This window comes from Ammospiza nelsoni, chromosome 3 (assembly GCF_027579445.1).
Source record: "Ammospiza nelsoni isolate bAmmNel1 chromosome 3, bAmmNel1.pri, whole genome shotgun sequence".
NCBI classification, from domain to species: domain Eukaryota; kingdom Metazoa; phylum Chordata; class Aves; order Passeriformes; family Passerellidae; genus Ammospiza; species Ammospiza nelsoni.
Window position 1 is genome coordinate 104,692,506 of NC_080635.1, and position 72,089 is coordinate 104,764,594.

Genomic DNA, 72,089 nt, shown 5'->3' on the forward strand with positions numbered 1-72,089 from the left:
TTGTAAGGGAGCCAACATTTGGCAAATCAAAACTATTTTATCTTGCAGATGTTTCCACTTATTTTTTAAAAATTAGAAAAAAATCATAGCAAGTGATTTTCTCAAGTGTATTGAACTTTAGAATGGATTGGATCATCTTATCTTCTGACCTTTATGTATCAGGTTTTTTTTTTGTGTAATCTAGGTTGTCTTGTTTCAGTTCAGCATTTTAGGATTCTTGAGCTTTTGGCTTTTAGATTCTTAACTTGAGCTGTGTTAGAGAGGGTTGGACTTCAGAAACAGCTAAGTATACAATGCCAAACATTTTTTCTGGTGTATGACCTACACAAGTACTTTTGAGTATCTGGTCCCTTGTTTGGAGGCAGTCACAAGGAGAGGAGTGCTGACTTAAATAATCATAGGTGCAGTAAGAAGAAAAAGGAAGACCAAGCATAAATGAACATGTAATTTCACAAATTGTTTGTATTTTGCTTCTTATAAAGATATTTCAATCCTAAATTTTAAATTATCTTCCAAATAATTTCCTGAACTCATGAGCACTGATTGTATTACAGGTAGAGTACCATACTAGCGTGATCTAGACTCCAAGATTTCAAATATAATCTGAAACTTCTTTCTCTACCTGTATTCATTGCAATGACTTTTTCTTAGAATCCAAATGGGAAACAGAAGAACCATCTCAGTTCTTTACCACAATTCCTGGCTTCTGAGATGGCATTAAGAATTATTCAATCTATGACACTTAACTCACAGTGGTGTTAAGTCAGTGATTAATTCAATGAAAACTCATTGATTTTTGGATGCTTTAGGTGGGTCTTCTTATAAATATGCATGGTTGCTTGAGGTGGGTGTTTTAAAATTTAGCCTGGGCTTCATTGCTTTTCCACATATTTTCTAAAAGTTGCTTAGACAGAGGAAGGGTGGCACAGTCCAATTCTGTTGTAATGGCATAATTAAAAAGAAAATAAAACTTCTCAATTTTCTCTGTAAGACTTCTTATAAGTAAATAAATTTCAATCTTTCTTCTGCTGGAAAAAAAAATGGATCACTTGTTTGGGTTCTTAATAAAGGTACATAATTTCATTATACTCATGGAAGTGCAGACTAGCATATACTTTTAAGCATAAATACTTTTATTTACAAAACGAGACAGAAAAGCATTAGTGTAAGCTTTTAAAAGTGTTTTGTTACTTTTTGGTTTTAATATATTGTTTTTCTTCTTTTGTGTTTTATTGTAGCAGAGAAAAGTTTTTCTCGCAGAGTTAATTTTCTTAACAGGAAGCACATATGTGTTCTTAATTACACATATTTTATCATGTGCTAGACATAGCAGGAATTATGTCCCTAAAAAAAATTCCAGGAATTTTGTAAGCAGAAATGTAGGAAGGAGAAGAAGAGAGGAGAGTTTATGGATTGTTTGGTTTTGGTTTGAGTTTTTTTCCCCAGATTGTAATAGTAATTTAGAAAAATCAAAATGTTTTCAAAATGTAAATATAAGTAAATTATGTATTAAACGTATATCCATAGTTAGAATCTTCTGAAACCATCTGCCACAAATGAATATCTTATCTTGCATTCAACTAATATGCCAACTTATGGTTTCTTGCATTTTACTCCTGTTTGCTACAGGTGAAGTGGGTGAATATCAGACAGCTCATTATAGAGACATGCATGCTGCATTCCCAAAGTAGGATGACAGAACAAGTCGTGGTATGTATTGTAATTTCAGTTCTACAATACATCTTCAAGCTGTCTGAGGTAAAATGCTTACTAAGCACTGCATTGGGGCTGTCAGATTTCTTCATGGGGTGGTAATTAAATTGAGGCAGCTCTACCATTTATTTTGTGGAACTAAGCCAAAATTATCTGTATCCTAAAAATATGCTGCTGTAGACTGCTGGTTGTATCAGGAGCACAGTTTTTTGCATATAAATTCTCTTTTATGGAAAGAGAATCCTATTTCTCTCTGTTTTTTCTCACCTGCATAGGCTGTGGGGGAGGAGAGTTGTTATGTCACTGGACTAGTTTAAGTCTGAGGGAAATTGGTCATGATGCCATCAGAGATGGTATCTTGCTTAAAACTGCAGACATTTGGGGTTGATTCAGTTTGTGACTAATAGGGATAAAGGATTGATAGTCGTGGGGGCCAAGGGTGGCACTAAAGTTTCATGCCTGATTTACAGGGTTCTTAGCCCTGGTATAATTTAGAGTGCCAGGGGCCCAGTTGGCCATGGCTGGCCACTGTCACAAAAATAAAGCTGAATGCATGTGAGGATGCAATGTGATAAATGAATAGGAAGTTTCTTCTGGTCATTTCTGGAGACCAGCTTCATTATTAAAACACATGGGAGCTGCTGTGCTGAGTCAGACCAAGGGTTCTGGTAGATCAATGGTGTGTCAGTGCCAGCACTCTGACATTCTGCTCTGAAAATCAGAGCTATTCCAAACCTGGAATATATATAGACCCTGTCTTAGAAATAGTGCTCAGGATTTAGTGTCTTCTCAATATTGTTACTCATGTTCTTCCTGAGAGAAGGCAGTGAGATTTGCAGATAACTTTAATGATATAGCCACACAATGGACTTATAAAGCAGCATGATTGTGTTCTTGTCTTCTTATCTGCTTGCTTTCTAGTGAATCTGACCTTTCTAAAATTCGTAAGTTACCTAAAAACTATGGTGAGATAAGTAGCACAATTTTAAGCAGTTGAATATCAGAAGTATATGCAACTCATATAACAGCAAGTTCAATTCCAAAGATATTTTTTAAGATTGAAAAGGGTGAGGCTGATGTGTAAAGGAGGCTCTCATAGGGTAGATTTCCTATGATGCACAAATGAGTTTATTTTATAATTCAACATCCTTTAGAAAATTGTTTGGATTGAGTTCAGTTGATTTAGTCAGACAGTGAGAAGAAAAACTGGGGAGGAAATAGCGTACAGATGCAAAACAGTTTTCAAGTGTACAGTGTGGAAAAACTGTTAATGGATTATCTGGAAATAAATTAAATCTCCTGCAAAAGCTATAGCTTTTTTTTTACTTTTTTTGACTTTTTTTTTATGAAATGGTGGTGAATATGAATGCATGATCAGAAATGCTGAAACCCACTGTTTACTTGAAAAAATGTGTCAAAATCATTGTCCTTTTCCTGAAATAAAAAACTGAAATAAATATATGGAAGTACTTAAATCAGTGTCCAATAAATAGCTACATTAAACAGAAAAGTATTACATAGGAAAGAAGTTGGAAAGGGTAGGCTTTATTCATGGGCTCCCAATTGCTCAGGATCTACCTATAGTCAGAAGAAAGGTGTGGATTCCTATGGGGGAATTCAGAATAGGAATCTGAACTAACTTGGCTCTCGCTTTGAAGCACAATTTGTCATCAAAGGATATTGTGTCAGGAGACAGTGCAACTCTTTCATTAAGAACATTTCCTATACCATTCTCTGATTATTAAAAAGCTTTTTGTTATTGAAAGCTGTGATTTGCCATTTAAAAAAAGATATCTGTGAATCTCTCTCAAATATCTTGTACATCACAAATATTACTTTTAAAATATATATTTTTCCTTATTAATTCATATTTTCTCCATGATTATTGAACTTTGAAACACATTATCTCCTTGCATATTTGTATTTTCTTTTACCTTTGGTAAACCATGCTGTATACATTTCCACATGCTTTGATTTTACTGCTGTTTTTTCTGGCTCCCTTGTCATATTTTCTTCATTCTGTTTGATCTATTATACTTAATGAGCAACAGTTTTCACTTAGAATAATCTTTATGGTTTTTTGAATTTTAAATAGCATATTGTGATGGTATTAGTGATGTTACACTAAATCCCTCATCCTGCAAAGGCTGATTCATGTTTCTCACTTTGCACAATCCAAACAGTCCCACTGGAGTTCAAGAGCTACACACGAGAGCATAAAGCTCCTAATTGCCTTTAGCAGACTCATTTCCAGTATCACAAAGCCCCATTTTAGGGACTCTTGCTTAGATCTGAAAATGCACATTTCACTGGAAACTATTGTAAAAACATGTCCTCAGCTGGAACTTGGAGAATTTTAATCTGGATTAAATTAAGCCTATATCTTGAGGCATACATCTTGACCAGCAGCATTTTATGACTATCTGACAATCTTTTATATTCTTGAAACATAGAAATAACTTTGTTTTTGTACTAATGTTTTCAGAGTTGCAGTTCATAGCACAAAGCAAAAGACAGTAAAAATAGAGAGCATTTGATTTTGTCCCCCCACTCTTCTACTCAGAGGAAAGTAGCTAGAATAACAGGCAGTAATTAGCTTTCAGCCAAATTGGGTATGAAATTTTAGTCTGTAGATTCATTGCACCTATGTCAGCCTGAAGATTAAAGGCTACTTAACTACACAGTGGCACAACAGCTGAGCAAGCTGTGAAGGAGCCAGTGGGGTTTGTTGTATAATAACCGGTCTGTTGATCACTGGAAGAGCCTGGATTTCTGTGTCCAATCCAGAGAAACAGAAGTCTACCTTCTTGTCTCTGTCTGTTTCAGTAGATCACCATGTATCACCAGGGATTTCAATGTAGCTGACTCAATTTCTGCAGTGCTGGAAACATAATATTCATTGACATGGTAGATGCACAGACCCCAGTAAAGTTAATGTTTAGCCATCCCTGGTTTTGGCAGCATGCTGCAGCTTACTAATTAATTTGGTGGCTGTTTGTGCTTTTTTTCTTACCACTGTGGATGTAATCAATGAATATTAGGTGTTCTATAGTGAGGAAGACAGCTGCGAAAATGTACTCTGAAGTTATATTGAGATTATCCTTCTAGTTTTGTTATTAGTAAGAATATAGCAAAAATATTATTAGCAAAAATATTCTAATGCATTTTTAAATAGAGACCTTATAAGCAGTGAATTGTGTTATCTTCCATTGGAAGTATCCTAAACAGAGCCAAGCAAAAGTAAATCAATGTCAGATAATTTTGCTTTTTTGACTTGGGACAGCCAAAACCTTCTTCAGCTGTACCAGACTGCCATCTTGGCTTTCCATCATGGAGCATCCAGGATGCCAATCTTCAATTACCCTTTCTCACTGTTGCCTTGTGTTACTTATTTCTTCTGGCAAACCTATCATTTGCATCTGATTTGAAAGAATTAATTTCTGTTTCTAACCAGCCAGTGAGTTTCACTAGTTGTTTTTTCTTTGCTCAGAAATAAAATTAGGTCAATTCCATTTTGCTTCATATAACATGTAAACGAACTAGATGGTGTAGACATCACTGAAGACTGATCATCTGGAGACCTCAGCATGCCCTCAGATTGGCTAAAGAAGGGTTCCCAGCAAGTTTGCTTTCTCAGTTAGTATGAAAGAGTATTTTTTGATGTATTGGTTTGATTTTTTTTTTCTGTATTTCTTAAAGATATTGTCTCTAGGATACTGAGAGAAGAAGAGGAGAACAAGCAGAATTATACCTTGTGTCCTTTTTTTTGTGCCTAGAATGTTGGAAAGAAGCAAAGATGGGTGAATTTAGTGGGTAAAATGGGTACAATCTCCTTGAAAATGTAATCTTCCCACATTAATTTTCAAAATATTGATGACTTTGGATAATGTTTCAAAGAACCAACTTTAACAAATAATGTCGATGCAAGTGATGGTGATAGGAGCTCAGTGGTTAACCAGGCTTGAATAAAAGTGTTTAAATGAGTAAGGGACATACTATGATGGGTGTCTTGGCAGGTAATCCTTTATTTATATCATAAATTTGACTTCAGTAGAACAGAACTCCATAATTTTGTATGTTTTAAACCAAAGAGGTAGCAAAGAATAGTCCATGGTACTCCCAAGACTTAATGTATTCTCTGAATCTCTGCTGATGTTAGAGTGTGTGATCCATTTAGTGTCCCTGTGCCCCTTATGCTATTTGCCTAGTTAGGCTGATGCAGAAAGGGGATTAGAAATACTCTAGGCACCACTGCATTTTAAAATTCCTTTAAATGAAATCAGAGGGTGTTTTTTCCTAATAGTTACTTTCCAGGCAGAAATCAATTAGTCTAATAGCAGTACTCTTCTCCAAAATGGAATTGTACTGGACTGGTTTGATGTCTTCTTATAATTGCACACTGTATGGTTCTTTGACTCTTATCTCTCCCTCAGTCTGTGAATTTGAAACCATCAGGAAGATGTCACATTGGTATGAGTATTCTTCAGTGATAAGAACAGTAATTGTTGTAGGGAGACTTCTTAATCTTGGGTCACTCAAATCCCTTTTAAAGACAGCAGGTGCTCTCCAGAACAAGCATTAACAAGAAGAGATTATGAGGTAACCTGTTGTTCTTTATATCTCAGCATCTCTTGACAAAGCTTACCATCAGGCACTGTGTTCAGAAGCCAGTCAGTACAGGAAAAAAATCAAACATGACTCAGGAAGGAACTAACGTTTTCAGTACTAAAAAGTGGATTCATTTTAAAGGGTGAATACTGAGAACTGTTACAGGGAAATTTATATTTAGATAAGATAATTAAATGAGGAAATTATAAAAGCAAGAAATAATTTGGCAGGGGCTAAAAGAATAGACCTGCAGATAACCATGGTATAATACAACCAGAAAAAAATTCTGCTTCCACAGAAATCAAAATCTGAAACGGCATCTCACCAGATTTGCATTGTGTTGAAATTCCTTGTACATTGTACCCCTCATCTTCTTCCCAGCTGTGGCAAACGTGGTGGAAGCAAGTCAGTCATTCATATTGTCAGACTCTGGCACTGCTAGCAGTATGACTTCATACAGATGTGCTGCTGCTGTGGGCTGCTTAGCACAGAAAGGATGAATTCTTGCAGCTGAGCATGCTCAGGGTCTAACAGCTCTTCCAAGTATGATCACAGTGGAGCAGAACTGCCTTTTATTTTCAGATCTCAAAATTTATGAACTTCTGGATCCAAATGCCAACTAAATTTTGTTCGAATAAGATTATGTTTTCTAATTCTGTCCATTTCCATCAGGATTATGACACAAAATTAGCTGCGTAAAGCAGGTCTATGGCAACCTTTGGGAGGTCAGGAATTAAGCATAGGATAAATCATTGCATTCAGATGATAAAACCACTTTCAAAACCAGTTCAAGGAAACTTTTTTAAAAGGTATTTAGATCCAAAGGTGTAGTTAGCACTTTCTAAGAACACACATCTCAGGGAGTGTTAGGGACTTAACCCTTCTTCACTCTACTTTGAAAAAAAATCAGCTAGGCACCTATCTCAGCCTCTAAGTTTCTCAAATACTTTTTAAAAATCTGGCCTTTGATAACTCAAATCCCCTTGACTTTCTGTAAGGCTTTTCATCTTGAATTCTAGATCCTCATAGGTTTTGAGTGCCTAACTCTCTTAAATTAAAATGTGAGCCAAAGGCCCAGGTATTTTTGAAAAGCTGAACCTTGGTGCTCAATCACTTCTGAAAAAAGATGTTAGACTGCTAATTCCCTCAGGTGCTTGAGGAACATTTTCCTGTCACCTCTGAGAAAATATTCTCGAAGAATTTACTTTGCTAATCATTTGTTTTGTCCCAAACTTTGTATAACAACTTGTGTAATATTTATTATGGAGAATTTATTTTTTCCCCAAAAGAATGATAAAACTCTCTTATAAAATGAAAAATTATGACAAAAGTATATATTTATGCTTTCAGGAGGCAAATGTGTTTTTTAATGGAATTTAAATAAATGGAATTTTTATGATGAAAAAAGCAACAGTAAAAGTAGTGATTATATTTTTCATAGTTCATTTGCTTCCCTTGCCCTGAAGATCTTGTACAGAAGTGAAATGAGATCCCTGGTGAAGCCTACAATGTCATTGACTCTGAAGAAGGACTCAGAGACCCATTGGTGTTTAATGACCCTTACTAGCCTCCATGAAAGAAACTGGTATGATCCACTAAAGGAGACATATGGTTCTTTGGAATTATAAAGAAACACTGTTTTCTTCATGGGTAAACATTGTAGTCATGCATTTCTAAACACTGCCTGGTTTTAGATGCCTGCTTTTAAAATGGCCGTCCAAATTTGCTGAGGAATTGCATTCATTTTTCATTAGTACTTGACCAACAGCAGTGGTATTTTTGCAATACTGCAGTCATGCAATTTTAATGCTCTTATTATTCTGCACCATCATATCAGACAGAACAGAACACAACAGATAAGAGAGCTGAACTACACAATAAAGAGCAACTGGACTACTTTATAGGGCGTGGGCACATCATATAATATAATCATGAGTTGATGTCCCATAGTTATAGGGAAGTCTTGGAATATTAGGATATTTCTGTATTCATTTCTTCATGAAATTAAAGTATATTCTTTACTGCAGTTAGACATAGGGCAGTGGCAACTAAAGGAGATGGAGCAAGGGAAAGAAAAAGAGGAAGGGAAGGGAAGGGAAGGGAAGGGAAGGGAAGGGAAGGGAAGGGAAGGGAAGGGAAGGGAAGGGAAGGGAAGGGAAGGGAAGGGAAGGGAAGGGAAGGGAAGGGAAGGGAAGGGAAGGGAAGGGAAGGGAAGGGAAGGGAAGGGAAGGGAAGGGAAGGGAAGGGAAGGGAAGGGAAGGGAAGGGAAGGGAAGGGAAGGGAAGGGAAGGGAAGGGAAGGGAAGGGGAAGAGGAAGGGAAGTTAGAAGAGAGATCAGGGCGAAGCCCAATATTTAAAGGCAAAATAAAATAAAAACTGATTTCACAATGAAGTAAACAGCAGTGGAGATTCAGCCAGGACGATACAGTAAACAAAAAGGAAATATTTTACTGCAGTCATATCACAGAATGAACAGGGTCAGAACCTGTTGCATGAGTAGAGTCTGGTGGCAGGCCACAATAAAGCACTGAATATATCTAAAAACTCTCAGTAGATACTCCAGTGTAGACAAATTTTGATGAGTAATGTTCTGCTTCATGCTTCGCTTTCTCTGATATGTCCCCAGAATGAAAGCATCTCTAGGACAGATACACCACTGACATCTTTCACTGGTTCTAGAAATCCTGTACCTGTGGTAAAATGACTGCAATTATCTTAGTTTCAATTTCTCTAAAGGCTGTGCTCAATTTCTAAACTTGAACCATCCAGAGGAGAAAATATATTAAGCCATTGGATTTTTTTCTTGATCAGTCTTTTTAGTGACTATCTTTTCACAGCTGCTTGTAAAAACAATATGATTTGTTCTGCTAGCTTATAATTTTTTCCTCCTTTAGTATATTTCTCAATGCTCCTAACAAGAGATGGAATTGAATCTGGCTTTTTTTTTTGATTTTGTGAAATGTGACAATTTATGTAAACTAAGATTCCTCTTGAAAATCAATTCAGCATTTTTAAGTAATGTACTTGTCATATGGGAATATTAATATGAAAGAAATATGACATGGATATATAAGAAATCGAACTAACTGCCTGTTTAAAGATATCAAAAACCACAGTGATGAATACTCTGAAATATTTGTTGCAAGATCCTAACACTTTACAGTCATCATGGATGCAAATGTTCAAAATTATTTCTATCTAATGTTATCCCAGTGATTAGGAAAAACTGTAATGTATGTATACTTCTACATTGCATATACCATGTGCCATAGCCTTTGTATTGTTGGGTAGAATCCTCTAACAAAAGTTCATGGTTCAGCTCAGATTTTGAAATACTGTAGTGGGAGGAATAGAAAAGGTGAATTTGCTTCTCACACTGGGACTGCAGGAGGGAGAAAAATGGCTAGTAGGAATAGTCAGAAATTCAGACTTTCCTAGAATGGAACTGCTGAAATGCAAGGCAGGGACCGTGCCCTGTAAAGGAGCCTAGTCATTCTTCTTGGCAAGGCAAGAGCAAAGCAAGAGAAACTGTGATTCTCTAAGTCCCAGTAAGACCTTTTTGCCCTATTCTGCTAATGTAGAGGACTATAGGATGGATATTAACTTTTGAGATACTTTGCATTATTAGAGAGTTTAAACTTGACATTTCCAGTCAGCATTCATTCTCTAGGCTGCTCCCTGGTAGTACAATAGCCTTCTCTTGAACCATCAAAGAGTTGTATTTCAACAGCCCATCAGGATAGTAACCAAACGAGTGTTGTTTGTCCAAAGTATTCAGGAGGAATCAATTGACCCCCTTGCTTCTTTTCTGAATTGTTATCCTTTAAATGTTAGTGTTGACAACCACAAAATCACACTGTTTTAACAGGATCATGCCAGTTTCAATATCCTGCGTGGTGAAGGCGGGGGGAAAGTGTAGAAGCTTTTAAGGGACACTATTGCAATTTCCCTTTAAGAAATTTAGTATTCATTTGTTTTACTTTTTGTTGCATTAGTTATGAGGTGACTGAGGTGACTAAATGAATATGAAAAAAGCTGTAGATAAACCAAAATCAATTAAGAGTTATCCAAAGAATGTAAATATATTTGATACTGCATTCTAGTTTGGAAGAAACTCAAATTTGAATAAGAGGTCTATTTTTCAATGAGTATGCCCTGCACAGACATAAAAAATGCCAGTAAAACAGATGGCATAATGATTTTGGTAGCTTGACAGACTTACCCCACCTCTTCATTTCTCTCTGTGTTGACTATGTCCCTTACATTCCAAAGATGGATAAATGTATTAACATGTAGTTTACCATATAGGTCAGGGGATCTTTCTCATTTGACCTTGAAAACAAATGTTCTGTCTGCTCTGCATGGATAATTCATAAGATTTAGTGGCTCATCTCTGTATGTTTGGCATTTAGAAATGTTGCTTCCCCAAATGTCTCGTTGTCTTTTGCACCAGTCAGGTAGTGCACTGCAGCTGAAAGCTGGTTACACATTTATGGGGCCAGACTCGTGTCACATGGTGATTTCTGGTTCTTTAGCATGAAGGGACAGAATGCTGCTAGCACCATGAAAGTGTTCCATTTTCCTGAGTAGCAGGACATACTGTTTGTATGCCCTTTGGACTCGATCAGTTGGAGAGAAATGTTTGATGCAATTTAGACAAAAAGAAAAGAGGTAATGGATGAGTAACCATCACTGTTAGAAGTTTGTGTTAGCTGAACACCAGACAGTGATACCTAGTAAGCAAAAGTACTTCAGTATAGATAAGATGGAAGAAAAGTAAATGGAAGGACTGAAAAATACAAGAATAAGGTCAGTTTTCTAGGTGAGAAAACTAGAAGATGAGACACCTCTGGTGAATACTGTATAATTTTAGAGGGTATATTTTTGCAGATATTTCTGCTTGACTTTGTACCTTCATGAGCTGTAGAATTCATGCTGGCTACAGGGTTAATAGAACAACAAACTGATCCTGCTTCAGAGAACATGCAGTTAAGAGTAAGGTAATCAAAGATTTGAATACTATCAGGATACACCCCACCACATCAGGAGGCAGAGAGATTATTGATCTGCTGGGTAAGCAGCAATCACATCTCATCTGTCGCTTAGTCATTATTGAGTCTCTAGTCATCATAGTAAAATAAAGATTTAATATGGGACTATGTCTGGGCATATAGTCACAAAAACTAACTGAACTTTGTTCAGCTCCACTTTGCAGGACTATAGTTTCTGTCTAGACAGAGAATATTTGTTAAGATACATGGATGGGAGCACTCCTAACACTTTTTTCTCTAAACCAAATAAAATATAAGTACATTTTAAGGACAACTCATATTCTTGAAGCATACAGAGAAAAACGGCCCCTCCAATTGGCACAAGACAACACTTTCATAAAATTAGGCTGTTGCCATAACCTTCTGTTACTATTTCTTCTATCCCTTCTGCAAGTCCTTGTGTTACTACATGGTGAGCCTCAAAAACTGACCCAAACTAAAAATAATATGGCAAGACAAAAGCAGAGGATTTCAGCTCCATAAGTTCTCCAATCAGTCCCTTGTGTCTGTACAAACAGGGTCGTACCAACAGAGGGAAAGAGGTTCAAAAATTAGAATTATCACCTCTTAGGGGCAGTGCTAACTTTTTCTAGCTGAAGGTGTGCCTGGGATTGTGCTAGTAGAAAAGTTGTCCCCAGAAATAAGAAAAAAATTTTAACAGTGCATTGCACCCTATGAAGGATGATATTGATCTTGAGCTTATTGAATATTTGCAACTTCTATAAAATCCTTGGCACGCTAGCACCAGTAACTGATTAGGTATTTTTAAGAGATCCTGAAGAATTTAATGCTTTTTGTTATATTGTGTCTGTTCCTATTAAAATATATACTGAATATTGTGCATAATGATGTTCATAAGAGAACAGTAGTGGGATAGCAGCTGAGATTTAATTAATTTTATAGAGAGATAACAATTTTTAGTTGACAGCAAAGTTAAGAAAGATGTGCTTGACTGGAAAAATCTAAGACCAGGAATGCAGTTTTGTCCTTGTGCTGGTGGCAAAGAGTAGCATGCTGTTCTACAGAGATTTGGGAATTATTCTGTTCCACCCAGGCTCACAGGCCTAAAAGAGCAACAACCCCAGTCCATGGGCAGCATGAACAAACTTTCTGTGCTCCTTGCATTTGCTCCTGCTGCTGAAGGGGAACCTTTATCTGGGCCTTTTCTCTCTTTCTGGTCCCTGTGCTGAAGCTGCTTCAGAAGGCAGGCGCTCTGTGTACCCCAAAATTCAGGCACAGCTTTAGAGTTCTTTGTGCCTTGGAGTTAAATGGCCCTGTTATGCTCAGTCACCAAAGATGTGCCCAGTGAGAGGAAAAGAGTTATCACCTGTGGGACCTCCTGCCTTTGCTGGGGAACCAAAGCCAGGCACCTCCTGCATCTGAGTGCCCAGGGAAGGTACACTGGCACCCTGGTGCACCACCAGTGTGAGATACCAGCATCCAGCACAGGCACCACAACCACAGCCAGACCACAGGGCCTGCACAGGTCTTCTAAGCTGAATTTGAGAGTACCTTGTATTTCATCTGTTTGTGCTCGGAGAATAGAGCATCCAAATTCTTCAGTTGCATGGCAGCGTTAAGGTTTTTCCACTGCTCCCCACCGTGCCCTTTCCAAAGTGTGAATCCAAACCAAGGCTGTAGTAGTCTTGGCAATTTCTCCCATTCTTCCCTTTCTCTTCCTACTCCCCTCCCAGCTGACACAGAGTGACTATAGGGGGCAATACAACCTCACCATACACATACAGCCTCTGTACATCGGTAATATGCCACGTTAATAGGAGGAAACATTTAAGAATCAGTTTTTACTTCTTGCTTTTGAATAATTTGTGTCATGATAGAGGTAAACTATATTGTTACCTGGCCTCCACAAAATGGAAGGTTTTAACTTCAGATAAGCTTTTACTGTTTTGATGGTTTTTGTTTGTAAGTGAAAGTTAATAAATAGTGATTTTATTTCATATTACTAATTCAAATTAAAATCTAAAATAAAACGAGCCATAAAAAGCAAACTAAGGTAATCTTGAAATTCATTTGACATTGATCTAAGCAGAACTGTTCCAAGTCTGTATGTATCTCATATTCATGTAATTCAATCTATATGCCTGTCAATATTTCTGCTGCAATATCAGCTTCTTTCTCACTTAATGCAGATTTCCAGAAGTTAGTCCAGTTTACAGGGCTTAAATGATACTCTTATATTTTCTGGTATTTTTGTGAAAAAACTGTTTACATATTAAAATTCCTGAATGAAAATCAAATTGTCATAACAAAAAAAGTTACATATATTAATTTGGTCCCATTTTTCCTACATTGATTGATGTGCAATTCACAGTAAGCAGGCAAAGAATGGTAGAAAAGATAATTTCCAGCTCTTTTTCTTCAATGGTGTAAAATTGTGTACCTTAGCTTTTCTTACTCAACCTTCCTGCTTTCTGTAAAGGAATACTTAGAAGATGCAGAGCTGAATTTCTCTTAACATGATTAGAAAAGCTGTTGTTACAGACTATTTTCTATTATTTTAATTTTGTGTCATTATAATTTTTGACAGTTACTGTTTACCAGAGTTTCCCTGAAGCAAAAATGATTTAATGTTCAACACACACATTAAAATGTGTTCTATTTTCATATGTTAAAGCTGATAGAATTATAATTTAAGCAGAAATCTGTGCTTAACAGTGCAGCACATAGAATCTCTGAACACAGATGAAACTGAAACTTCTATCTGAAGGGAAAACAAAGGCAGCAGTAATGTGCCTTAATAATTACAGTTAGAGCGATGTGATATTTTTGTACTGAAATTCAAACCCAGGTGAAGATAATGTACTTTGGGTTTTGTTGTAGAAGCGAGGCACAGTTTGAAGCCTGGGCTTTCATACTTGGTGACTTTATATTGGCTTTATATTGGCTCATAACCAAACCCATAATTTTCACTAAAAGTTCCTTTTCAATTTTCTCATCCATTCAAACTCAGATCTGACTGCTAGGGACAGTAAGTCTCAAATTCTAGAAGAAAATCCACTGACTTCACTGAATGCTGAAAATTCTTAGTTTCTAATCCTCTAATGTGAGCACTTCAGGTTTACTCAATAGCTTACTGACCTTTACTTAGCCATGTACACATTTCAGTGAGAATTTTCAATACTTTTTCGCTAAAAATCGTGTTCAACAATATTTCCTGATCATTAAGACCTGTGTACCTAAAGCATAGACCAAGAACATCTCCTACAAGACCAGAATACAAATCTATACCTTTTCACAACTTCTTTCTTTCTGTCATTTCTCAGATTCATATGAAATCCAGTTTTCATAACTCCTGGTATTGGATATTGCTGGTGAGTGTGACCAGTTATTATGTATGGTGGTGTTTGGATTTGATTCTTCCTTTCCACTCTTTGTCCAAGAAGAATGCTGAAAGCTAAGCTAGAAAATAATCCATTGAGATTTATGGTCCATGTCTGTCCACAAAAATAAAACCCCAAAGGCCCCCAAAACTGCAAAACTGATTTTATGACTTTGAAGGAAGTGAATAGATGTTCATCTGAGTACTTGTAGGTGGAAAATTGTTAAAGCCAACAAAAAATATCAAACTAAATCTGCATTGACATACTCACACTGGAAAAAGAATTCAATAGTTATACAGAATATATTAAAGCTAAATATATTAGAGGCAGAGCAGCACTAGCAAAATTTGTAGCCTTTTCCAAGGGAAGTGCTGAGTAATTTGGTAGACTCATGTAAAAAGAGAAAATGATTAATGCAGATAGCAGAATATACATCAGAATAGAAGAGACACTTGCAGGAAGATGTGATATTGATCAGCGATGGCTGGAAAATTTCTGATATGGTGTCTGTTGTTAAAACAGGACCAAAAAGAGATCCTGGAAATTAAGATCATTGAACTCCACCTTGCTTCTGGGGAAACTGATTGAGACTCTAATTAAGGATAGAATAGTTCAGCTTATGGATAAGCATAACCTAATAGGGTCAAACCTGCTCAACATTGGTAAGGGGAAAGCATACTTCTCTAACCTGCTAAAGTGCCTTGGGAAAGTTAATAAATTAGAAGATAAGGGTGACACAGTGAACATAATTTATTTGGATTTAAAAAAAATCCTGATATGATCCTTCATGAAAGACTCTTAAGGGAAAAATATAACTGAGGTAAGGGGCATAATCTCTTAGTGGAATAAAAACTGAGTAAATGATGGAGAAAAACTTGCACTGAAAGTCTTCTTCTATAAGTGTAATGAGGTTAATAGTAGGATGCTCTAAGGGTTCAGTGTTACTTAATATTTTTTTTAATGATTTGGAAATTTTATCTTCTAAAACTGGCATTAACGTTAGCTAGTCAAGTCAAGAATACCGTGAGGGTAGGAGAGATTGGTGAGATTGACACACATATATTTTACCTTGGATAAGTAAAAATTTTGGTACTCATTTTATGGGTTATTTTCAGTTCCAGCACCATATTTTACATCATTACATTCTACTGAGAATAATTTATCTAGTCTCTGAGTAGGGATACAATAGATATCCCTGCATCAGCCATGTGGAATGATTTGCTCTCTCTAGGTATAGGAGTAGACAGAGTTACACAAGAATGAGGAATTCCCATCTGTCAGGTCACTGGACCTTTTCCTCAGGGCAATCCAGCTGCATGACCAGAATAAGAACTGTGTTTATCATAAAAGATAAAAATCCTCCTTCATAAATACTTAAAAGTAAATCCCATTCTTGTTAGATCTTGCTGGAGTGTCTGTGTTTTAGAGGCACTCCTAATTACGGCACTGACACTGCTGCCCACTGTCACCTGCAGCCCAGAAGTTGTAACCCACCACTGGTGTTCTTTGGGAGCTCTCACCTGTTCCTTCCCAGCCCTCTCAATCCTGTCTCTTCTTCATGAAGGGTCTGTAGGAACAACATTCAGTCCTGCATCTCCTTCTGGCATGGACATCTCTGCTGGCTGTTACCTGCTTCTGAAGATAATCAGGAACCCTTGGCTGATCGGGTTAACTCATAAGTGACTGAGCAAATTGGCTCTGGGGGTTGGGGTTTGAGTTTGGTCAGGGTTTTATCATTTGCTTTACTTTCTTCCCCACTGTCTTTTCTACACTGCATTGAATTGTGAATCTGTAAGATTCTTTAAAACACAACCCACTAAAGGACTAAAGTAGCACATTGGAAGACTATGACCTTATATTAAGTATATTATATGTGAGATACTCACTTCATGGTGTACTGCAGATTTCACATTCACTCTTTCTAAAGTGAAGTCCATTAATTTTTTTTAAAAATAATGAGAGTTAACAGATGATATCTCCTTCAAAACTGAAATGGGTTCATCTAGTTTTAGAATAAGCAAAATGAAAAGATTTTGTGTTGCTTTCTATGATGCTTATTAAAAAAAATCCATTTTACCATTTTTACTGAGCCAAAAAGGCAATCTTTATAAATGCAACATTTTGGACTATGAGTAAACACAGTGAAGAAAAAGATTATTTCTTGGCAAAAGAAATGTGTGGAAATCACAACACTAAAAATAGCATTTATCTTGATCAATAACTCATGCTTTTAAATTTTTTCCTGAAAAATATTAATAGAGTTCTTTAAATAAAAAGAACCAATGCTTTTTCCCCCTCTTTTGTTGTTGAAGCCCTGTTTGTATTTACATCCAGTCATTTAATGCCCATTAAAGAAGTAATGCTATGTTAATGTAAAGGAAAAAAATCAATGCTACTCAGATCAGTAGCTGTGGGGAAACAGTGCAGCAGCTGGTTTGCAAACAGCAAGCCCACATAGATCAATGAAATTACAAGCTAAATCTGCTGATGCTCACAAACTGCTTCAGCATTGTGATGTCTAACCTTTCTCAAGTTCAAGATCTCTGGCAAGCCAGCAATAGCTAAATGAAGAAAAAAAAAAAAAGAAAAAAAAAGGAAAAAAAAAAGCAAGCATAGAAGAAACAAAGAAAGGACATAATGGGCTGGTGGAGAATTTTAGCATGATATATAATATTCCACTTTTGAAGTTACCAGTGTAACTGCAGGTTTGTAACAGATATAAAAGCCACTGTAATCTCCCAGTGAGCAAAGCTGCCATCTACACACTCTGGAGATTTTCTTCCTTAAGAATGTTCAAATCTGTCACATATTACCTTGAACTGTAACACTGGAGGGCTAGAGAGCACTTCAGTAATGTGGTTGTTAATATGAATTCTAGAAAATAATTTGTCAATGAACAAAAGTACAACTTCTGTCATGTGCCTATGTCTTTTATTTTACGATATGCTTGTAGCTCTTGAAATGGTTTGAATTTTGTTAACTTGTAAATTAAACATGCAGAATATTTGACTTGTTGAATGCAAGATTCATTTGCATGTTTTATGCTATCTGTATGGTAAGGGAAGAAGCCCCTTTTACCCCAAGGAAAACAACAGTGGGCTTTATCAGTATCATGTGAATAACATGCCTGTCAAGTGATTATTTTCAGGGCAGTCCTCACCCCATTTGTGCCACTTTTTTAAACACAGAAGCATTTTTCAGGCATTAATCAGCGAGAAGATAGGGGGAACCAATCTCTGAAGATTGCTATAAAATGGAACACATTTTATAAAGGGAAATAGGTTCATTCCAAGAGCAGAATAAAAGACATCTTGCATTTCCTTCAAATATTGACAGATGTATTTTGTGGGGAACAAAATGTGTACTTGGCAAATATATAATTCTTATTGTCTACTGATGTCGTGTTGCTTTACAAATATTAATTAAATGTCACAGTTTGATTCTGTTCTATTGTATCTGTTTTGTAGGTTGTGAATAAAAAAATATCTAGAGGTTGGAAATTTCTTTTTGGTCTTCCAGCCAGGGAGTAGCAAAACAGAAAATGGAAATCTTTTTACCTGTCTTCTGTTATTATAGGCTTGCATTATTTTACACACCAAGCACATTCAAGAATCAAATCAACAGTGAGGTGAAGTGTGATTACTTCTTGTACTGTCAATTGTTTCTGCTGAAATGACCATTTTTGGATTTGGCTTAAAAGTTGCTTTTTTTGTCTACCTTTCTCAGATACTTCATAGTAAAAAAATGAAGTAATATTTAAATTTTGAAATGTCACACATCTGTTTCTCTTTTTCTTATAGATATAGATACAGCCATTTTCCTTCTATTATTGATAATTATGTCAATTCATTACTTTATGGTGCTGCTCAGCAGTGCTGATGGCCAGATATTTCCTGATGTGTAGGGAAGACTGATTGTGACAATAGTTACTAACAAGCTAAAAACTGACTATATACACTAACACTGCTGGTGCTGTGCAGGCACTGGTGGAAATCTCTCCTTCTACTCCACATATTGGTTAGGAATGAGAGAGATGCCCAGCAGAGGAGTTTTTTCTTCCAAGCCTGATCAAAGACCCGCGGTGATTGTAAGGAAACACCAGCATTTCCCCACAGGTCATAGATCATCAGCACCTAGGTGTGCTCACATACAGGATAGGACTTCTGAAAGCTTTGTCTTCAGACTTTATTCAGGCCTCTTTATTTGGAGCTTATTGAGAAAACTCTTGTCAAACTGCTGAGATAAAGAGAAGGGTCCTGTTGATGACAGCATGACCAGCATTTCTGCAAAAGTCTTTTTCTTTCAATGCAAAATATGAATTTGTGATGAAGACTTTGTGGTCATCATAAGAAAATGAACAAGCTTCTGTAAATCTTGAACATCATAAAGAGTGCATCATTGCAGTGGAGAAACAAAAGGATAATTGTGGGGGGTGCAATTGCATTGTTCAGAGTTTTTTATTATAACAAAAGCATCACCATGCTTGGAGAACCCCAGCAATAATTCCTCTTGACTGCAATAAGTACTTTTGAGGAAGAGAAAGCTGATGAGCTGCAGGCTTCCCTGCTGCTAAATTCATCTAACAACCCACTCAGGGTGTTTTCTGCTTTAAAGACCAATAGGAAGTTTATAAATTGGTTGGATGGTCTTCTTTTCAGTATAGCTCAGATCCTGAAACTTTTCTCTTGGTCTGAAAAGTTGGATGCAGTTTGGTTACTGGGCAGCATCAGTTGTGAACATTATTCATTTATCCTATCACGCTGGCCACAGAGTTACATGCAATTTTACAGACATTTGTGATTGTGGATCTCCCCAATCACCCTGAATGTAAAAGACCTGTGGGGTCTGGTGTTTGGCCATATTCCTACATCTGCACAATGTGATGAGACTTCATCTCTGCAAGGATAGAAATCAAAATCCTGAAATTAGCATCCTGAAGTATCTCAAAACTTTGAATGTGAGCTCAGACCAGACCTGGATTTTGAAGCTTATGCTTCCATCTTGGTGATCATTTCTGATGATGATCAAAATGAGAAGAAAGAAATTTAAATCTATTTTTTTTTTAAAAGAGAGCATCTCCTTTGAAAAATAGGAATATAGTTGAGCAATCTTTTCCTCAGATCTCTGTTATTGTCAGCAATGTGTATGTACTGAATTGAATCTGGATGAATAAGTGCTATGACAAAAAACAGCTATACTTTTATTGTATCAGAGCATTGCTGGAAAGTACAAGCAGAAACCATGAAAAATATTGCTTTGATGAGACAGCTAGGCCTCTAACCTCACAGAGGATATACCCTGGGTGCTCATTTGGAAAGAACAAAATGTTTCGCATCCACTCAGTCATTGCACAGAAAAAATACTTTTTGAGAAATATATTGGTAAAAAATTCATACAGCTTCAATGGAATTTCGTATTGAGGAATTAATTGTATTTGTATATGCACTGCAAGATTTTATTTTAGTCAAATACCAGTTTTACTGATAATTTTTGGCTTAAATCCACCCAGAATAGCATCATTCAAGAGACAAGAAAAGCTGCACCAGCTTTTAGAATCTAAGGATCATTTTTTCCTCAACTCTAGAGAACGTGTTTCTGCCATTGGTGTATGCCACATGTGCGCAGCTCTTCTCATGCTGTTCTGGTTTTGCATCATGTTGTGACCCAGCATGGCCAGAACACCTCACAAGCCTCTTCTTTTCAAGCGTTGGCAGATTGCTGAGGGGAGAGGATGGCCTTGCACTTGACATGCAACTGAGAAAAATTTTCCAACTCTTCTCATTCAAAAGCTACTTCAAAAATTTGGCACATCCATTATATGCCATGAGATGGTCTGTGTCCCCTAATGTGCATCTCTTTCTGATTTGCTTCACTGCTGGCAAAAAGCACTTAGAAGAGCTTTTATTTTCACCAGAACTTAAGGTCTGTGATGGCAGATCCTGGACACTTTGCGCTGGTTTTGGCTGGATAGTGTCCATTTTCTTCACAGCAGCTAGTATGGGCTGATTTGAGTTTTGGATTTGTGCTGAAAACAGTGTTGTTGGTGCAGGGATGTTTTCATTACTGCTGACCAGTGCTTGCATAGAGTCAAGGTATTTTCTGCTTCTCACCCCAGTCCAACAGGGGTAGAGGGTCACAAAGAGCTGGGAGGGGACACAGCTGGGACAGCTGACCCCACTGACCAAAGAGACATTCCACTCCCTAAGGCATCATGCTCAGCATATAAAGCTGAGGGAAGAAGAAGGAAGGGGATGGACATTGGGAGTGATGGTGTTTGTCATCCCAAGTCACCACTGAGTGTAGTGGAGCCCTGATTTCCTGGGAATTGTTCAACACTTGCCTGCCCATGGGAAACAATGGACAAATTCCTTTTTTGTACTGCTTGTATGCATGGCTTGTGTGCAGAACAGTTTATCAATCAAACTGTTTTCAGCTCAAAACAAGGGTTTTCTTACTTCTATTCTTCTGATTGTTTCCCCCTCCCTGCTGCAGTGGGAGTGAGTGAGCGGCTGTGTGGGACTTAGTTGACAGCTGCAGTTAAACCACAGCACACCTTCTTTTCCGGAGCAGGATTTTCTACTTACAAAGAGCTGGGTTTACATTTTGTCTCTTTGTCAGTATTCTGCACTTACAGGCATTGGTTTCTGCTCTTGCACTGGCTCAGCACTCTTGAGTCCACAGTGAATGGGAAAAACAGAAAAACTACAGAAAGGAACAAAGCTGTAGATTTGCTCTGCAGCAAAGGTAATTTGCAGTAACGGAAACTCATATATAAATACACAGGGGTATAAAAACATTGCCTATACCACATTGACAACAGCTGAAAAATAGCATAAGAGATGTGATGAGTTAAATATGTGTTGTGTATTTATAATACTAGGACTCCTTTCTCTGTGTCTGTCTCTGTCTGTCTAGCTGTGCACATCCTGTTTCCCTGAAACTGGAAATTAATGTGTTGGATGGACTGTCTTTGACATTCATTTTCATAATTTCTATGCTTAACAATCCAAACTAACTTTCTAATAATGAAGTTCATGTTAGAAGGAGACAGTGGACTTCCACACATTAGACAACCTACTTTGTGTGCAAGACTAATATTGCTTTACTTTGTTTGTTATAGCACCACTGCTAAATCTGCACTGGTTAGTGGCCTTGTCATCATTCCCATCACAAATTTCAGCTCAGTACAAATTCCATTACAAATTTTAGGGCTTAAAAAACAACTGTTGCTTTTAATCAGTGGTGCTGCTTGATACGTGCTTAGCCAGTAAGGAAATAATTTTGCAAATTTTGTGTTTAGGTTGTTTTAGCCATTTAGCTCTTTGATTGTAGGTGCCTCAAAAATACAAAACAATGTGGGAAAATGGGAAACAAGTGAGGGTTTTTTTGCAAAGCTTGGTTCTGAAAGTGGTTTAATTGTTCTTCAGCCTGCCAGCTCATGTGCAGTTGATGTGTTTTATCCTATTAAAAGGCAGTTACTTTAGGGCAAAAATAGATACTCTGGATTGGAGGCTTTGGGTGTCTCAGCAATGACAATCTCACTGACAACTGTTTCCCCATTGCTAAGATGTCCCTGCATACCTGATGAGGACCAGACCTGGACCTTTTCCAATGCCAAGTCTGTCCAGCTTTCTTAATTTCAAACATGTGAATGTTGGCCTTAATACTCAACTTAGCGAAGGACATCCCTGAGCATCTGCTTCCTCTAGAAAATATTCAGCACTGGTTTTTTTCCTCTAACTTTGCCTTAACCTTCAAAAACAGTGGCAGACTCCCATCCCTAAGCCAACAGATAGAAGACGTTCACCTTTATTTTACCCTCATCACTAACTCCTCTTCCTCGCGGATGCTTTCATGGGATAATGTTGCCATTATTTCTGCTCAAGGTACATTACAAGCTGTTGCCTTGCTGCTGGCATCTTATTTGGGCTTCAGGATGGCAAAGGTTCAAAGGTTGTCATGTGGGGCAGCTGGCCAAGTCAATGCTCCAGGCAAGAAGCCAAGGCTGTCTTCTTTCTAATGTTCCCACTTTCTTTCGTCCCTGGAAGATCCCTCTCTTCCTCTCAAACTGATACAGAAAGACTATTAGAGAATTAATCATACCTCAGGTGTCTTGGGGAATATTCTTGATTTTCCAGTCACTAATGTGTGAAAATCTGACACTGGAATTATGCCATATGTCAACCTGTGGCAATATCAGGGAAATATCGACAGCATTTCATTAATGAAATGTTGAGCTTGAATGACCTGTAGACTGAAAATTGAGGCTACATAAATTTAAAATAGTCTCTCAGCTATCATTTGATCTAGGGTTCCTGTATGAACAAAAGTGTTGTCCCCATGGCCACCAGAAAAAAGTATTATTGCAATAAAATAAGAAAATCTTGCCCAAAGACTAAAACTGAAAAACCTCTCACATTGCTATGATAGAAGGACTTTTAAATTTTACAGTGGCTTTTTCTTTTCTTTTGTAGCCCCGTGATAGTGTTCCCAATAGGATCTGCCTAAATAAACTGAGTGTATGGGTGCATGCCACTGAATTTAAGCTCTTCATTGTGAATTTCTCCATTGATTATGTCATGTGTGTCTTTACACTAAATTCATGGCAGAGTAACCATTATAATCTCAAAATTATTATTACAAAAGAATTGGTTTTCAAAGACTGTTACTGACAAATTTTACCTGTGTGTCTTCAAAATGTGAGGAAAAGAAGGCATGAAAAGCCAGAATAAGAAGTGCAAATTAAGCAACACAGCAGAAATATTAATTAAAAGAGGTTAATTGGGTTGGGGCAGGGTGGTGGGAAATGCTCTAATCCTCTGCATTACCATGTGGTGTTTTTGTGCTTGATCATTGTTGAGGCCAGGAAAAGAAGGGATTGAAAATTACAGCATGGAGGAGGAAAGAAATGTAATCAACATTTTCATTTCTTATTATTTTGCACATTCCAATGGGAGGGAGAGAGCTTGGGTAGCCTGCTTTAAAAAGAGGAGAGTGTACATAGCACTGGGATCTCCCCAGAGAATGCCAGTCCTGTCTTGTGCAGTAAATTCTTGTGACCAGCCCCACAGGGTAGCTGGAATTGTGAAATAATTAGCATAGCTAGCCCTCAACAGTTAAATAATTTTAGAGATGTTCTTTCTTATTTTTGACCTTTCCTTTGAAATTAATTTCCCTTATTTGCAACTTTTAAGCATTTTTACCCCGTCTTTGTAAAACAAAGTAAACTCAACCTTTTATTCTCCAATCCTTTTTATTAGCGACCTGATAAATATGAAATTTTCCCTAAGGATCAAAAAATAATACTTGAGTGTGCATGATTATTTGTAGACTTCTGTCTCCCAAACAATTTGTGAGTTTGCAGTAACCTACTGTGTCATTTTCCCCCTAAACTACAAAATCCTCGATGATGAAAAAAAACATTTGGTTCAAGAGTTTTCAAAAACTGCCTCTCTGCAAATAATAGCTAACTACATGTAGACATTATGAAACACATGACAATAATCTATTGCTGAGATTCAAATCTGGATTAAGACAAGCTTAATTCAAAATTGTATGAAAAATCCATGTAAAATTTGCAGAAACATAACGATTTGTAGGCTAATATAAGAAATAATGAACCCTCTCAGAAGTCATCCTCTTTTCCTTCAAAAGTATTTTAGTGTTTTCATTTAAAGCAATGTTTATGGATCCATAAGGCCAACTTTTTAAGTGTAAAAAGTGTTAATATCCTTCATTTCCTTACTTGCAAATTTCTGTTTGAATTTTTAAAATAAAAAGGCCAGAATGGAGGTGGTGGATCTGAACAACCTGGTCTAGTTGAAGGTGTCCCTGCCCACAGATGGGGTGTTGGAAGTTGATGATCTTCAAGGTATCCTTACAACCCAAACCATTCTACAGTTCCATGATTCCACAAAGTTTCTCTGTCAGCTATTAGTGTTGCTGGCACATGGCTTTGTTTCAGTTTTTAAAGGTCCCTGGATGACAGATGGGATGTTCACAGTCTGGACAGTAGGACATTTGCAATTGTGGCTGGAAAGCCAGCAGGGAGAGATTTTATGCAGTTTTTTTCTTGGCAGCCAGTTGTGGGCTTTGTTTGGGTTTTGTTGTTATTGTTGTTTGGGAGTTTTTTGTAGGGAGGGTTGTTTTGTTTGATTTTGGTGAAAGTGGGGCTGTAAAATGATACTTCACTGCCGAGATAATTGCTGTGGATGAATAAAATGTTGGTAATCAGTTACCCAATACTTAGATAAGCAAAGTCCCAAACTAAACAGCCACATTAGGAGTAACAATCTAGCAGGAACCTGACTCACAGCCACTCACAAGAGCTGCCCTGCTATGTCTCAAGATATATGTATATATGAAACTAAGCAGAGAGTGACAACTTAACTTGGATTTTGTTTTCCCTTTCCTCTGTCAAATTTGTTAAGTTTCTCTTAACCCTCCAATGATGCCAACTGGTGTTTTGTCAGCTACAGATTTAGGAGAATGTCATCACATTCTCAAGGATTTTGGTTGCCATGGATAAGTGTATTTCTTTAATTTTTCTGGGAAATTATATATTAATAAGCAGGGTATTTTGTTTACTTTTTTATGCATATTTAATTTTGCAGCCTATTCATACCTTTAAATTTTGAACAGAAAAAGTATAGCAGAGTGTGGGGCCCCCTTAAAGACTGTCAAACTTCTGCCAAACTTTAAAGGTCAAAATCAGCTGTGACACCTACAGTTCAAGTGTAATTAGTTGGAGATTTACTGGGATTTTATGGCAATCTCCCAGTAGCTTAGGAGTGACATGATATCCAACCTTATGGGATCCCAGGAGAAGCACAGGTGGATGTGAGGATAAACAATAAAATATACTAGCTAACATGCTGCACCTTTTAGCAAGTCATCAGTCTCCTGCACTGTGCAAGGAACAAGAGAGCATTCAGTATTTTATTTAAAATAAATAACCTGCCAGTCTCTGACATGGCCATCTAGTACGAAGTTGATGTATTTATTTAAAGCTTAGCTCATTCTGTATGTTCTTGGATCATTAAACTGAAGGACTTGTACAGTCGTGATTTTTAATGAAGCATGTTTGAATAATTATGCTAATTTGCGAAGCACTAGAATCAAATCAAGTGATCAAAGTTTTCATGATTACTATCGTGTTTTTGTAACTTCCCCCATCACTGATTTCTGGATAGACTCTAACCCTGGCTGCTTTTTTAAATTTTTTTTTCTTTTGTCATTTATTTAGAAATTGCCACTAATCAATGTAGAAAGTTTAAAAAAATCAAGAAACACTTTTTGTGTTATGTCTCCATAGTGGACTTTGTATGAGTTTGAAAGTAATATAGCTCCAACAGACACCAGCCTAAATACAGTCTACAATCAATACTGTATTCTGCCTTGACAGAAAGCTGAATTTTTATCTGTTAAACGTGTGAGCTTGGGGCAGCTCTGTGTCTGAAGTGGTTTAAATCTGAAATGTGATGTGCTGCAAAGAAAGTTGATTGACATCTTTGTTTATTGAAAAGTATTACATGAACAACAAAACACGGCCAGATACAGAACACTCCATTGCAAAGTGCAGCTGTGTTATTTTTCAATCCTATGTGTTCTGCCCCTTTGATGCCTGTCTGATATAATAAAACTGCAAGGAGCTTCTTTGATTCAATAGTAAAAAATTTGGACAAGGGTGAGATATGGGGATATATATTGGTTGCCGGGGTTTGGTGAATATCTTTCCAGAAAAAAAAGGGAGTTTAAGGTTTAATGCATCTGAAACTTTAAATAAATTAGTATACATTTAATAAGCAAATTGTCTGAGTCTGCTTGAAATATTTTTAAGTATGCATTGTAAGAGGGAGAAAAGAACAATGATGACTAATCTTAAAGCATTAAATATGCAGAATACAGAATTAAGTTACATTTAAATTTCATGTTAGAATAATTATGCTGTTCATTGACATTTTCCCATGTTTTATTAAATCTTTATTATGTCAAGGTAAATAGAGGTTAATTCTGCTGTTATCTCTTCCAGTAAAGTATTATCTTTAATCTTGCATTAATAAAACAGTAGTAAGTTGCACAATGTGGGTAATCACCATGGACTAATTTAGACCATTCTAAAACCTTGCCTTTGCAGTACAGTGTAGTTTAAAATAGATGTTACCAGAAAGCATGGAACATAATTTAACTTACAGAAAAAATATGGTTTTCTCCAGGAAATTTATAGCTACATTTCCTTAATATATTGACTTATTGGCAATGTACACTGCAAACTTCCAGCTCTGCTCTTCCTTTCTAGTGTTACTTTATCTTTAGTTACTGCAAGCTGCTTTGACTTGCCTCTGACACAGCACAAACTGTTAAGCAGAGGTCTTTGTCTTTAGCACTTTTCTGTAGAGTCCTCACTTTGAGCATTTTTCTGTGGTAAGCATAGAATGCAAAATCTGATGTCTTTGGTTCCTGTGCACCTTTCTTCAGTCCTAGATACCTAAAGGGGTTCACCAAACTACACTGCACTGTAGTGAGGGCAAGACACTCACTGCAACATTGCTTATGTGTGCCTGCACACAGCTCCTGACCCACAAACCTCAGCTGGCTCATCATTCACCCCTAGGCAGAGCTCCAGGCATCTCTGCTGCTCTCTCATGCAGGCAAACTCTTCCTGCTTTCCATCCTAGCCCATCCTTCCTGCTTTCCATCCTAGCCCATCTCTCCTGAAGGTCTGGTGCAGCACCTATTGCAGCACTGCAGTTGTGGAATCTATCCCACAACATCCATGTGATCCCAGTAAATTCCTAGCCCTTCAATTGCATGCACACCTCAAATTTCTTCTCTTTGTTCCTCATGCTGTGTGCTAATGCATGTTTAGATGCACTTTACAAAACTTAGAAAGCCCTATCCCTTAGAAAAACAAGATTTTGCAATTCAGTCTCTTTTTGCGAGTAGTTTATTCAACTTAAAGAGATAATACACCTCTTATTTCACTTAAGCTTACATGCTGTGGTGGTTTTGTGGTTTATTTATACTACTATAATTTTGTTTGCTATTCTTAGCTTTAATTTTTGTTTTCATCAAACTACAAAATTCCCCATTGAGTTTCGTCAGGTTTGCATAGCAAATCAATCCTCACATCCTTCCTGCATGCCACATTTTCATTTTACCAGCTTCTGTGCAAAGCCCTCCTCAGACCCACAAGTAAGTAGATGGTCAGTTACATTTTCTCATGAACTCTATTTCATTATCTGGAGTGTCCATAAAGTTATTATTTTAAAAGCATGAATGTCAATAGATCTGTAAAAGGCATTTACCAAGCAGCTTCAGTGCTGATAGGAAAGAAAGAACTCATTTTGAAAGAGCACTTGAGATCCATGCAGAGAGTGGGATAATTCTGTAGTTGCATGCTAGTACAGCAATATGATCAGAGCACTAGAAGATATTTGCTGCTGCATGCAGAACTAGTTTTCAAGACTTTCTTCCAGTGTGTCTTTTCAAGATAAAACTCAGACGCACCAGAGTGTCTAACCAAATCACTCAACTAAGCATTTAGAGAAGTCCAGAGGATCAAATTACAAATCAAATAGTTTTTGGGGTATTTTTAATAGTATTTCAGTGACATTTTTTTCAGCCCTACCTGTCTACTATGAGTCATTATAGGGTAGGAATATGAAGTCTTATATTCAATGTGGAAATTCTTTGCAATAACAATGAAAGTATGTGAGGCTCGTTAGAACTCAGGCTTATTCACAGACTTGGAGTGCAGACATTGAATGTTGAACCTTTAAATAAAAATAATATTTTGTTTGTCTGAAATTAACCCTTCCAATACATGAACTCCTACCATTATATTGAGCTGCATTATAGCATTTAAAGAAAAAAGAACACAGAGCTTTTTGAAAGAATCTGGTTGGAGTTTACTGTTTTTGCCGCAGCTTCTGTTTGGCATACAGGCACTGCTGACACCTGAAATTCAAATGCAAACCTCTGAGATTGGAGTCAGCTGAAAAGGAAACAAATATTTGTGTATATCTCTAAGAGGTGTTTTATATGGTCCCACCTTTTCTTTTTCCTTAACTGTGGGATGACCTGAAGCAGGATTTTTCTTTTTGGACATGTTTTGGGAAAAGAGGCATTTCCCTTAGTGTTTTACAAGCTCTGGTGCCAGGGAGGTGGTACACAGAGTCTCAGTACGTACTGAAAGCCCTCTTTAAAGTGGAAATATTCAAAGCGTGCAGGAGTCTCTAAGCGTCTGTTCCAGGGACACATTAATGCATTTGAAAGGATATTAAAGCTTAGCACAGAGGAAAAAAAAAGTCCTAGTGGCAAGATGTAAAACTGCTTAACAGAATTACATCCAGAACTTTGTGTATTTGATCTGAAAAAAAAAAAATCATCTTACAGTTGCTCACATTAAAGCTGCATGTCGGTTTGGGAGCTTCTAGGATCTTGGACAGGTTTCATTTCTCTGGTTCACGTAAGCTCTCTGTGTATTTGTGCAACTGCTGAACCTGAGAGCATGATTTCTGGTGACCCCATGCACTGTTGAGGATTTGCCTAATGTGCAAATTTAAGACAATCATTATGTATAGTAAAAAATTATTATCCACCTTTACCCCAGTACTCAGTTGCTAATAGCGGTCATGGCTTGATTCAGAATCCTTCTCAGTTTAATGCTTCCAATTAACTTGCATGGTTTTGTGGCTGACTTGGTGGCCCAGATAAAGCCTGGGCTCTTCTGAGAGAGATACCAAGCTTCATTTCTGGACTATGGGATAAGGAAAGCCTTGAGCCATGGCTCAGCTCTAACTACTGGTGGATTAGGAATGTCATTCAGACTTGAGTAACTCTAGACTCTTTATAGGAGCCAGATTAAGATATAGAAAAGTGGAACACTGAGGGAGAATTAAGGCATCTTGTGACAAAAGCAGTAGCTTGAGACTTGCTCTGGGTCCAAGTGGTTGGTCTGCAAGGAGATGAAGGAAAGCCCTGGAGGAGGGAAGGTAAAGGCCATGAGTAGCATGTCCCTCTGTTGGCTACTGGTCCTTTGGTGACAGAGGCAGACATGATGTTGAAACCTATCCTCTGAGTTAAAGTTGACTGTGGTGTAAAAATCTAAAAAAAAAAAAAATTATGACAACCAGAATCTCAGAACCTCATGCAAAGAATATGCAAAGCAAAGTTCTGTCTTTGGCCTCATGTTGTCCCGAGCATCATGATTTAGAGATAACAGTGAAGACAGTGACTAGGGGACAGATGTACTAAAAAAAACCTTAGGATTTTTTTCCTTAAGCCAAGCAAACAGAGATAGTTTGAAATGGTAATCTCTTGTACTACATGAAATAAATATTACAAATGGAAAGGAAAGAGCAAACTGATTACCCTAATATTAAGAGCATCAAGAGGAATTTATAAATATCTTTGTGTGTTCAGCACCCAGTCCTGCACAGGGCATGTTAATTCTTGTCACAGAATTTGAAATTCATTTAATCAGAACAGAGCCTTTGAGATGTTTCACACCTGCAAGTGCATCAAGTGGCTAAATTTTACAGTCATTCTCTATGATATGACCTACATATCTCATTGCAACACCATGGTCACTACAGGTGCTTCCTACAAGAACATTTGCATGAATAAAAACATGATTACTCTCATATATAGTGAATGTTAAAAAGTGTGCTACATATAGATGTAATATCCATCAGGGGTTTTCATTTATTTTTATTCTTAATTTGGGTTAATATTTAATATCAATGGTTAAAGGACACTTTAACATTTCCACTTTTACATATCCCCCCTTTTTAAGGATGAGTTGATGGTATCTTATGTAAAAGCAGAATACTTTCATTAAAAAGGAAAAAAAATCTAGATAGATGAAAACCAGTTTTAAAACCTCTTTTATTTTTGAAACCTATATCCACCTAAATGCTTTGGAGTGTTAACCATTTCTGAATTCTTAATGCTGACTGCTTTAATGATGATTGTTCAGTACCCATACAAATGTTTTGGCACCAAGTAATATCTTGTTTGTTTGTGTGAATAAAATCTGAAGGCTGCCACAACATCTAATAAAACTGTTTTCACTTTGAGAGGCATATAGACAGGAATAAAGGGCTGTTAAAACACATAGCATCCAAAAAGAAATTTGCCACAGCCAGTTATGAACATACACGTCTTTTATTCAACTCCTGATAAGTTTTTTGTGCTGTTTATAAAAGTGTGATTCAATGCCTTTTTACATATATTGTAGTATATAGGAATATTTAAAGATGAAATGTATTATAACTGGTCTTACTGCTGATACATCTTCCTTAAAAATATTCCAAAAAATAAGTCAGAAGAGAGTAGAGCAGATCAAAGTGTTGAGATTCTGATGCACATCAGGACTTTAACACTTTCAAATCTTCCATGCTTCTAGTGAAGAAAACTAGTGTTCTCTCCAAGGTCACCAGTGCCATTTTTAGGGCTAATCAGCAAGGTTTTAATGAAAAACCTTTGTGCTCCTAGTGACTTAGGTTCAAGTCAATCCAACCTCTCCATGTAAGCATTATGCCAGTGATGCAAGACTACCCAAATAAATCTGAAGTCAGACAACAAAGTATATACAGCATTGAGGATTTTTTACACACACATGTGTGCATGAAAGTGCATCTGCATTTAGATATGTGCACATATATCTATATATTCAACAAAATTATATGCTTCTTACATGTATTAATATTTAAGATGTTCTCCCACTAAATGGAAGCAACAGCAGCTATTAGTTATTCAGCAATTGAGATTAATGCAGTGTTCTTCTACATTTGGAATAGAGAAGTATAATAATTAGATAGGTGGGAGATTCAGGAATCTCCAGAATGTAGACTAACTACTTGGTGTAGTATACAGAAATTGGATGTAATTGTTCACATATATGCTTATCTATTTGTTTTCTTTCCAGAGAGGCAAAGACACTGCAGTACCCAAAGGATTTTTTTCCCTGGTATGTTCAACTATTTTTAGCATTCCTCAGCGGTGCACCAAAAAGGAGAATTATTTTATCTCTGTGGGGGCCTGTGAATTTCATGCAATGTGGGCTTCTGTGAACAGAGTTCAAAATGTATTAGAAAAAACAGGTTAATTTTTACAGTAAGAGGTTGAAATGTTGAACTGCCCTACTGTGGCAGTGTGAAGCATCCCACAGATAATAGTGGGGGATCGAACTCCTAAGAGCTACACAGAATATAATACTATTTACTGTTTTAATTGTAGGCAAGAACTCTATTCCTTTTCTGGAATTTATAATTCCCTTTAAAGAAGAAATAAGTTAAAACCTCAAAATCTGCTTAACATATTTAATATCCTTTATTTGATGTTTTTACTTTCAGATTTGTTTGTATTCAAAATAGCAGTAATTGGCAGCTGAAGTTGAATCATAGCGTCTGGGTTCTAGTCTATTAATGACATCAGTATATTTTTACTGCTTGTAAACATGCCCTCAGATCATCACAAAATGTCACAGAATTGGAATAACTAGAAAAAGGAGAGAGAATTTATGCTGCCATTGCTCCAAACACTAAATGCAGCATGTACTGATGGGGATTGAGTTACAGACACACTGGCCCAGAGGAAAGGCAAGAGCAGGACTTCTTATAATGCTCTTCCTCCTCTTCCACCTTCACTCTGAAATTCATACTAGTAAAGAGGAAAAGAAAAAAGACTTTGTACTTACAACTGGTATGTAGACTGAGAAGGAAAAGATGGTTTTAGTCTCAGAAAGGGGAAGACCCCATTCAGAAAATTGGAAGGAACTCTTTCCGCTGTCTTCAGAGGATTTTACTGAATACTACAGGTTTACTACAAGTTTCTGCCAACTGTTTAGTTACTCTGACAATGAATGACATTTAATCCTGTGAGAGTCATACCCTGGGGACTGAAAGATACTATTCTTATAGGGCAGACAAATAAACCTATTGCTTTGGGACTGTGGGCACTTTTCCCCCCCAGTATCCTTTTTCAATTTATGAAGAACATTTGCATTGTAAACCTTGAGGCAAATACATACATCTATTGAGACCTACACATGTACTCAGCAGAGGTCCTGGCTGGCAATTTAAAGGGGAGCCAGGAAAGCCAAACTAGCAACCCCACAGGTCATGGAGTCCAAATTCCTTGATGGAAAGAAGCAAAGTCCTAGCTCCACATCAGTCTGATACTTCAGGCCACAGAAAAGTCCTTGGGACATCAAAATGTGCAATTACAACCTGGTTTCTAGCAGGCAAGAAGCCAGTGACAAACATTACACATGTAATGATTACTTTGTGTGCTGGCAAAATGCAGGATGTATTTATAACTAAATTTGATTCTGAAGTGCCTTGAAAAACTGAAAAGTTCTTTCTTACTTGGTCAAATATTAGTGGGAGGGGGTTTTTTGAAACTCCATTGGGACTCATAATCAGTGTATACTTCCACAGTGTTCTCTTGGTTCTGACTTTTACAGGTGGATATAATTTGGTAATAGACATGAAGAGTCTCAAAAAGACTTCTGAAAACTGACTAGATACCCCAAATTGTGAAAACTCAAAATGCTAAAAGAAAACACTATCAAAATGTTTCCTAAAGGATATGATATGATGCAAAATAAGCAAAATTCCTGTCTGAATAAGTGTAAGATTTAAGATCAAATATGTTTTAGCCAGACCTCAGCTGGGAAGGGGAAGCTTATATTGGTAACCTGTATAAATTTGCAGCTCTCTTCATTATGGTACAAACAGAGCACTAGAGACCATGGCCTAGAACTCCAAGTATCATACAAGACCCTGAAATTTTCCTTTGTACCTGAAATTTCCCCTTGTGGTGCTTGTTTCTATTTTTGGAACACTGCAAGTTATTAGACAAAATAATAGTAGTAGTAGTAGTAGTAGTAATAATAATAATAATAATAATAATAATAATAATAATAATAATAATAATAATAATAATAATAATAATAATAATAATAATAATACCACCATTTTATGTAAAGGTCTATGGTATGTCACTTTTAGAAACCTTTATGAAATATCATACTTCTATCTGCAACTGGGTACTTAAGAGAAAGAGACAGTAGTCATTGCCAGTAATTCCTTAAAAATTATAGCCTACTTTGAAAGATATTTTGAAATAGAGATGTGTAAAACTATCCTTATAAAACCATTACCATTTTCCATCTCCATTTCTTACCTAGAATACATGTTATGCTGAAGGGAATCAGCTCCTATGACCTGGGGTTTTGATTGTACTCCCCCTCTAATTATTTGTGGAAAAGGTGCTCACTAGGAAAGGCAGTCAATGATTAATTTTAGTGTAGTTTCCTTCATTCAATGAAAATCTAGCTAAGTTGTCCCTAAAGGAGTATTTAAAAAAATATTTGTAAAAAAAGGCATCTTTTGGACTTGGAACTCACCATCATTTTCACAAAACCATCAGGAGCTGTTAATATATTGATGAACATGTGGTGACAACATTAGCTATAAAATCCCTTTGCAATTTGCTGGGAAAAAAGAGATCTCCAGATTCAAGTAAAACTTATTGCTTTGCTAGCCCAGCATGAGGAATTCCTGATTCCCCACTTGTCTGCTGTGTTTAAATATTATTACTCAAATATGCTTACATAAAAGCTTATTGATTGGAAGAATCACTTGCTTTTTGTGCATTAGTTAACCAGGCTGCTGTTTTGAAATCTGTCCAGGAACCCACAGTGGAATCTTTCCTAATCCATCTGTTTAAGTCTCAAATGGTTTCACTGCTCCAGTCACTTACCAGCACTGCTGGAATGTTAGTGCTTTATGATTAAAGGATATTGTTGTTCTTTTCATCCATCATCCTGGACTTTGCTATTAATAATACAGTCCTTTCTTTCTTTCTTTTTTCCTTTTTTCCTTTTCTTTGCTGTTTCCTTAAAAAGCTGCTTAGATTTGCTGTTGTTCTCTGTTTTCCCTTATTCAGATCAGTCATTTACAGCAATGAAGGTAGATGGACAAAAAAATAAATTGCATCAGTTCTTTCTGGAAAATAGGCACTGCCTTGCAGTATTTGAAAAATGAATGGGGAAAAGACAAAAGAAAATTAAGCTAAATGTGAGAGAGGAAAAAGATGGAATTGTAATTGGAGACATCAAACTATATGGAGCACTCTGTGACTCCAGAAACATGTTTGAATTTTTGCTTCCTACTCATAGTAATGTCTAAATGCATTTTTTTCTGCATATACTTGTGATTAAATTCTATTATTGGGAAAAATCTGAGATTTAATTTCTATTCAGGTATAGTATAGTATTTGAAAAAGAGCCTACTGTACTTCTCTAAAATAGCTAAGCTGTATTTGGATCTAACTGTTGATCAGTGACATTTCAAACAAAATGAGGAACTTTCTTGGTTTTTCTATCTCTCTCCAAGGGAAACGGGACTTAAATTAAGAAAACAATAAGGATTTCATTTTTTTTCCTTTATAGGTGGATAGGAGTCATGGATGTTAAAGGAGACATTAACCAGGCAGTTGTGAAAGATCTGATGCCAGCTTTGGTCAAAGGGGACGAGTGTCATCCTGAGAGTGCTCCTCTCTGGGACAGGAAGCCGGCGGAGCGAAGCCCTGGGACACTTCATATTCCATCCACAGACCTATAAAGAGATGAAAAATGAGCCTTGTCCAAAGCTCTTACCTCAGCACCCAGTGGCAAAAAGAAAATGTGAGCTCGGGACCAGGTCTCTTTGAAGCTGATTTTTTGTATTTTTTTTTTAAACACTCCAACAGGCCTCTGGTGGTTACAGGTATTGATCGTCAGAAGGTAATCTGTTCAGGTTTGGGGGCATGCCAGACCGAGTCCTGCAGTACATTCCTTCCTCTCCAAGGACACTTGAGCTTTTTACTGTCCACACTGGCATGCTTGTCAGCTGTCTGCCTTCTTTGTCTTTACTGCTTTCCCTGTTTGTGGAAAGCATATGATTAAACCTCCCTTATACAAATATTATATATTGCTACTTTTGAATTTTCTGCCAGTGATGAAGGTTTTTTTACCCCATTTTTAACCCTCATTTTTCTTCTATAATCATTATTTGATTCCCTCTGGCTGCCTGCTACTTATTTGTAGTAGTACCATTCATCCATTGAGACTTTTCCATCTGTCACACAGTTTTGCTTTCTCTCCCCAGAAGCTTTCTTCTCCTACTGTGCCATGCTTGATTCTTTTGGTTTAGTTGCATGTTTGTATGCTCTTTTTAGTATTTTAAAAAATGCTTCAGTGTTCAGAAAACAATACAACAAGTAGAGGAACAAAACCCCAACATAGTAAAAAGCAGCTCAAATCCAACACTGAGCACAGAAACAGGATGAGGAAACTGAGATTCCTGGTGAATTAAGGAATGAACACATATAGCCAGGGCAGAACTAGTGGCCAGACCTTGCTCTCTCTGAATTGTTTTCATTGCCTTCAAAATCTTTCCAATTTTGTGCTAGATAAATAGGTGATGTCAGGAAATGTTGCATTCCCTCTGCTGTACTGACTCCCTTTGGTGTGTTCATTATAAAGACTGAGGAAAGCCAAACATACTGAGGTACAATACTGTCATTTCCCACACCGTGCCACTCTTTAAGAAAAGATGTTTTAAAGCATCAGTCCCTTACTAAAACAAGATCATGGTTGTAACCTACATTTAAAATTAAATGAGCAATTTTTGTCTGCAGAGGTTAGATATCAAAGAAATGCAGCACTTGTTAGTGTTTCCCAGGTGAAATGCAGGTAGGGCTAAAGCCAGCAGCATAACCCTTCAGAATTATTGTTTTTTCTCTGTGTATGTTCAACCCCTATTAAAGCAAATCTTAGTTTTTGATGTGAGCAAGAATAGGAAATTTAACAGCAGCTCTACAGATCACTTGTGATTGAATCAAATCTCAAATCTTTAGTCTTGGAGAGGTCACAAAATTACCTGCTTCTGATAATACATTTTTAATATCTATTAATTTTCTTTTCCTCTTATGCATCTCATTTTATCTTCTTATGTTCTTGTTTCAAAAGTTTGTGCAAGTTTATAATTGTTACCAGGATTAGTAAAAAGTATTTTTGTTTTCCAAAATCTTTTTTTTTTTAAGTAGAACTGCTTCCATTGTTTATAAAATTGCATCTCTGGCTGTTTAGAAAGTGCTGTTAGTCTCCAAGCAAACACAAAAGCTGTGTGTATATCCTTGTGTGAATGGCAATCCCCAGAAAGTTTCCTGTGCTACCAGCTACTTCACAGTTCTGAGAATGAAGTGGGTGGAAAAAAAATCAGAATCTTCAGTATGTACTTGTATGGGCAAATGTCAGAAAATGTAGGTATTTTACAAAAATCCTATTCATTAAGTGTTGTCATGTGAAAGTAAGGGTCATTCAGATCCAGATTTTACTTACCTGAACCTTAAGGCACTTTGTAAAGGAAAATAAACGGTTTCTTTTCTGGAATAAGTTATGAAAATGCAATTTAAGAGAATGAGTGAGAAGGCAAAAGAGGAAAGAATGTGAGAGAGACAAAGAGCTCCTGCAGTCCCTCCTGACCAATGAAAACTTTTCTGTCTCAAGAATAAATGATTAAAAAATAAGAAGGGTGAAAGTGTATTTTTGCATTTGTGTGTGTAATCACAAATTTTATGGTCCTCTGCATGATCAATATACACCTGTATCATTCAAGTCTGTCCTGCCTGCTCTGGAAGACCCTCAGTGGGTGAAATTTCACTGCTGCACAGGAAAACCTAGTCCAGAGCTTTATTAAAATCAGAAACTTAAGTCTATTTTTTTTTTTTTTTTTTGTACCAAGAATGGATTAAGCAAATATATAATTATCTTCTACACTGTAGTCATTGTTCAAATGCCTCCTTCCATTTTCTTTGGTTTAAGGTTAAACAGGTGCAGTTCCTTTGGTCTTTCCTCACAGGCCTGGTGATTTACGTGTGACTCCAGCTGATCCATGTCTTTCCAACATGAGGGCTCAGAGGAACGTGCAAACCTTCCTATGACACTTCCTGGGCTGCACAGACAGATTATTTCGTCTGCCTTGCAGATGTTGGTAGTTTTTTTTCATGTAGCCTCATCACTTCTTTGAATCTTTTTTGAGGTTATTAAATTTCCATTCCTTGGTTTTTGTATACTGCAAAATGAAGTAAATTTGGGTGGCAGTATGATGAAAGAAGAAGGGACCTTATGGCCATGAAAACCAACCCAGGTGGTGGATGTGGCAAACCAAAAAAATGGCCTGCATGGTCTTCTGAGTCAGTGTTGGGTAGTCCTGTGAGGAGCAGGGGTTGGATTCTCTGATCCTTACAGGTCCCTTCCAAGTCAAGGTACTCTGTTCTGTTCTGAGGACACGTGAGGGGATGCCAACACCAGTGGGAATCTTTACATGAGTGGGAACACGTTCTCAAAACCTCACAGAGCCAGGAGCTTGATGTGACAGGCTTGCTATTGGCCCTGTTCTGAAAGTGTTTTATTCCCATATGTGTAAACTTAATGAAATGGAGAGGACAAAGAAGAAAAGAGGGATTGTTGCTTAGCCTAGGGAATCTGTAGCACATGATGAAGGAATTTCACTATGCACTGGGCTTCTATTGCCTTGGCAAGAATAGAAAAAAAAATACTGCACCCAAATAGCTGAAAAATTTTAATTTTTTTTTAAAATACAATATTTAATACTAAATCTACATCAGTGTCAAAAACTGACCCAAGTGACCAAAGTAGTCTTCAAGGAGAAGTCTGGACACAAGAAGGACTGTATGTACCTTCAAGTGTATGATCAAGTAGGCTGTTTTTCATGTGAGGCAGTTATTTCTGAGTTACTATTTTTCAGTAGGATTGTGTACAATCCTCTGTGTACAGCACTAATCTGAAAATCGAGTTCTGTCTTTGTGGCCAATACTTTTTGTCTTTTTCTTTTGCAATGAACTGGAGTGGCTCTACCCATTAAGTGAAGATTTTCTTTTAAAAGCTGCTGGGTCTTTTTTCCCTTCCTTCCTGCTTCATGCCATCACTTTAAGATTTCAGAGTCATAGACCAGAGTGTTTTTGTTAAATGAATATATTTGACAGGAGTTAAGTCTTTTGGGCATTGCAATAGGTTTTCCTCATCTTGGCATGTGAAGACTGAGAGTGTTCTTTGACACCAGCAGCAGAGGATGTGAGCACAGCAACTTTCAGGGCATCAGAAGTGTCAGCATAAGGAAAAATCAGCAAAAGTAGACAGTGTTGAGGTAATTTTCCCACACCGTGCCATGAATTTAGCCAGCTGGTGCTCCTGTGAATTCTGGGTTGACAGAGTTTCCTTCTTTGTTGCTAAATATCACATAAAGTGTTCTGTCAGCATCAAGACTTGTTCACTCCCCTTATGTAGTAAAATAAAAATATAATCCTTATGCCCATGTTTGAAATTTGAGCATAAGTTAAAAAAAAAAAAAAGAATAAACCTTTCCAACAGTCCAAAACTGCATTTTGGAGGTTCATTTTTCAGAACATCATGTAGTCAATGCTGTTGAGAAGAGCTGAAGGCAAAAGATATGTAGGGCACAAGTACTAAAAATTGAAAATCTTACTCCCATTAAAATGCATGGGATTTCTGCCAGTTGCCATAGACATCAGTGGCAGCAACATCCTCCTATTTTTTTTTCTGTTTTTACTTTCTGCTTTCCTCATATTTTTATTTATTTTTGAATCCTGAGAAAAGGACATAAAACACATGTTGCTGGAATGGTTTCCAGGGTGTATATCAGAGATTTACTAGTGTTATTAGGATTAAAACTATTTAGCTATGTTCCAAATTTCATAGTGATGCTTAGAGCCTATGGTCAGGAGGAATTATAGTTACAGGTTAGAGACATCTGATCTCATGAGTACTGATAAATATGGTTATGGGTCTGAGTTGTGCTGCACCCAGCTGGGATTTAGCTCAGGTACTTAAGGGTAAAAGAGAAATGCTGGGCTCTCTTTCTGCGTGGCACAAAAATCAGATCAAAAGTGAAAACTCTGAATCACCAGAGAGCTTTCCATTTTAGCATGGTTTTGTAAAAGAAGATTTCTGCACCTGAAGAGTTTTGCATATATGCATTACTGACAAAGTATGACTGCACACTTGTTTGCACAGTATAATTTCTTCTGTTTTTCTTGTTCTATTTTAAATTTATAACCTCTTTAGTAGTGGTATTTTACATGTAATCTGGATCTAATATGATTGCTTGAATATGTGCTACGATCTTGAAATGAAGTAACCCACTGTAAAAAAGGGCTGCAAAAGTTGGTCTTTGAAGGGATTTCCTCTCCTTTCCATGTCTCATAAATGTCTGCAAGTCAGAATCACTGCTGCTTCTTTTCCTGCTTCAGCAGCTGAGATTCTTAGAGAGGTTGTCCTGCATCCTCCATCCCGGCCACTGCCTGTGGGACGGATGGATGCCCAGAAGTTTCCTCTCTGTCAGGGCTTTTCACTGCCACTTGCAAAGAGCAAAATGTGTGGTCTAGGCTTAGGAATCCAGATATTGGCAATAACCTGGCTGCCTTACTTGAGAACTTTTGAGTGGCTATTCTATAAATATATTTCCATTTCTTGGGAACTTCACTCAGGTAAAGTATTGACTGAAAAGTGTCAAGAAATACAAAGACCTTCACTGTTCTCAAAGCAGCAAAGGTTCAGAGTTGGGAATAACTATATCCAGGATGGAAAGAGGCCTCTTAGTGTATTTTTCTCAGGTGTCTGACAATTCCCTAGATATCAATATTTGACACTTGTATTTATCAAAAGGAAGAATGTCTTCCTATAACAACAGAGGGATACTGAGTTTCCCCTTTCACTCCTCTTTCTGTCAGTGCTGTTCTACAACTCTCATATAAATGGATTCATTTAAACTCCAAATATTAAATAGCTTCTTTCCCTTTAGGTGTTAATATTTTTATGTTAAAAACAGGCTTTAAAATATCTTCTTGTCCTTTTGACCTCTAATAAAAATGTCATGATTTGTTTCTCAGCATTTTTATTTAAAAACATGAAGTCAAATGGATTATATGTGAATTAAGAAAAAACAAGAAACCTAGGTAATGTATTCCTGAAAATTTAATTTCCTAAAAGAACAATATTTTTCTATACCTCATAAATATTATACAGGATCAACCCTTGAAAGTAAATAAAATGTAATTACTATTGATGCTTTATGTGATATTCAGCATCTTTAAATGATAATCCAGGATTAAATCTTTATATAAACTGAAGTAGTCTGAGTAATTTCTTCTCAATTAGTGTGCCTTTTGTTTGTGTAAAAAACAATGCTGATTTTTTTAAAGAAAGTTAAAGACATGGAGTAAAACAAGCTGCAAGCAGACAAGTTTGAGGATAATTAACACAGCCCTTAATACAGCTTCTCTATTTTTGTGTTTTTGTATGGAAAGGTCAGCAGAGAAGACAGCAGAGATCAGTTTGGAAGGGTAAGTTACTGTAGAATGTGTGGAAAACCACAAACCATGTTGCAGTCTTTGCCATGGCCAATTGTTGGTACCACTTCTAGCAAAATAAAAAGATGCCTTAAGCTTCTCTGCTTGCAGTGTAATCAGTTTTGAGGCAGCATTTTCAGTTTAGGGCAAGGAATTACTCAACCATGTCCCCCTCCAACCTCCACCACATCCCCCTCCCCCCCTGCTTTTTTTTTTTTTTTTGTCACTGATAAAACTGTAACTAGGTTTTCTGAGAAAGTACATCATCCAGTGCTTCCCCACGTCTTTCCTTGAACTACTTCTTTTGTCTGTCTCCATTACACCCGTGTGCAGTGACACAATGTTTCTGCACAGTGGGAGCTTGCAATCTCTGAAGAGGCTTTCCAGCATTGCTTTTTAGACTGAAATCATTACAATCTTCAATAGGTACTTGGATTTGAAAAACTAGCACATTATTATTCTCTGGACTGTCTGGATGTAAAAAGAGGCTATTTTCTTGCTTCCTTTTATTTATTTATGTCCCTGGGTACACATTGCCCTTACACCTAACTTTAGTTTGTTTGGATCTCAATCGGAGCTGCAATTCAGATGCCTTGTGCTGTTTGTGTTTTTCTTTCATGTAAGGTTTTACATTATAAATGAGAACTCTGTCAGAGAGATTTATGTTTTGGTTCTACTTAATGCTTTCGAGTTGCACATCCTTTTTTGTATGTGTAATTATCATAGTTATTATTATCACTAACACGGTGCAGCATATTGTAAGATATGTTACAATAAATGTTATGATGTGTAGTGTAACAGATGTTTGTTAATACGTCTATGATTTTTAAATGCCAGCAAGTTGCATAGCTTCAGAGGACCTTCAAGTTATCTCATCAGATATCCTCTAAACCACAAGCTGCAGCTGTTGTACCAGTAAAACATTATCCTGAGCCCAGGGACCTTGGTTAGGTTAATTTGTCATGGGACACAACAGTTGTTTCCTCTAGCAAGAGGAGGAGAGATCAGGATTCTAGCAGAACCTGAGGACTGTGTTGTGGCTGGAAATGGATTAGGAAAGGCTTGCCCAGGTGATTCTGGCTGTATTCTGCGGCCCTTTCTGCAGGAAAAACTCTCCAGACTCCTCCTGAAGTCCTGCGGAATCCAACACAAAGGAAACTCCTCTCTAACCCTAAGCCTGGTGCATGTTTACCCTGGACATGTGAGCAAGTGGTGGTCAAACATCTCAGAATGTTTAGGAAGTTATAAAGACAGTGCCACCATGTCGGGGAACATGTATCAGCCTTGTTCCTTTTGTGTAACAAATACAAATCCTCCCTCCCCCAACTCTCCATTTTGACTGTTTAAAGGCTGTATGTAACTCGATAGAACATTAAAGATTCATAGAATAGACTTTTCTAAAATATGCAAAATGGAAAATTCAATTTTTTTTTTCATTGCTATTTCACCCATGCAGCAAGGCAAGAACAGGTACAGACCAGCCTCAACAGTCTTTGTTTGATCTTGTAATGCAGTGGTTTTCTCTTTGACTATCAGCTTCTGGAGTTCTGTTGAATGGTTACAGCTCTAGGAAAACCTGTATGACAACAGTTGCGTAGTCTTGCCAGGGGAAAAGCACAGATCAACAGAACCAGCTGAGAACAGCCCAGTTTGGAAATCACCCACGTTGTATTCTTCAATGATAGTAAGAAAGATGCATCAGATCCATGGTTTGTATAGAAGTAATGTAATCTTTAACCAATTTTGTATTGGCCACACCTGCAGGGGCTCTGGACTAAATTACACAGCTCTGATTATCTGTGGATGTCTGCTTCCTAATGCTTGGGAAATTTTTATTTTGATGGAACCTTTACCTGCACTTAAAAGAAAGAAAAAATCAGGCAAAAATTCCTGCAAGTGATTTAAAAAACTGTCTAAAAGCATTGTGAGGCTCTCATTGCTAATAGGTGATAGAAAATTCATTGATGCAAAGAGCTGTGTTATTCCTGGGCATCAGTTTGATCCCTAAAAGACCAAGAGGTATCTTGAAGCAGTGAGAAGAATCAATTCTTCTAGCCTGTCTTGAATTTTTACTCAGGCCCAAGGAAAGAAGAACAGAGCACAGCATTTTCTATCAAAATGACAGAGCTGAGATTTGCTCTGTTTTCTAAGCAGTAAGGTTTCAGCCTGTTGCATTTATTGATAAGTGGTTTATTGTGCTTGTGCTGCTTCCCAAGCATCAGTCCTCTCTTCCATGAATTTTGTGGCCATTTGAGGGTGGCACAACACTAACTAACCTAAAGTAGCATAGAATGGGTGCTGCCAGCTGCAAGCTATCACTGGAATTTCAGTATACAACCGGGTTTTAATAAACAAAAACACTGGCTTGAATCTATGCCAATGTCCTTCTTGCAGTCTCTGGATAATATAACTCTGCACAGTAAAGTGTGTGTCATGTTTTCCTAACATCTTACAGTTACTCAGCATTAACCTGCTGGGCACACTGGGATTCTAAGGAACCTGGACAGAAAAACAAGCTGCTGCTGAAAACAACACGGGGATCAATATCTTGTATTACTGTAAAAATCCTTCTGGGCTTAAAACCTTATTTTCTTCTGTTTGGCAGGGAGCCCCAGAGAGTTGCAAGGAAGGTGAATCACAGCACTTGTAGCAAATGTGTTCCAGCAGAAGGTGTTCCTGGTTTCATGGATTTGAAGGGTTTTAAGGCCAGAAGGGGCTCTTGGATTGTCTTGTCAGACCTCCTAGTTAGCAGGGGCTGTAGGACATCCTGGTATTAATCCTTGTCTTCCATTCAGTAGCTGCAAAGGAAAGGCTGTCCTTTCAGAAAAGTGACTGATCTTGACATCATTTCTGGCAGTGTTTTCTGCTGTTCTGATGGCTGATTGTCCTTACTACGGTAAATGTGGGATTTGTTTTCTATTTACTTGTCTTTGACTTCCAAAAATCAGATCCCACCATGCCTTATTTAGGCCAAATAAACTTTTAATTGTGGTTTCTGATTTTTGTGTGATCAGCTTCTCTCTTCTCTAATTCTTTCCTTGATAAGGAGAAAAATATCTCAAGGCCTAAAATGAAAGGCAGGCACTTCAAAACTTTAATTTCTCTCATCATTCTTTGTCAATTTTGACACATTAAATCACCTTCACAGTAGATTCCAAACATACACAAGGTGTACAAGATATTCAGAGAGCTTTTAAATAATAAGAAATATAATTTGAAAAAGTACTATTAAAAAAATATTGCAACAAGGCATATTTGGGAAACAGCATATTTTACCTTCAGAAAATCAAATTTGTGAACTCTACAAGACACCTGCATTACCTGAAGCAGTCAGGCATTTCTCAGCTACACCTAGCTCAACAACTAGATGAGTACATGAGAAAGAGGCATCTTAAGGAGTCCCACATTAAAGCCTGATGCTGCTCCTGCTGCAGTCAGAGTGTGACAGGCTCCACCAGCTGCACTAGGGGTTAGATCAGGACTTTTCTGAACAGTATGACTGTTCCTGGCAAAGATGATACATTTAAATATGAAAAGTAATGAAGTAAGCATGGCAAACTGTGGTGTAGTTGCAATCTAATTTTCATAGCTTTTAAAAAAAATTAGAGATAGATATCTCTATTGTAAGTATAGAAATACATAAAAGTAAGATACAGGTAAAAAAGATGGCTGCATAAATTAAATTGTGTCTGCTGAAGTTATTAACATCACAAAGATACATGTTAGAGGTAGAATCCTGACCTCACTGAAGTAGAAGAGATGTGCTGCCTTTAGAAACATAAAATTTTCATATTGATTTGAATTGGGTAAACTAAATTTTTCTTCTACTTGGTTAAAGAGCATAAATTCAGTTGCAAATATAAACTTGGGACAGAAAAAATACCTTCTATCATAGATATGCAGGGGAAGGAAGTGGAGAAATAGGGAAATATAATTCCCTTCTGGTTCTGTTTAATTATGTGTGAGGCCAGGGAAGCATTGTTTCATCTTGGATAGGTAAGGATATTCTCACCACTTAAAAAAAGCATCATCCAGTACATCAAGGATGTACTGGAAACAACTGGAAAGGAATGGATAAATTCACCTAAGTTTTCAAAATTGTTTTCAGGGTATAAGAGATTAAGAAAACCTGCTTTCTGTCAGTACACCATGACCACAAACAGTGTTGGCCAGAATGTCTTAGCAGTGACAATCACAGGTAAATCCAAGTGTGGATTTTTGCACTGTTGGAGATGGATGTGATTCTATCACTCTCATTTATGGGGTGATTTTCCCTAGACATTTAGGAATATAGCTTAGTGCAGGAAAAAATCTTAAATGCTCAGAGTTCTGAGTACCTGTCTTCATTAAGGATAAAGAGCTCTCAAAATCTTCCCTGGATTTTTTCCTCATAAGAAATTATAGGTGGGGTTTCCAACTTGGCATTTTAAATGGTAGATTAGATATTTAGAGCTGGCATCCTGAAGAATTACCTAGTGTCCTAAGTGTTGTTAATTTCTCTTCTTCTGTTATGTAGGAAGGGGGAAGGAAAACACTAATAGGGAACTTCAGTCATATATTCTGAGTATTTTTCCAAACAGCAGAAATCTTTGCCTTTCAGAGGTCTGGATGATTTCCCAGTGCATCCCCATTAATGTCTCTGTTTATCTCACTTTATCCTAACTTCGAATATGAAGTAACTTCTAATAATTTCACTTTTAGCTTAGCACTGCAGAATCTATTATTGCAGGGCTGGAATCACATGCCATCTCAAACCCCAGTCAGTGCTGTGCAAGTGCTTTGAATGATGACAGATCAAGAGAAAGAGGGTCTGAATACATAATTGCTCCAACACACAGTTAATATTGGTGGATAAAGCTATGGGCACACAATTAAGAAAACATGCCTGATAAAACAGCTCTTTTTAAAAAGATGGGAATGAACTATAACTAGTTACAAAGGCTTGTGAACTTCCCTTGCCTCCCCGAATGTCACTGCCTCAGATTGCCTTGGCAGCCTCATGTATGGTGTTTGTTCATGCATAATGATTTCCCTTTCCCCCTTCCCCTGAACGCTTTTGCCTTTTCAACTAGTTACTGTTACCACCATTTAATAAGAAGCCTTTCCTTGGCTTTCTAATCGAAAACTTGCTTTTATCTTTCTTCATAAAAGAATTGAAATGGCTTCTCTCAGGTTTCTGTAGCCTCTGGGGAGATAAGGACCCTGCGGTTAACAGGATGAGAGATTTTTGTTTAGAAATTTTTATTTAGACAATGAAAAATGACCTCTGTAAACTCAAAGCGATCTTATTTTGGGGCTTTGGGCTTCTGGCAGATAAATCAATTGGGCCCTTGGGACAGCAAAGGAAAAACCTTTGCAGTAACTATGTCAGGACAACGCAATAGATTTGTTGTGAGGATGCAGTTGTGTTGAAGGTAGAATGCACTTAAAAATAAATATCATTTTATTTTCTATAAAATATTCAGGATTTGGATAGTAAGCTTTTCAGCTGCCAGAAGAAAATATATTTTTTTGTTTGATATAAACTTGGGAAAAAGCCTGATTTCTTCTGGGAAGGGGGAAACATAAGAAAGGGAGTTGGGAGGATACAAAGGAAAGATGTTTTAACAATTAAATATTCAGCTTCACAATAAAGAACTTATTAAATTCTGTCTTCTCTATTCCTCTATTAAAACAACAATCCTTTTTGCAGATATGAAAGTCTCTTATGTGAATGCAAGGCCCTAGTTTTATTATTTTTAATTTTTTAAAATTATTTAATTATTACCTAGCTGAGGCTATGGCTTCAACAGAGAAACACAACAGTTTTCACACCTATGTGTAACCCTAAAGAACTTTTCAGATCTTCACAGCATGAACTTGCAGAACATATTTGCTCTAAAGAACAAGCGTAGCGTTTTGCTATGCATTCTCTACCTGTTTCATGCAGAGTGCAGCTACAGAGTGAAAAGTTATGCAGACATAAATTGCAAATTTGACAAGGGAGCAAATGAGGAAACAGATGCTTAACTAAGATGTATTGATGTGCAATTGTCAGTGAGTTGGTGGGTGTTGAATAACGCAGTTAAGATGCATCAATGATGCCTTATTTCATCTTAAATAAAAACTAATGTAAATAGAATTGGAGAGTGTGATACAAAGTAATGAAAGGCAGATAAATGTGTGTGAAGCTATTGCCACCCCACCAGATGCAGTCTGACATTTGTTTGTGCAAAACACCCACCCCTGGCAGTGGGCTCTCAAGCTGCCATAAAGAAGCAAAGGTGTCTTATGGGTCCAGTTTCCCATTAGGAGGCAGCTGAGTTTGGAGGAATTGCAAGTTATGTAAGGTGTTTGGTAGTGGTAAATGCCACAAAAACCTCCATTACTATTTACTTGGTTAAGGAAGGCATGACTCAAGAGCAGAATTGCAAGTTTGATGATTCCATGTTACAGAAGTAGACTGAGGATTTCCATCCTATGTAGTGCTATTGTTTCAGTTTTAGTTTGTATTCAAAAGAATATAAACTAAACAATGTATATTTAGTTTATATTCAAAAGAATACAAACGAAATAATTCCTATTTCTTTCATATGTTGTTTGTTTTTTTCCCTCAGCACCAAGACAGCTTCAGATAAAGAAAATCTAAGAAATTAACACAAGTACCTTTTACACCATAATGGTGCGATGTGACCACTTAGCTGTCATCTACTTATGGCTTTGTTTTTTGTTCTTTTTCCCCAGAAGTTAGCCACAAAGCAGCACTTACCTGGATTCTTCAGTACCCTTCAGCCTACCAATAACACTGGTGCCTTCAGTATTATTATCCCTGTGGCAGTAGGATATGGGCTTGTAAATAAGGCATGAAATTAACAGAATTATAACAATCAGCAGGACTGGACACTCAGTAAGCAGAATCTCCTTGCCGTGAGTGAAACTGAAATCAAGTAACATATCAGAAAAAAAGAGTCACTTATAGTTTTATAATGCTCCAATCACTGATGTCCCAATTTATATTTTGCTATTGCAGGAGGGGAGAAGGAGTTTTTGACTATGTTTCAATTTTTTCTCCAGTTTGCAAACATTAACATTGAAATTCAGTTCAAAATTCCACTTTTAAACAGAAGAATCTCTTTAGAAAGCCTGGCAGTGCAGTTAAAATCAGAAAAAATACATTAATTCTGGTTTAGCCAATATTCATCATGGTCATCTCTCTTGGAAGAGAGAGATATTCTGGAAGACTGTTCTTCTGTGGTTTTATTTTTAGCTTTGCCTATGAAACCAAGGGCAAATTGCAACCTTTTTGCTAAACAAATGTATGTTTATGACACCAGAGAATTGTGTGTGGTCGCTGTGTGCGCAGGAAACTTGTTTTTGAGGTTTTTGAGGCTAGTAGTCCAGATTTTTTAGTTTGAATCCCATATATTTCTGCTCTGCAGAAATCTTAAGGCATTTTGTGAGCATTAGAGAATTCAGCCCTGCAGCCTTGTGACCCAGGCTGCAGTTTTGTTTGCAATATAACTCAGTGGTGGTCAGCACAGGCCCCTGGAACACTTCTGCCTTGTGAACAGTTTGGGTGTTGTTCCCATGCTGGGCTTGTGCTGCAGGAAAAGCAGCTGGGCTCTCCTCACATGAAACATTAGAGGAGAATCAAATGCTTGGCAGGATGAGAAACCAAACTGGGGAAGACTGCTGGGAGAACCTGTGCTGGCATCTTGGATGCATTCTGCACATTCATCTGGGCTGTGGGGAAGCAGGGTACCTGGAGAGCCACCCTTACTGCTCTCCTATGGGGCTTTTTTCCTTTTCTTCCTCTCCCTTTCTCCTCTGAGATATGTCTGTGAGTTTGCTGCAGGGTTTGCTGCAGGTTTGCTGTAGTTTTGCTGGTCTTTTTGAAATCAGCCATTTCCTAGAAGACTGATTATTCTACTCATACTTCATAATTAGCAAATTTATGTTCCCTTACTCTATCGGAGTGCTTTTTCATGGGGCCCAAAATTCCATTTCTGAAGGCATAACATCAATAAATACAGTAGTTAAGGATGACAGCAGAATGGAATTCTTGTGCTTGATTAGAACCTGGAAAATCCTTCTAGACTTTATAAATGTTCTGTAATGTTATTTAACTTGCTTGCAATCTGTAGTGAAGTTCCAGGGTAAGGAGCTGAAGATGTTTGGCTCCATCCTACTGGTCTGTCTATGTCTTTAGCTTTTTTATCCCTGGAAACCTGGTTGGTATGCTGTAGCCTAAAACCAGAGTTTGTGCTAATACATGAATTTACACTAATGCTAAGGAAGTTTTGGTTTAACTGCATGCTGGTCTAGTACAAAAGATTAGTGTGGACCACAGCCTGAGAGATTTTTTTCCACTAAACCTTGTCAGCACTCCCATTCTAGTGCCTCTTTGTACCACAAGAAAAATGCTCAGGGATGTTGATATTAATGGCAATAAACCTCTTCAATGCCAAGGAGGTAATTCTACAAAGCTAACATCACCTATTTCTGAGTTTTGAACTAAGAACTAAAGAATATTTGGTAAATGGCTTCTCTTTTCCAGTGGAAGCTGGGTACTCTGTAGCTGTAATGGCTACTGGGAAAATGCTTTCCGAGGAATTTTTGTCATAAAAAAAAGGACCCATAGCAGACTGTAACATCTAAGGCAGCAAGTGATTTCCTTTCTAAATTTTTCTACATAAACAATGTGGGCTGTAATAAAAAGAAGGAATTTGTCTGTTTGAGCATTTGACTTTCTCATGAAAGATTTGTCTGAACTGGGCCCTGATGCTGGTTCATGTCCACATAACTCATCCTTTACAGTCATAGACTGATGTGACACAGGGTAATAGAAAGTGATGCATTGCCTGAATTTAAAGGAACACGGACTATTTCAGGATCGGCTGTGCAGTATGAGATCTGTATCAGATTTGAAACAAAGCTAACCAAGCAGACAGAGCAGTAAGATATCTATAGCATCCATTAATCAGTATATACTATGCTCCTGCTGATTTCTTTTTTTCATTTTGGCTTTTCTGTGTGTGTTCACCATCTAACATTATTTGCTTGATGCCTTTTTAAAGCAAAGACAAATATACAAGATTACTTGGAAACAATTTACAAATCTTTTCTCTTCTCTGTTCTTTAATTTCAGGGCAAGAAATTATTCTTTTCTAACCACAAGCACCACACCAGGTATCATCTGTATGTCTACATAAGCTTAGAGTTGTCAAAACACAAAGTCAGCATCTGTTGTGGTTGGATTGTGTTGCTCAAGTGCTCTTTCTGTATGTGGTACCTGCACGTTCATGTCTTTACATTTGACAGGAGATAATGATGGCACTGCCCACATGAAACATTCCTACAAAACCTACCTTGCCCCTAGTGATATTTGTTTAACTTCCCTTTAGTATCAGTAAACTCCCTGGAATCCTAGCAGAGAAGCAGCATAGCTCTTCATCATTGAATGGTCAATGCACTTTGCTGTGATTTATATTCAGATGAGATCTTAAGAAGTGAGTTTCTTTATAATCTATATGCTTCTGAGAACATAAAGCCATACTTTATGCTGGGAAAAAGTTTTGTGTTATTGTCCTCAGATTCTCCCTCTGGAACCTACTTGGGAAAATGCACAGGAGCTGCAGGCATTCCGTACCTGTCTTCCAAAGGAGCAGCTATCAGTGTTGGTGCTCTGCTCTCTTTCCTCCAACAGCCAAGAGTTTAATTTTTCTTTACATCAATTTTTCCTTTACCTCTGTTTAATCCAAGTTCAGTTCTACTACACCCAGACATTAGAAATCTCAGTAGAAATACTGTCTTCAGCTATGACAGCCTTGGTGGAGAATACTTCAGTAGAATGCTTGTAGTAACAAGTTTGGTATTTAAGAAAAATAAGTAGAACTAGCTTTTTATTTTGAATTTGGTTAACTTATAAGCCCTTTGTCAGAAATACCATGGAGGACAAAGCATTTTTCTGATGCATTACAAAAAGCTTTACAAAACAGACTTTTTTTAAAAAAAATATTTTTGTCATCTAGTATGCCCTCCTTCCATTTGAAAATTTCAAATTGTGCTTCCTCATCATTCTGTTAACTTCTATCACCCCTCTCTTGGTATGGTTTATGTTTTAAAATATTTTTCCAGGAAAGTTCTTATTAGGAGCACCTTAACAATGTTAATCTTAGCCTGTTGCTTCTGCCAAAGGAATACTCAGATTGCCCAAATATGAATCAGAATAATATGAACCAGATAATCATCAAAACAGTTCATTTTTAAAGAGTAGAACTTTTTAAAGTTGTCAAAACTTGTCCATCAGAGAGTTTGTATATTAAGAATCTTTCTGCTGACATTATTGTAGTAGAGAGAGCACAATCCTTGCACTTAGCACAAATTATGCATTTATCAAACAAGCAAAGATATTGTGCGCCTTTAAAAAGTTTATTCTTAGCAGTGTATTTCATATTTCCTTAAAAAAAATAATGCTACTTTTTCCATAGTATTGCTGTGACACTGTGTACTATAAAGTTTTAAAGCCAGACACCTTCTAGCAATAAGAACTTCAGAAGCAAAGCCTGCTGAAACCATCTGAACTGCTTCAAAAAGAGCATCCTCCTCTCAGGGATCAGCTATTTTTCCCAAGTTTGAAATTCTAACCTGGTAAATAGCATCAACAGGGGACTTTTCCCCCAACTCTTTTGGAGAACCCCACAGATATGAATATCTTCAAAGGAGGATCTGTTAAAAAATGTAACAGTCTTCAAAGGGGAAACACCACCCTCAGCAATCTGAAGTTCTTTAAAGTGGGAGCCCACCAGCACTATGAATCCTCAGAGGACTAACTCCCAGAGCACTGTGGAAATTTGTAAGAGAACAAGCCCTCTCTCTCAAATACCCAGTAGGCCATTATTTTCCTTTAAAAGGACTCTTACATGTGTACATTTATAATTACAGAAAGGGTCTTATTTAACCAGAGCCCTGTAGATCTCTCTTGCTTTTAAAAACAAATATTGATTAAAAGAAAAGAATGACAGAGGAAAACAATTTGACTTTGCTGTTTTCCTTTTTCTTCTTTTATTTATACCTGATCTCAATATAATACACCAATAACACTTGGCTGGTGTAGCTCTTCTGATCTCTAGGACTCAAAAGGATTCTTCGAGAGTTGTGAAGAAATATTCTGTGAGCACAGTTATCCACTTATCCTGCTGGTTAACTGGGAGTCCAAATACTCTGGCAAGAAGCACATTTATCACAGCTGTAGCATTGCTGGGTGTGTTCTTTCTATTTTCTAAAATAGACATTCAAGTTTTGGGGTACTGGCTTCCACCCTCCCCCTCTGTGTAACAATTTTATTAGGTAGGGATAGCTAATGTAGACATTAAAGCCCTTATCAATTGCCAGATTATTGCCTTCCAGGCATGCCATGAATGTCCAGGTAGATTAGGCAATGAGGTCAGCTGCCTGCAAGAGAGGAGAGATGCTGAGATGTCTTAAGGTACTCAACAGCATCCTTGGGTACCATTCCAGATGTGGGCATGTCCTTCAAGCAGCAGGGAATTTACCATGGGCTGTTGGGAGGCAGAAGAACCCTGTTTTGCTGAGATGGAGAATGGCTTTTCTGACAAAAGTGCCCATGTCAAAGCCAACAACTGAAGTCAGTTCTCCTGAGTCCCAAATCAGAAGAATGGTTGGGGGGTTTTTGTATGTTTTTGCATCATCAGTCCATGGTTTGCATCTGCATTTCATACATTCTACAGTCCATACATTTGCATCTACAACCAAGCAGAACAGAATTTTTCCTGACCCCCAGGGTCTGTCAATGTATAACTCAAATGCTGAGATTTACTAGTAAAATTTCCAACTTGTTGAAGAAATGACAGGAATAACTAAATTTTACCTGTAGAAGCAAAAACATCATGCTCCATTCATGTATTTATTAGTGTCTCCTCTTTCACAATGCTGGATGATTTATGGCTTCTAATGTAACTGTAAAATGGGAACCCCTCATATCTTATGTTTAGTGATGTTTGATGGTTTGATTTCCTGCTATTTAGCTGATCCAAAAAATGTGTGCCAAGAATATTATGCCTGATAGAAGCCTCATCTTCCACTATATGGAGGGAAAAATATCTTTTGCAGTATTTGATAAATATCTTTACACTTCTTTGATGATAGAATAGCAGGATATTTGTCAATTTTTTTTATTTTCTTACTGAAAACAGCATCTTCTGTTTGGAAGTAACTTAGATGTTTGGCTCTGATACCAATAACCACATTTATCCCATCAGCAGGCTAACTGTGTTTTGCTGTGAAGCCCTGATAGCTGCAGCAGTGTGTATGTGCAGCAGCACCATTGGCTAAATCTGCTTGCCAGTGTGAGGGGAAGACTTGAACAGATAAGTCAAAGGATACTTTGATAGCTCTGAGCAGGCTGCAAGGACTCTTTAAATACTTAGATGAATTTCCTTCCATTATAAAATCTGACAATTAGTCCCTCCATCCAGATGTGACAATCTTTTGTTAACTTGTTTTTTTGCTAGCATTTATGCCAGGTGGGAGAATTTGATAAAAGAGAGGTAAGTATGTTCAGAGCAAGCTTTTCATGGAGTCCAGATGTCAGAAATGTGAACATAGACACGGATGTAACTAATGTTTCTGCTGGGTACATTCTGTATTTGGATATGAAACCTAAGAAAAAGGACAAAATTAGTGGAAGTTTAAACTTCTTGCTGAGAAAATTTGCTCTCTGGATTCTGCTGAAGCAAATTATCTCAAAAAACAGAACACAAGCAATAACAAACCATAAGTTCAATGTGTAGTATGAAATGCTGTATTTTTCTTGCTAGAATTATTGCAATAATTCTAGCATTCAGTGGCATTCAGTGGCATTCAGTGGAGTTGAATCTGAGACAAACACAATTTGGTTATTCACAGGAGCTGGGAGGAATGCTTTTTTCCAGTGAATCTTACTTAGTCTTCCTAATGCAAAATTTACAAAGCTACTGACAGAGGAGAAAGGTGCAAAAAATGGCTGTAACACCTGTATTTTCCTACTCTTATGTTAACTGCTAATAGCACAGAAACCTTAAACAATAGTTTTGAACTGCAGAGCATTTTTCAGTTTAAAACAAAAAACCATCATGTTTAAAAAATGAAATGTTTGAGGCACACTGTAATGCTTAAGCCCAAAAGGAAAATAGGAAGATCTAAGTTTCCTGAATCCCGTCCCAATTATATTTCATTTAATAACACTCAGTGAAATATCTGGTGGCAGGGGAAATGAAACTACATGATTTTATGGGATCATTCATCAAGAACTAATTGAAGCCTTCATACAGTTTAGTGCTGATAAAACACTGTAACAATAAACAATAACAAAATTCACCAGAGAAGGATTTGTTTTGCCGTGAGGAAAATGGTTCGGTTTCATCCTGGGGATTCCTGGTTAAAAGAGTCTCCAATTTAAAAAGGGATAAGCACAGGCTCCTGTGCATAATGACAGAGTGGGAGCTGTGGCAAATGTATTAGTATTGCTCCAGTGGAGCTATTCTCATTGTAAGCATTTGCTATTGTGTGTGGCTGAGGCAGGAGGCAGAACCACCAATAAGATTTTTTAAAGTTTGATTTTTTTAAGCAGTTCCCATGTAGTTTTATGAAAAGTAAATTACAGCTCCAGCACAAGCAACTGAATTTCTGATTTCAAAGTTACTGACTAGTCATAGTTTTATTGACTGCAGAAAAATTGTTCTATCCTATATCTCTTCACTGTCAGGCTAGTCTTACAGTGACAGTTCTGTTTAACACATGCTAGAGTGATATCTTGTCAATACCTAAATTGTTGAGATAAAACATCTTCTCTCTTAATTTCTGATCTATTTTCTCTGACCAGAATATTTTGTCAGTCCAAAAACACAACAAGGATTACAAAGAATGTATTAATTTTGATTTTAAAAAATGAAATAATGAATATTTCATCAATCTCCATTGGGAACACAGAGAGATCCCTAGGAAGGTGACACTACAATTCAGGGGTTCCAGACCAACTCAAGCAATTTCTGTTCTTCTCTTCTTGTCCTCCTTCTGCCCTCCTAAAGTGCAAATCCTTCTGGGATCAGGAAGTTTCATGCCACCTGTCTGTAGAACAGTGAACCTCTATTTTAAGCTAGAACTTCTGGAAGTACAGTAAAACCAAAATTAAACTATAACAAATAACACTGCTTACCAGGTAAGTGATTTTACCCTAGATCATACAGCAGGACACGTCATGCTTTATGATATTCCAAATAACTGATCTTTTTTGGATGATACTATCAGAGAAAGACAGGAGAAACAATCATATTTTGCTAATTAGGTCTACTTTGGTATTTTACTTATTGGGATTAAAAATTTCATGTATCTGTAGAAACACTCCTGAAATTTTAGTGGTTTGTTTTTTGGTTTGTTTGGCTGTTTTTTTCTTTTTGTTTTGGTGCCTTTTTTTTTTGGGGGGGGGGGGAGGGGGAGGTGTTGTTTGTTCGTTTTTTAAGGGAAATAGAAGGCTTAAAATATCAACAAATAATATTAGGAGTCTACCTCCCCTGTGTTTGTGGTATATTTTTCCTCTACGAGTCATTTCTGTGCTATCATTTTGGCCTTCAGTGCACTTGCATTTCTGTTGCAGCTGTAAAAGCAATAAAAGGGGGCTCAATCACACTGGGGAGCCCCAGGTATGGGGCTTTGAGCCTGCTGGTGGGTAGCTTTGATGGAACTTCAACACTCAGCCTGGTTGAGACTGCAATTGCAGGAGTGTAAATGTAAAACAAGGTTCATATTTTGGCCAAAGACCAGAATTGAATTTACTTCCATATCTCAGAAGACATCAATATCCCCAGAATTCAGAAATATTTAATCTGAACATAAATCAGAGATGATATATAAATGAAAACAACACATGAAGACATGATACAGCTATGGCTGAGAAATCTTTATTTAATGGTAGATGTTTTTAAATCACAGGTATGCAGAGGCTGGAAGAACCGACCCTAATCTTTCAGTGTTACATGTTATCAAATATTACTTTTCATTATAAGTTGAACTCATATTTATCAGACTATGGCTACATTTTCTACATTTCATTTTACTCCAATAAAGTTCATTAAAAATAATAATATAATATTCCACATTATAGTAAAATAAATAAATTGTAATGTATAGATATAGCTGTTTCCTCTGCATACATAATTAGGCAAAATGTTGCATTCAGCAGTCAGCCAAAATTATATTTTTAGGATTGTCTTTTAAATTTATTTTCAGGTTTCTGAATGGTCACATATTCCAAGCATTTTGCACTTCTTTTGTCTCATTAAAGTTTCTTTTTTCTCTTAACTTTTCAGTGCCTCTCTTTATGTTCTTTCCATAGTTTCTGTGCAAATACTTCCATCTTGGACAACACAGGCCAAAGCCATAAAACACAGGGCAGATTCTGACGTGGGAAGATGCGTCAGGCACCATCAGCTGGGGACAGAGATGATGCAGTATTTGGCAGCATCTCTGGGGACTATTTGTGCTCTAATTGACAGAGCTATAACACCCACCTCTTCCATTATTCATACCTGAGAGAAGTAGGAATGGAATGAGCAGATGTGGCAGCCCCCAGCACACCTGTCCCTTCCTGCTCTGTGCCCATTTCTGAGTGCAAGCTTCAGAGCAAGGGACACAAATTCCTCTGCTGATCTGCCGCGGGAACTTGGGCTGACAACTTCCATGTACATTTTGGTGCTTTGCCAAATCCTCTGGAGGATAATAATGTGTATCTTTGTGATATATTTTTCTTATGCATTATGAGCAGACCTTTCTCTTGGTTTCAATGGGGCTTTTCCTAATATCTGATTCCCATAGACAATCCACTCTTTATTAAAAGAACATGTACAAGCCATCCAGGCTTGTCAAAATCTGAGTATAGCATATTTCTCAATCAGTATGTCCTCTGACATTTTTACTTTTAAATTCTACATGGCTAACTATATTTATTAAACTGTAATCTAATTATGTTTTAGTGCAAGAAGCTAACCTTTGGCTTTTGAAAATTGTCAGTGTTTTTGCTGAGGTGTAGGCTGGTTTTCAATGTGCCCAGAAATGTCTGTGAACTGATCACAATTAAAGTAATGTTAGCAGGTAAAAATAGAGGAAGATTTATAGGGATTTTTTTTTTTTTTATTTTTTTAAACTGTATGTTTGTTTATTAACACAAATTAGGGAATACATTTAAAAAAAAGCTCTGGGAACTTCTGTGAGCAGCATCAATAGTTTCTATCCAATTGGTGAGACCATCACTGAATTTTCACTAGTACGCTTACCAGATTTCACTGAGTATCCTTAAATTTAAACTTTAATTCAGAAAAAAACATGTGGGCATACCATTAATTCCCAGTGATGTAGACAGGTGCCTAATTTGCAGGATATATTAGGAGTACCCAATTGCTCTAAATTGAACACAGGCTTAAATGCCTTGCTGAATAAACCCTTACCATTGAAATCGAACCATGGAAACAATTCAGCTGCACCGGAATCAGCCACATTTATCTATTATATAATGAATGGAAAGCTATCTGAAGGGTAGCAGTTGTGGCACTGATAACATAGGTGCTTGAGGAATGGAAGCAATTGCATCAAGATGTGCATGTATGTGCATTATTTTATGGGAAAAATAGGTGTAAAATTATACATAATGAGTAAAAATAGGATGCGTTTTTTTGTGTAAACTCCTCTCATGTACCAAAATGAAACAGAGAGAAATCATTCTTTGTTACTTCTCTCCTATAGTTATTCCCATATTTTAGGCTGGGATATTAATATGGGAGCAATGAGAAAAATTTATCAAGTGGTTTATCTTTCTATATTATTAAAAATATCAGTAGTCTGTAATGCTTGCCATTTTAGCGCTTTGACTCATATGTAGTGGAAGTTCTGAATGTCTTATGTGAACATAGAATTTTAATTGTTCTTTGCATGTGCTGTGCAAGCCTGACAGGACAGGGAGAGAAATTTCAAGCAGTTTACTATTTCCCCACCTTCAGCTTGGCAAGTTTAAACTGTTCCAGCTTCTGCTGAGTGACTTTTTCAAGCAATTGATATTTCACAGGGAAAGAATGGTACTCTGTATATATTTTTATTCTTCAGGTCACGGCAAAATCGAAAAAGCCTCAGAGTAATGCACATTTGCATCCTGGCTATTCTCCCATCCTTGCAAGATTCCTATGTGGCTAGAAGTCAGCCTTACTATTTATTTTCCATGTCAGATTGTATAAACTAGAAAAAGAAGGAACTTAAACATTAAGCATAGTGTATTATATTGATATCTCTTAAATGGTCAGTAGTGGAATTTAGGATTAAATGTAGCTAGTCTAACTTTCAATGCTTGCAGTGGCAATGTCCGTATCCAAGTTCACCACCCCAGATTCCTGCTTTAGTGACATTGCACTTCCATGCCAGTGGCACTCTGACTTATATTTAGGGTTATATGTTTGGATATAACTAACATCATATTATAAATATCTATATTTAATCAGATAAAACCTATCTCTGGCACCTTAATTATATACTTTCATGACTTATCTTTTTTTACTGAAAGAGCTGTCTCTGGGCAAACACTGATGCTGGTCTTTCAGTGTTTCAGCTCCTGTTTTGTGTGGCAGAAATAACAGTAATATTTGAGGTGGTAGAATAATAAGCAAATCAAATAAAGAAAAGCCCTGCCCTTACCTGGGATCAGAATGCCTCCTGCTCATCTGTCTGGGCTCCTTTCACAGAGGCCATCTCTAACTGTGCTCTTCCTCTTTCAAAGATAAACCAGAATGCTTAAAGACAGGAATGAAAAATAGGAAACAAGAAAAAAAAAAAGACAAGAATAAAAGACAGAAATAAAATACTCTGTGTTCCACAGTAGACAACATAAACAGAAAAACAAAACCAAAAGGGCTTGCCTTCATTCTTTAATTTCAGCAGCTGTATCACAGCTATAGGAAATTCTACAGTAAATATATGGTTCAGCAAATCCTATGATGTAATCCACCACATAATGAAACACTTCCCGGTTCCCTAAAAATTGCTTACAACATACTAAAATGCCAAAAAAAAATCCCATAACCAGAATATGCCAGAGAAACAGAGAAGATCAAGAATATCACCAAATTCCTAAGTGATGAGGCAGTATATTCAAGAAAATGAAGATATTACAAGGCTAAAGAAAAATACCTTGAACAGTAACTATGAGTGACTTGGGGAAAGAAATTCCTGCTGACATAAAATCTGGCGAATGGTTTAACCCTGCGAAAGTGAGCAGGACCCCAGTGCACACACCCAGCTCATCTCACTGTGTTACAGGGGGAGTCCACCCTGCTGTCTGCCTGGGGCCACTGTCACTTTCCAAGCCCTGGGAAAGTTTTAAAGACACACAATTTATAGCAGCTACACAACTTGAAGGCTCTTCTGCATGTTTTTTGCTGCTAAAAAAAAACCATCAGGAGGACTAATAACACCTAAAAAGTATTATGAAACAACAGGTTCATTTAAAATCCTTCTAGAGACATCACAACATCAAGTGTCCCAGACCTCTAAGTCCCACTCCTTTCTACCTCAGCTGAGTGCTGTCTCTGTGCTACAAATTACCTGAGACAAGGAGGGTACAGTGGAAATACTGCTTCATGCAGAGGCCTTTTTCTGTTTGTTACACAGTCCCTTCCCTATTTCCAGTCTTAATTTTAACACGTTCCTTGACTTGTTAATCTGTTTGCGAGCCTACTCCAGCGTTTTACCAGATAACTAAAAAACAATCTCAGATGGAATAGTTTTAATTTCCAGTCTGAATTTATTTGTGACCAATTTGTAACCATCTAATTGTGTGCCTGCACTAAATGGGAGTTTTCCCATTGAGTGTAATTGGATCAGGCCCCAAATCGCAAAGACAGCTGCTCTTATTACGGCGTGGAAAACAGGCAGGGTCTGGGTGTTACTGCATAATGACAGCAGTAAATTATATTCCAAGGGCAAGATCAGAAGCTGGTGTAAATCAATACAACTCAACTGGCTTTTAAAAAGTTATATCAGTGCCTGCAAGGTGCTAGGCTGGCCCAAACATTTTCTCAGTGGACTTTAAAGCTCATCCTGCTGCATAATGCATGCTAGGGAATTGCTTCGCTCCTGCACCAAACCTAAACCGTCAGACTGAGCCCAGACTTGTATTTCAGAAAGTCATCAAAACTTGATTTAGAGAGTCTGCATCACAGAGAACCTATCCCACTCCCAGAGCATTTTTCCAACATTTACTCTCCTTGTTCTTAAAGAAATCACTTTATTTTCTTCCTTGCTAAGATGTCAGGTTCTAGCTAGATTTCCTAGCTCTTTTTTCCTACTACATGTAATAGCCTCTTCACTCAAATTTCTTCTTCTTATATTTGTAGTTCTTCAAAATTGTTGTTACACCCTTTAGTCTCCATTTTCAGTAGATAAGTTGATTAAACTTCTATTTTATTTGGTAATTATTTCACAATTTTTCAATTCCAGCATTTACTAAAGACTTTTCTAATTGTTCAAGCTCACCACCTCACTGGTTGCTTTACAGGACAAGCAGGTAGTTTCTGATGCAAAAATTTACAGTTTGATATATTTAACTAGAATTAGAAAAAAAATAGTATTTGTTTGTTTCCTGGGAGAGAAAATGAAAAATAAAAAAAGCTACATTAATTTGACTGTGACTCGGTGTGTTTATAAGGAATTATATATGCAATGGAATTACTCTGTGGAACAATCTCTGTTATTCCCTTTGAATATATAAAAACAATTCACCGATTTCCCCAAATCAGGCGAAATTTTGAAAGTCATGCAGCCACACTCCTTGAAGCTAGTTCTGAATGTGTAATCAACTTTGATTTACCTGAAGATAATAGTAAAATTCACTAGTTTCAAATTACAGCAAATAAAAAGGAAGTTTTCCTGAAGAGAAAAACACTAACTGTATTATTGCATGTGTGTTTCGTGAGGACTAAAAGAATACAGTTGCCTGTCTCAAAACACTGTCCCCATAAGAGGAGCCTCCACAACAGAACTTGAGATCAGTGCAGGCAGCAACAGGAGGATGCTCATCCCAGGCCTGGTGAGGCAGATCTGGGTGAGGCATCCAGACAAAAATTCCCCCATGGCAAACTGTGGGACAGGCAGTGAGAGCTTGTGCACAGCCCATCTCACACTGTGGGAACAGCCCCACAGCCTGTGCACAGCCAGGGCTGGACAGTGCAGGAGTGGGACCTGCAGAGGAGCCGCTCTGGGACCCCTCCCCACTGAAGGCCAGGGTGAAGAAGGACCAGTGGGACACCGCAGGAATCCACAGGGGATGATATCTATTGCTTATCTCACTCTCTCTATCCTCCCCTGCCCTACCTCCCTCCCACTTCCCTCCACCCCACCTTTCTTTCTACTTCTCTAGCTCACATTGACTCTTAAATAAAATCTGTACTATTGACTTCAGCACATGGTCTCGTTTGCGCCTTAACTCAGGGAGAGGCAGCCATTATGTTCAGTTCTTCATATGTTTCAATAAAGATAGAAGTGTTGGTGACTCTGTAACTAACTTTCATACTTACATACATGTCTTTGAGTATGTTCTAAAGCTGACCATGCAGACAGTCCCTCAGCCTAATGCTATCTGGGTCTTCAATGCTGGGGAGTAATAAGAAGACAGTGTAGTAGCAGTATTAGTACCTGCCTTTTCTGTCATAAAGAAATTCAGCTATAAAGGCCTGAGAGTAAAAGGAACTTCTACTCTGAGATTACAGCTAAAATGATAACTGCAATCCATGTTATGGATGTGCATTGTTACAAGTTTTTCAACACTATGAACATTATTTTGGAACATCTAAGAAGGATAAAAAATGAGGACTAGTTACATGAGGACTAGTAACAAATAAATATATTTACAGTTTGCAAATGGGAGAAAGAGTTAAAAAAAGGTCAAATATGAAGAAAAACGATTAAACTAAAACATGTTCAACTGGTTCATTAAAGCATAATAAGCAATTAAGGAGCTTGTATTTATTTAGTGCTGTGAGAATAATTTGAGTATAAGCCTTGTTAAGTTCAGTTGTCCAAATCAAGGAGGATCTGTCAAGGAGGTTCTCATCAATCTTGTATAATGACTGCAGAAGCATTTAGCTGATCTGAGGGGCACAGCTAGATTTTCATCCAACCCTTTCATTTGGAAGCTCTAATTTAACACTTAGAGGAAAAACTCCTGTGTTGCTCTGTCAAACCTTGTCTGGATAAACATTTTTTTAACAAAGAATTCTCTTGGTAAATAAAATTTCAAAGTAAAAATTATTACTAAAGGTATAGCTGTGCAAGCTGCAATAATTTTGTAATGGTGAAGGATGCACCCCACAGAGATGATTTCACCAGACCAGCTGGATAAATCAGCCTTGCCATGATATGGAACAAGACTGAGATTAGACTATATCTCATGAAAAGGAGTAAGAATATTAAATTTACTCCCAAGATCAACAGAAGAGTAACAAAATGCCACAGAACAATGTCAAAAATACTGACAAAAATCCTGAAAACAGAATGCGTTGGGTTATTCACAGCACAAATTATAGGGAGGAAGACAGAGATGCAGATTTTAAGTGTCTACATCCAAATCATAAGTCCAAGGTACATGGGAGATAGAAAATTTAAAAGGATACCATGACATATTTTCCATAATTAGAGTAGGGATGTAATCTGGTTCAAGAAATATAGGAAAATAGGAAGTTTAGAAAATATAAGGCAGAAATTAGGGAGAACAGTGCCTTTAGTGGTATTGTGTAGGGCACAGATACATTTAAAGTCCCTCAGTAAAAGAAGCAGAAGGCCATCTATAGTATCTATAAGATACTATAGAACTAGAAAGATAAGGAAGAGGAAGATGATTTTGGCTTTGGTTTTAAGTATGTTTTGGTTTTGTAGTTTTATTTATTTGTATGAAAAAATCCTCAAATTTTTATTACATCATTCATGGGATTTGTTTCTCACTGAAAATTTGAGCAACCTGACAATATGTTGAGAAGGGAACACAGTAGGATCCTGAATGTGAGTTAAGTTGCTTTGATAAACATATTTTGATATAGGAAGTACAGAAAACAACTAGAAAGGAGGACTTTTAAATTCAGTTCTAAGGAATTAATTCAGAATTGCACAAGAAGTCGGGAAACAACTAACTAGGCAGCAGTTTTGCAGAGGGGTTTAAGAGTTATAAAGGAGTCAGAGGTTGAACATGTATTAATTGTCCTTCAAGACAAACTCAAAACCTGTCTTGCATTGTATGCCTGCTAATACACATAATTGCAAAGCCAGGCAGGGATTTGTCTTTTCCTCTCTGCAGCAGGCAGGCTCTTCTGTCCTTGGCACTGGGCAGTGGGCAGTCTTCATCTTCTGTGTGCTTGATATGGGCCTTGTACTCCATGAAAATGTCAAAAATTGAGGTCAAGAAGAGCAATCAGATGTCCAGACTACTTGATAGAAGAAAAAATACATTAGGTACAAAAAGAAAGGCAAGGAAGAAAGATGATATCTATCTTTGATTATGTGAGATGTTTCATGATTAAAAAAAAAAAAAAAGATTAAATAGTTTTCCATGTCAGAGTTGCTAGCACAGGAAGTAACAGAACAGAATTGTAGAAAATCAGGTCTGGCATAAGTTAAATCATTCTATTGATAATGATCATCAGCAATGGGGAGAAGACGCTCTAGAAGGTGACTGAGCGCTCATTACTTGAAGACCTTTTAGAACAGGCCAGCCATACACCTACCAAGGATAATAGATATATAGTATTTGAGAAGAGATGAAATGACTGATTTCTTGAGGTTCTCTCCAATTCTGACTCTAGATCTGCTTATTCCTAACTTTAAATGTAGTAATTTCCAGGAAATTTGGTTGTTAAAAACAGGAAGAAACGTGTTCTATGCAAAAATCAATAGATAAACATGGTCCCGCGGAACTGCTTATTTACGTTACCTGCAATTAAATACATTCTTCTAGTTAACTAAACTTTCAATGATATTTCTAGTACTGGTATTATCTTTCTAATATTTAATGATTATAGAAAAAATAAAATAATGAAAAAATAATTATTTTGTAATATTTATTGATTGCAAGGTTAGCATGTTCATATCTATCCTAAAGAAAATGTTTCACATATTTTATTCACACACTTCTTTCAATGGGTTTTTCCCCTTCCAAAGCCTAGTGGGCAGTCTCCATTTTTCTTCAGGGTACTAATTTAATATCTGTAAAATTATTGGTGTGATGTAAAAAATGTCAATTTTGATATCATATAGTAAAATTAGTTAATTGTGGTTTTCTTATAATAACTCAAAAATAGTTAATTGTATCTTTCTTTGCCCAAGGAAGAAGAATTTGATTCATTTAGTTATACCACACCAGTCATCATCTGTCTTTGCCATAGTCACACAGGGGTGCTGGAGGGGAGATTATGGAGGCTAATATTTGTTTAGGTTATGATAGACTAGGAAATAATCTTTACATGCAGCAAAATATTTTAAATATTTCCTATTCCTTATTAGTCCAAGTTTTCATGTATTTCTTTGAATTTTAATCTGTTCTTCCACTTGAAAAAACATGCCTTAATCAGAATAGAGTGGTGGAAGAGTGGTCACTAAACATATAGAATATAGAAATTCAGGTCCCAGCATACCTGCTCTTTTCTTCCTACCTGTGTCCTGATCAAAAGTTATCTTGTTATCCAGAAGTGATTTTTTTTGCTTCAGTCTTTTTTTTTGGAGGAGGAGGAGGTGTCCAATACTTATTTCAAAAATACTAAAAAATTTATTATAAATAAATACTTAATAACAATTTGATATATCAGCAGACAAGGCAGGTGACATCCTTCCAACAGTGCACCTATGTTTATGTCAAATGTAAGAATATAGTTCATGCTCAGTTAAAAAGTGAAAGTAAGGTCAGGATGAGTATTTTCCTTGTAGTTGTCTCTGTTGGCTTTTAAAAAGTTTTATTTAGCTCCATCAAGATTTGGTTGTTTATAGCTGTTGCATATTTATAAGTTCCTGGCTAGAATGTACAGAGTGTAAATTCTCAGATAGGTCATCCAAGAAATAGCACATTTTTCTCTCTGTTTCTTCACATACAAAAGTAAAAGTCAAACCACAGTATTTAAAAACAAACCTGAATTGCCAGAGCAAAATGATAGTTTTGGTACTGCAAAAAAACAAAAAAAAACCCTAACAAAATAAAAAAAACAACAAAACCCAAGTCCATACCTTTCCTCCTTCATTACTCAATCTTCATTATGATATCACATATATCCAGACCATTTTCACTGTACACTCTCTGACCTGTTCTCTTGTCTTTTGTCATTTTGTGCTGTCCAGTGACTTTTCCAGTGGCAGTTGAAATACATGGGCTTAGGATTCTTCCAGGAGAGCTATATTGTTATAATTTTGTATGGCTGACATAAATATTTTGATGGAATGATTTGTAGGAGCAATAGATATTGCAATTTCTTACTGAAGTACATAAAACATGCAATTTTAAATAGTTCCCAGTTTTCTGGCCTCTTCTGCCTATAGAGAGGCACTGAACAGGCATCTACTAAGGAGCATCACACCTTGGTTACTAGCAAATATTTTTATTGGTATGTAAGTCATGTTAGAAGTTCTGCTTTTACTCTTTATGATGCATAACTACAGCAGCACATATTCAGTGTGAGAGGAGCTTGTTCCGGAAAGCAGTGCTCTCCAGAAGATTTCAAACACTGGTGGAGCAAATGCAGCAACCAGTGAAATGGCAGCACAGAGCAATTTAGATAGATGATATCTCATACCAATACTCTGTTTAATACAAAGCATGATAGTGTTCAAGGAAATTTATAAGGTTCTGCAGTACTTTTTATCAAAAATTTCAGGTCAAGAGATTCTACTGCCATACCTTCTTTGTATAGACAATAAAACTAAAAATGGGATAGGAGTCCTGCTAAAATTTAGTTTTGAAGTAGTGGGACCTCAGGCTGGGTGATCCCACATTTGGATGTTCCCTGACCTCAGTAGCTTACAGAAGTATTCTCTGTGTAGCCCACATTCCTAGTAGAAAGCTCTTATTCAAAGGACTGAGGGAAAAAAATCTTGAAGGAATAAACTGCTCTCCTCATCTCTTACTTTCAAGAGAAGGAATGCAATCTAATTGTAAAACGTATTTTTAAAGCAAATATTTTGCAATGTCACAATGCATTTTTAAGACATACTTTCAAATTTGGAATATTTTAAGGTTCCCGCACACAAGAATGTTACCTAAGTGATAGATTTCCTATACTGAAAGTTTCTTTCATGTAAATTGCTCAGTAATTACATTTCAAAACTACATTGATTTCTTATATGTCAATAATTATTAGAGATTAAATGTCCAGTTCCTGTCAGGGAGGGGAGCATTTAAAGCTGGAACTCTTCTGAGAGATTGCTTTTTCAGTAAGGCTTGGTTTTGGGATACTTTCTACATTTTTAAAAAGCTCTTTTTTTATCTTATGCATCCCTTTGGCTACTGGATCTCTTTTCTCTTCATTTTCACTCCTCCACAGTGCTTTTTAGAAATGATTCAGTGAAGCAGCACTGGCCCCCTTGTACAAAATTCCCAGTGTACATTGAGAATTTATCTTACTTCTGCTATGTGTTATAATTACAAGTTCCAATCAAAGTACATCTTTTGAGTTACAAGTTTGTGTCATTGCTTTAGTAGAAATGCAAATGTTATGTATTTAACATGCAAATGAAGTGAAATAAATATAATGCATGAAGTCTGTATTCCATCTCAGAAGTAATTGTAATGTGTAATAAGGGTTCGGCAGCCAGGTTTGACAAGAGAGAAGGCACAACAATTTTTATTTACTGCAAGAGCACTCATCTCTGTCTGACCTCTCCTGGTTCTGGTGACATTTAATGTAAATTTGGCACTCTGATTTCTATATGTGATGGCAGGCATAGCTGTATTACTTTTGCTTTTTTTCACTGGCTTAGTCACAATCATTTTTACAACTTGATGCTTCTGCATATAGTAGTGAGTGTCTGTGTTTATGAACTACAGAATGGTTTTAAGTCAGAACAAATGTGTACTGTCTACCAGATGATGCTTTGTGAAAGTGCTAGAAATAGGATACTACCAAAATAATTCTTTATTTAGTATGTGTCTGAGCTTCTGGCACATCAGAAATTAGCTAAGGGTTCAACTGGGATGACTATGCTCAAGAAGCACTAAAGGAGGCATCCTCCAGGACTGACTATTGAAACTCACTTGGACTGCTGGACTCCCAAATACATTGTGGCAGTGGTTTCTGTCATTTGCCTTTCTTTCTAGAAAACAGATTTTCCTTTTCTTTGTTCTATGCTTGTTGTGAGCAATTTCATTGCTGAATGATTCTCCTCCATTCACCTTCTGAAAGAGAGTTTTTAAAAATTATTTTTGCAGAATTTCATCAAGGCCTTCTTTACCTTTTTGTTCATATTTTTATTTTTATAATTCTTTTTCTAAATGCCAGACTCCAAGTTTGTTTTGTGTGATAAAGCACTCCAATCTTCTCATCATCCTTTCAAGATTTCTGCATCAAAAGAAAGATTGAGCACAAATTCACACTTTATTTAAAACACAAAATTACCTGGAATGCATACCAGCATGATTATATTAATTTGATGCAAACTCTGCAATCTACATGACTTGTGATGTAGTACAGCTAAGCTTCTTAATTACTGACTAGTTAAATATTGCAGGGATCTTTTTGTAAGCAAGTGAAATAAAGCATTGCCACGGTGCCTGCCTACAGGTCTTTTCAAGGTTTCATTTGTAAATTCACCTAGGAACTGCATTACTTGTTTGGGTGTTTTTGTAACTATAGCCTGTTCTTTATTGCAAGTTTAAGTTTAAATCAATCTGAAATTAAATTCTAATCAGATATTTTAAATTTTGTTTTAGATGTTTTGTGGGTTTTGGGGTTTTTTTCCTTTTTTTTTTTTTAAATTTTATTTCATTTTCAGTGCTGTTCTATTTCAGCCTTGCTCTGTTAGAACCTCTTTCAGGATAATTTGTAGGCTACAGACCATATCACTACCTCTGCCAACTTAGTTGAAAAAGATTCTGGTACCTAATCAAAGCAAAGTTTCACTGTCTAATGTCAGCAAATATGAACATGTATATGGACATATATATATTTCTTTGGTACCTGATATGTTTTAAAGGAAATGACCAGGAGTAGGGAGAAGAAAAAGGTTATAAAAATTGAGAAAGTTATACTTATCTAAAAAAGACTCTGAGAAATCTAAATTATATGTGTTACAAACATATGGAACAACACAACAACAAAAGAATAGCTGAAATTCCCATGATTCAAAAGACAGTCAGAATCAAGGGAATGGTCATTTTATAGTGGTGTGAGCAATAAATGGCCTATTGTGCATATTTATTTGTTAGGAGTAAACTCTTAAAAGCAATCTGCTGTTTCACAGGAGGCAAGTGAAACCATTTCATTATTGCAGTAACGTAATTAGAAATCTCATAAGCAATCAAGCAGCCAAGTTTTGCACCAGCTGTAAGCAACTAAAACAAAAAGTGACAAGTGGACCAGCAAGTAATGAATTACAATAACCCAGATGAGAAATAAAAGACAAACATATGAGTATCTTCCCATCCCCAGGAGAAGTAATGTCTATAGGCTGGAAAAGATCCTGGGACAGTAATAAAATGCCTTTGTAACATCCTTAATATAGAAAACAAAATCACAACTTGGAATAAACCCAAATTTTTTGTGAGAGCTGAGACTTTCAGGGAGTATATGGGTGTCAGAGAAAAAAAATCTAGAACTTGGAAATGAAGTATATAATTTCCACAGTTTGTAAACCCAATGGGTAAGGATTTTTGCTTCTACCTACATGCAGGGTAAGAAAGTGGAATGATATCCAAACCTGCATATGACAGACCTGTTTGTAGAATCTGGACTTGCAGAATATGGTAGTAGAACATGGAGATTCAGGGCGCCTAGCCTCAGCCATATGCAATGCAGTTTGGGTTGCAGTGTGTAGCTTTGATGGAAGCAGATACCAGATCAGGGATGATTGAAACTAAATGAGATAAAGCATACAAGGGAAACTTAGGGAGCAAGTAATAAATTTGTGTGCTACTTTGGCATATCAGAAGCTGAAGCTAATCAGTCCAACAACAAAATAAACAGGAGTGATCTTCATAGGAGAGTAAAACAATAGTAATTTCTGAAAATATAATTTCTTTAAAATATCTCTTTTGTACCTGAAATTGGTCCTGCAGGGCAATTATGACAGACAATCCCAAATGTGGGTAGATGAGTACCACTATCTGATTATTTTTTTAATTAAAATATCTGTCAACAGCCACGCTTGGCAAACATGTTTAGGAAATTTCCATTTTCCATTGACTTCACAGGTCAAGTCCTGACCTTCCTGTGGGAAAAAAATTTGTTCAGACATACAAAGCCTGAACGATATTACTGTTTCAGTTTTCAAAGGAATTCAGGAGACTAAAAGAGCAAATTCATCAAACTGCAAGCCCTGAAAATGCAAAAGGAGCCTGAGTTTCTGAGCATCTTTGAGCATATCTCTTGAGCCGTTCTAATGCAGATAAGGAGCCCGGTGTGAGATGTGCAACAATAACTCTGCATTGTTCAATTCTCCTGAATGTCTGACAAGTGTGTGTGGCTCTCCCCGTACGTTTATGCGCATGTGTCTGCAATGCTTGCTCTCACATACTGCAAATGTTAATGGATAAAGAAAAATGCACTAACTCGAGCTAGCAGCTGCTTTGTTGGTTTGTTAATACAGATCATACATTACAAGGAACAGAATCTGTAATGAGGTAAAACAAAAATACAATGGCATATAAATTGGGAGGTGAGAGACCAATAAAAATGACACAAAAAGTGCCCTGGGCAACATGAAGCTCAAGAAGTACTAAATAGTTAATCAAGCTTTAATGTATATGTCCTCTGATTCAGCCTTCAAATGTTGCTCCTTTGGCTTATGCTCAAATTTCTTTTTTCCTGGTTGTAGCACATGTTGATTTGGAACTGGTAGTCTTTCAAAAGAGCTTTCATTTTCCAGGGTATAATCTTAGTCTCAGGGACATAAATATTGTGGTTAAGTTGTTAAGAATAAGTGTCATTTGGAAGGGATAAAATTGTTACAGGGAGGACATTTTTCAAGAATGGAAATGATTCTGCACGACGTCACTTTGACATTCTCCGGCAAGAGAGGAACAACAGTTCTGGGATGGCATTCAAAAGCAAGTAAGCCACATCTTAAAGAGCCAGGCATTTTAGATGGGAAACTTCTTCCTTTTGTGAAAGTGCTGGGCTTCAGGCTTGTCACTCTTTCCTATAGAGGTGTGAAATAACATAAATAGATTTTCTATTGCAGTATTGCTACAAAGGTTAGTTTTAGTCTTCCATTTAATTCGCAGTGACTGAAATTCATTCTTTTAGAGACAGGAAACATAGACTTGCACTGCTTAAAACCTTGATATGAGGGTGATTTGCACTCAGGCTGCTGATCAAAGGGAGATGTCCACATGTTGTTAATACATAACGACAGAGTTCCTAATGATGTATATTTTCTATGGCGGATCCAGGATTTCTCCCGTGAATCCAAATCTCAGCATGCACTCTTTTCTTCAAATTCTGTCTTGCAGTAGTCCCAACAGGATGAATATGTTAATCTGAACCTCTAAATATTTTTACTCTTGAAAATACCTGACCTATATACTATGTACTTTATTCTTATTTGAGTATGATAGCATATGTATATGTATATGTATATGTATATGTATATATGTACATGTATATGTATGTATATATGTATATGTATGTGCATGTGTATATGTGTATATATACATATATGTATACATATTTTGTCTGTCCATATATTATTTAGGCCTACTGAAAATGTAGATTTATATCTGCTACTTTGGGCTGAGATATATTACATTCATGCCAGCTGATTCCATGCTGTTGGACCAGCAGAAACCTGGTCTAAAGATTCAGTCTGCAACTCCCCTTGCCTACCCTTCCTCCTGTTGATATTGGAAAAATAGGAACACCAAGGTGTGGCCTAGAGTTGCTTTTCACCCAGGGCTCATGGTGGGGTCCATAATGAGGAAAAAATAATTTTGAAGTTACTGACTTTGACCTGTTTTGTCATTCATGTCTTTAAATGTCTCTCGATAACTTCCCAAGAATAAACTTGTTGTATCACATATTTCAATAAGTCACTTAAGTAACTGTAGATGAAGCTCTAACTATAGCTCTGGGCTGTAGTTCAAAGCATCTGGTTTGCAAGTCGTGCTTCAGAGACAAACCAGTAGAAACTGTTTAGAAGGAAACTTGTCATCTATAATGTATATTAAAAAAAAATTCATTTAAAATAAGGTAATATCAGATCTATTTAATCTCAGGAATTTTTTACTTGCTTAAAAGCTTAAGACACACATACTAAATGTTCTTTTAAAAGGTATGTCATTACTGTATGATTTTCATTTTCTGACATTAATTGATCCAGACTAACTGCCTTCTGCCAAATTTCAGTTAGAGAGATAGTGCCTTGTTTATTTATTAATTTACGACAAAACATCAAAAACGCCCAGAGGATTACTGAAAGCAATGATCAATCACATCTAATCCTACGTATGAAGTTGATTTTATTCCCCTTCCTTCTTCTTCTCACTACTTTTATTTAATTTCTTGAATGAGCCACAGTTTGGAGACTGCCTGGAACATCTCTGTATGAAAACACAAAGTGTTCCCATTTTCAGTGCAACCTCTGATCTCAGCTTCAGAGCCAGACACGTTTCAGACATACCCAGAAAAGCATTTTTGGAAACAACAGGCAGAATGCCACTACCATATACACTGTT